This window comes from Oncorhynchus kisutch, linkage group LG4, assembly GCF_002021735.2.
Source record: "Oncorhynchus kisutch isolate 150728-3 linkage group LG4, Okis_V2, whole genome shotgun sequence".
In the NCBI taxonomy this organism is placed as follows: Eukaryota; Metazoa; Chordata; class Actinopteri; order Salmoniformes; family Salmonidae; genus Oncorhynchus; species Oncorhynchus kisutch.
In genome coordinates, this window is record NC_034177.2 from 7,037,101 (window position 1) to 7,109,189 (window position 72,089).

General features: G+C 43.3%; 1 protein-coding gene across 1 annotated transcript; it reads right to left on the bottom strand.

Moving 5' to 3' along the window:
* Window positions 1-17,509: 17,509 nt before the first annotated feature.
* Window positions 17,510-52,046, bottom strand: LOC116373910 (extensin-like). The gene is made up of 4 exons (XM_031822213.1): window positions 52,011-52,046; window positions 18,388-18,627; window positions 18,148-18,279; window positions 17,510-17,896 (listed from the first exon to the last, which is right to left on the bottom strand). The coding sequence occupies exons 1-4, from the start codon at window positions 52,044-52,046 to the stop codon at window positions 17,510-17,512; spliced, it is 795 nt and encodes a 264-aa protein (XP_031678073.1).
* Window positions 52,047-72,089: the final 20,043 nt, after the last annotated feature.

The window sequence follows — 72,089 nt, forward strand, 5'->3', positions numbered from 1 at the left end:
TTTGGATTGGAGAGTTTACAGTCTAGCCAGACACCTAGGTATTTGTAGTTGGGTGTACATAGTTAGTTCAGGGTACATGGTTAGTTCAGGGTACATGGTTAGTTCAGGGTACATGGTTAATTAGTAAAATGTCATATGCTGAATTTACTGTTGAAGGTACACAACACGACCAAAAGTATGTGGATTAACCCAAGCCATGAAAAACAACCCCAGACTATTACTCCTCCTCCACCAAACTTTACAGTTTGCACTGTGCTTTCGGACTGGTAGCATTCTCTTGGCATCCACCAAACCCAAATGTGTTCGTCGGGCTAGAAAATGGTGAAGATTGATTCATCAATCCAGGGAGCGAGTTTCCATTGCTCCAGAGTCCAATGGCGTCAAGCTTTACACCACTCCAGCCGATGCTTGGCATTGTGTAGGGACTCAGTAGTGAGTGTTGCAACCGAGGACAGATAATTTTTACTCGCTACGTGCTTCAGCACTCGGCGGTCCCATTCTGTGAGCTTGTGTGTCCACTTCGCTACTGAGCCACTGTTGTGCCTCAACGTTTCCACTTCACAATAGCAGCACTTACAGTTGACCGGGGCAGAAATTTGACGAACTGACTTGTTGGAAAGGTGGCATCCTATGATGGTGCCACGTTGAACGTCACTGAGCTCTTTAGTAGCGCCATTCTACTGCTAATGTTTGTCTATGGAGATTGCATGGCGGTGTGCTCGATTTTATACACCTGTAAGCAACGAGTGAGGTGGAAATAGCTGAATCGACTCGTTTGAAGGGGTGTCCACATACTTTTTAAATGAGAAATCAACTTGAAATCAATAAAATATGTCACCATGTCATTGGATTTAGGTTAAAAGTTGGGTAAATGATTTTTATAAAATCCCTTACGTTCATGACCTTTTGCAAGTCCAATCAGTTTCCCACGTTGATTCAACATCATCACATTACATTTTTTGGGGTTGAAATGACGTGGAAAAAACTATGTTGATTCAACCAGTATTTTTTTGGCCCAGTGGGAGGGCATTATTTTGGCTTCAAGTAAAACCTAAGTGAAAGATGATGAATAAACCTTATCTTAAAAATTAAATGAATAAGACTGGATAGATGGGACATAGTATGAAACATATTAATTATGGGAAAAATTACAATTTCTTCCTCAATATCAGTTAATCAGCTATGAAATGCAGGTTGTCATGTTGAATAGTAGACACATTGTGCAACATCCCAGTGCTTTGTGTGTGTGTGTGTGCGTGTGCGTGTGTGCATGTGTGCGTGTGTGTGCGTGCATGTGTGCGTGCGTGCGTGCGTGCGTGTGTGTGTGTGTGCGTGTAAAACCCTGAGAACAGGAGCATGTGTTGTTGGGAGGGACTCAGGAATGTATCCAGGTCAGCTGTGATGTCCCAGCTGGAGTAGAGGAGGCTACACCTGTCAGCATCCAGAGGCCTCGCTCTCTCGCTATATCTCTCTCTCTCTCGCTATATCTCTCTCTCTCTCTCTATATCTCTCTCTCTCTATATATCTCTCTCTCTCTATATATCTCTCTCTCTCTCTCTCTCTCTGTCTCTATCATTCCATCCCTCTCTGTCTCCATCCACCCCCCCCCCTCTCTCTCTCTCTCTCTTTCTCTCTCTCTCTCTGTCTCTCTCTCTCTCTGTCTCTCTCTCTCTCTGTCTCTGTCTCTCTCTCTCTCTCTCTCTCTCTCTCTCTCTCTCTCTCTCTTTTTCTCCAGCTGGACGTGCAGGAACCCCTCACCCCACATAGATCCAGGCCGTGTGAGTCAGTCCAGCTCAGCCATGCGTGTCCTACTCTGGGAATTCACTCTGGGATCTTCCGTTAGGTCCCTCTCTCTCTTTCTCTCCCTCTGTTATTAACCTCACTGTGTATCTTCCCTATCTCTCTTTTCTTTCACCCCCTCCATCTTTTTATCATTCTCTCACTGTCTGTTGTCTCTTCCACTCCTCTCTCTGTCTGTTGTCTCTTCCACTCCTCTCTCTGTCTGTTGTCTCTTCCACTCCTCTCTCTGTCTGTTGTCTCTTCCACTCCTCTCTCTGTCTGTTGTCTCTTCCACTCCTCTCTCTGTCTGTTGTCTCTTCCACTCCTCTCTCTGTCTGTTGTCTCTTCCACTCCTCTCTCTGTCTGTTGTCTCTTCCACTCCTCTCTCTGTCTGTTGTCTCTTCCACTACTCTCTCCGTCTGTTGTCTCTTCCACTCCTCTCTCTGTCTGTTGTCTCTTCCACTCCTCTCTCTGTCTGTTGTCTATGTTTCCCAACATTTCACATGTGGTTTTATAAGTTTGACATGTGTGCTTTTGTAAATGGCAGGATAAGAACCCGGGTTCCCTATGGGAGACAGTGATGTCTTGACCAGTCGACCAAAGGTGCCAAGACTAACTTTAAAGTCACAGACGGGGCTACCTCATCAAGGGACCATATAAAGCAACCAGGAAAGACACGGCAATACAAGGTTATAACATCTACAGAAAAGACAGAAATGCCAATGGTGGAGGTGTTGCTGTTTATATTCAGAACCATGTTCCTGTAACGCTTAGAGAGGATCTGATGTTAAATACTGTTGAAGTAATATGGCTACAGGTTCATCTGCTTCCCCTAAGCCCATTCTAGTGGAAAGCTGCTATAGACCACCAAGTGCTAACAGTCAATATCTGGATAATATGTGTGAAATGCTTGATAATGTATGTGATATCAACAGAGAGGTTTATTGCTTATCCCAGTTACTAGTAAGCATGCACCCATTAAGAAAATGACTGTAAAATTAAATCCCTATGAATGGATGAGGAATTGAACAATTGTATGGTTGAGGGGGATGACGCAAAATGAATGGCAAATAGGTCTGGCTGCACAACCGATTGGCGAATGTACATTAAATTGAGAAATCATGTGACTAAACTGAATAAAAATAAGAATATACTACACTATGAAACAAAGATAGATGATAAAGAATGATAGTAAAAAGCTTTGACATTTTCTGAAAAAAGGCAAACTCAGCTCCATCATTCATTGAATCAGATGGCTCAATTCATCGCAAAAACCAAATGATATTGACAACTACGTCAATGATTTTTTTAATTGGCAAGATTAGCAAATTTAGGCATGACATGCCAGCAACAAATGCTGACACTAAACATCCAAGTACATCTGGCCAAATTGTGAAAGACAAGTGTTGTCATTTTAAATTCCATAAAGTGAGTGTTGAAGAGATTTAAAAATTATTGTTGTCTATCAACAATGATAAGCCACCGGGATCTGACAACTTGGATGGACAACTGAGGATAATAGTGGATGATATTGCCACCATATTTTCAATTTATGCCTACTAGAAAGTGTGTGCCCTCAGGCCTGGAGGGAAGCAAAAGTCATTCCGTTACCTAAGAATAGTAAAGCCCCCTTTATTAGCTCAAATAGCCGACCAATCAGCCTGTTACCAACCCTTAGAAAGGTTTAGAAACAAATTGTGTTTGACCAGATACAATGCTATTTTACAGTAAGCAAATTGACAACAGACTTTCAGACCTTATAGGGAAGGACATTGAACCAGCACAGCACTTACACAGATGACTGATGATTGGCTGAGAGAAATTTATGCTAAAAAGATTTTGGGGCTGTTTTGTTAGACTTCAGTGCGACTTTTGACATTATCGATCATAGTCTGCTGCTTGAAGAATGTATGTGTTATGGCTTCACATCTCCTGCTATATTGTGGATAAAGGGTTACCTGTCTAACAGAACACAGAGGGTGTTCTTTAGTGGAAGTCTCACCAACATAATCAGGAATCAGCAATTCCACAGGGCAGCTGTTAAGGTCCCAGTCAAAAGTTTGGATACACCTACTCATTCAAGGATTTATTTGTATTTTTTTACTATTTTCTACATTTTACACTCTAAAAATAAATGGTTCCTGGAGTATCCTTTAGGGGTTCCTCACATTGAAACTGTGGGGGAACCCCTATAAGTTCCTAGAAGAACATTTGAAAAGGGTTCTTCAAAGGACCCCTTTAGCTGGATCCTCAAAGAACCTTTTGAATAAATGTTTGGGGTTAATTTTGAATGATTAATAATACTATGAATAACAATAACAGTAACACAATGTTTTAGTTGTCATTGTTTATTTATTTTTTTAATCTAAATATCAGGTAAAATCCCAGCAGAGCCCCAAGTCCAGTGGATGTATCCTCTAGCGTGTTGATGTTAATGTGTTAATGTTCTCCGTATCCATAGCCAGAATGACTTTTCAGTGCATGGTGATCGATTAGGTTTCCAGACATATAAGGGGGGGAGGGGGTTGAATTCTGTGACATGAATTCTGTGACATGAATTCTGTGACATGAATTCTGTGAATCCCCAAAAATAGCAATTATACAGATTAACAAAACATGACATATAATAATATTCATATCTGGGTCCCAAACCCTCTCAATGGGGTTGAGGTTGGGTGATTGTGGAGGCCAGGTCATCTGATGCAGCACTCCATCACTCTCCTTCTTGGTCAAATAGCCCTTACACAGCCTGGCGGTGTGTTTTGGGTCATTGTCCTGTTGAAAAAACAAATGATAATCCCACTGAGCCCAAACCAGACGGGTTGGCTTATCACTGCAGAATGCTGTGATAGCTATGCTGGTTATGTGTGCATGAATTCTAAATATATCACTGACAGTGTCCCCCACACATCACACCTCCTCCTCAATGCTTCACGGTGGGAACCACACATGTGGAGATCATCCGTTCACCTACTCTGCGTCTCACAAAACCTCAAATTTGGACTCCAGACCAAAGGACAGATTTCCACTGGTCAAATTCCGTTGCTCATGTTTCTTGGCCCAAGCAAGTCTCTTCTTCTTATTGGTGTCCTTTAATAGTGTTTTTTTTTTTACAGCAATTTGACCATGAAGGCCTGATTCATGCAGTCTCCTCTGAACAGTTGATGTTGAGATGTGTCTGTTACTTGAACTCTGTGAAGCATTTTTTTGGGCTGCAATTTCTGAGGCTGGTAACTCTAATGAACTTATCCTCTGCAGCAGAGGTAACTTCAGGTCTTCCTTTCCTGTGGTGGTCCTCGTGAGAGCCAGTTTCATCATAGCGCTCAATGGTTTTTGCGACTCCACTTGCAGAAACATTCAAAGTTCTTGACATTTTCTGGATTGACTGACCTTCATGTCTTAAAGTAATGATGTACTGTCAATTCTCTTCGCTTTTTTGAGCTGTTCTTGCCATAATATGGACTTGGTGTTTTACCAAATAGGACTATCTTCTGTATACCACCCCTACCTTGTCACAACACAACTGATTGGCTCAAATGCATTAAGAAGGAAATAAATTCCACAAATTAACTTTTAAGAAGGCACACCTGCTAATTGAAATACATTCCAGGTGACTACCTCATGAAGCAGGTTGAGAGAATGCCAAGAGTGTGCAAACCTGTCATCAGGGCAAAGGGTGACATCTTTGAAGAATCTCAAATATAAAATATATTTAGTTTTTTTGTATATATTTGTTTGCTACTTTTTTGGTTACTACATGATTCCTTATATGCTATTTCATAGTTATTCTACAATGTAGAAAATAATAAAAATAAAGAATGACCCCTGAATGAGTAGGTGTGTCCAAACTTTTGACTGGTACTCTATATATATAGAGAGCATATCTCAGCAGTAGCACAACAGGGCTGAGTGAATCCGGTGGTGAAAAGCACTTGGTTGCAGTAGGAATGTGAAGCCTTGGCGTGTGTTGATGGAAACCCTGCCATTAGGCCCGGGCCCAGAAAGGTTTAGTCACAGAGTGTAAACAATGGGCCTCCCAAAGGAGGACACCCACTTCCTGCATGGGATAGTGAGGTAGAAACCTGCTACACACACACACACCGGCAAAATGAGGTCGTTGTTATTACCAATACATGTAATTACATGTAATTGCTTCGCTACCATGGCCTATTTATTGCCTTACCTCCTCACGCCATTTGCACACACTGTATATAGACTTGTTCTATTGTGTTATCGACTGTACGTTTGTTTTACTCCATGTGTAACTCTGTGTTATTGTTTGTGTCGCACTGCTTTGCTTTATCTTGGCCAGGTCACAGTCGTAAATGAGAACTTGTTCTCAACTAGCCTACCTGATTAAATGAAGGTGAAAAAAATACACAAATAAAAGTATAATCATTATCACCATAATCAGCTGTGTACACACACACACACACACACACACACACACACACACACACACACACACACACACACACACACACACACACACACACACACACGCACACACGCACACGCACACGCACACACAAATAACAAATATGGTGACATAAGAGACATTGTCTCCGTCTGTAACTTTGTTTGGGTCCATGTAACCTAATGTAGCAGGGTTCTACCTCCCCCTCTGAAGGTGGGGCCCTCTCTGATAGCATCCACATTATTTATTTAGATGTGACCTGATAGAAACTGAATTATATACCACACGTAACCCCAAATAATGACATGTATCTTTTATACTTGCTTTGCTGCTGTCAGCCCAACTACCAACCATCCACATTCGATATCCTGTTTACAATCCAAGATGGAGGTCAATCCAAGATGGCGGTCAATTCAAGGCATGATAAAGGGAATCTCAGTTAAGTTACTGTACCTTATTTGGCACAAGAGCTACAGTAACACTATTGTAACGTTACATTAACCCTACGGTAACGCTACATTAACCCTACAGTAACGTTACATTAACCCTACGGTAACGTTACATTAACCCTACAGTAACGTTACATTAACCCTACAGTAACGTTCCATTAACCCTACAGTAACGTTACATTAACCCTACAGTAACGTTCCATTAACCCTACAGTAACATTACATTAACCCTACAGTACCTACAGTAACATTACATTAACCCTACAGTAACATTACATTAACCCTACGGTAACGTTACATTAACCCTACAGTAACGTTACATTAACCCTACAGTAACGTTACATTAACCCTACAGTAACATTACATTAACCCTACAGTAACATTACATTAACCCTACAGTAACGTTACATTAACCCTACAGTACCTACAGTAACATTACATTAACCCTACGTTATCTCTAGAATAACACTACAACATTCACATCCCAGCCCATCTTACAAGGAGGCTGTTGAATAATTCAGCTGTTGGTACTTGTGAAGGGACTGGGTTATGTTCAGGGACCCCTATGATCTATAATTCAATATAACATGAAAGTGCATAAGATATCAGGCCAGGGCATAATGGGACCAATCCATTTCCTATATTATTCATCTCTTTAGGATTGTCTTTCACCACAAACGGTGTACATTTTGAAGTCTATTTCTTTTTCATGGGTGTTTTTGTATTGTTTTCTAATTAAACAAGCCAGATGGGTACATTGAAGGATATAATCCTATTGATCTAAATATTATGTCAATAGTATGACTGAATGTAGTTACATAGTAAATATTACACTTTTTTGGGGGGGTGGGGGGGGGGGATGTTTTAAGTCAGTTATTGTGACATTGTTGTTCTGATAAATTTGCTATATAGCTGCTCTCCAAAGTACTTGTCATTTCACAACAGTTTTAGGAAAATATTGTACTGTTCTGTAGCTCAGTTGATAGAGCATGGTAGTTGGTTTGATTCCAGGGACCACCCATTCTTGTACCCTTTGGATAAAAGCGTCTGCTAAATGGTATACAGATATATATATATGTTCTGTACTGCACAGCAGTAGCATGGTGAAAAGCTTGGCTCTTATAGCGGTCAGATCTTTCTTCCTTTGGAAACCTAAACTTAGGAAGCACACTGCTGTGCCTCTTGAAATATGACCGTAACAAAACTTTTAACAGCTGGGTTTAAATGGACCATTTGGGATCCATAAAAAACCCTGTATCCAGCTATTGTTTGCCACAACATTTCAACCAACTCTCCCCGGCTAGAACGTTACCTCAACAACCACTTTGAGCATAAACACTTCCAAAAGATGCAGCATCCTCAGGGCCACATCCACATATCTCAAATCAAATTTAAAAAAACGCACCCCCCCCCCCCCCCCCCCACCTTTGTATCCTTTCCCAAATCAAATAGGCCTGACTCAAATAATAAAAAATAAAAAAATCTCTGACAATAGCCACTAACAAGGGCACAGTTAGAGCAGCACTAAAGCAGGTGCTGAGATCCTCCACACCTTGCAGGTGGCAGCCGGAAGAAAAGGCTCAGCGCTCCCTGCTTTCTTCTGTTGGAGGCTGTGAAGTGAAGACTGATGGTGTCAGAGCTCTTTACTCTCCACCGAGGGAGTCCATTATAGAGGGTCGGTCGGTCGGTCGGTCGGTCGGTCTCACTCACTCACTCACTGTGTGTGTCCTTAAAAAAGGGAACACTGTGAGTCACCGAATAAGATCCTGAAGATGTCCATCCTAGAGTGAACAGACGGAGACAGTAGAAACACATCACACATCACATGCAGTACATTGCGCACCTAAAGATTTGCACATTGCTGGTGTAAGTGGCAGCGATTGCCATTCACTACCATAGAAGTAAGGGAAATGTCCATCTTAATGCAGAATTCTGTAGCGTCAGTGGTATCGATGCAATGTAAAGCTAAAAGCTCCAATGTTAAAAGTGCAGTTTAAACCATATTGTAGGTGATATGCCTCATTTATTGTCCATACAGATTGTAAGGACCCCCCCATCTCAGTGACAAAAAAAAAACCAATCGGGCTGGTCCAACCCGAGGTGTCATAAAAAATAAATAAAAAATACTGTAAAAAAATTACATTTCCACCCCCCTCCACATAAAAATGTACTCAAAATACTGTTTACGACCTCAAAAAAAAAAAAAATTGTAGTGACCCTGTTTATAAACGTAGATCGACTTTTCCACTTCAGCTTTTTGTGGTACAGTTGATGCCACTCGGGGCTAAAGACCAAAAGACAGAGAAGGTTGAGGGTTCGCCGACAACCACGGACGAGCTCCCTGCACGTTTTATCAGAGCCGGATGCAGACAAATCATCAGCCAGGGAGAGAATCACATTTTCAACATTTTGATGCTCTATTTATAATTATATAAATTACAAATTATATTATATATAATTTACAACAATTTTTCCACCAACAGGTTTCTGTGCCAATTAGCAAAGAACACCGGCTTCAGGCACTTCAATACAATAAAATAGACCATGTAAATCTCGACAAATAGAACAACACATCCCTACCTACCTTGTATTCCTACCCAGTATAGAAGGCTTGGCTTGACAATCTCTGAATGTCATTCAACTTTTTGGGGGGTGTTTTGTAGATGTCTCTTTCCATTCATCAAATGTCTGCATCACAGTTTGGATGTTGGAATTATATTTTGGAAGAACGTGTGCAGGTAGCCTACAAGGGACCTTTTTTAAGTAGCCTTACCAGATCAGTTAAGAACAAATTCTTATTTAAAATGACGGTCTACCCTGGCCAAACCCAAACCCGGATGACGCTGAGGCCAATTGTGCGCCGCACTATGGGACTCCCAATAACGTCCGGTTGTGATACAGCCCAGGTAGAGAGCCGGGTCTGTAGTGACGTCTCTAGCGCTGAGATGCAGTGCCTTAAACCGCTGCGCCACCCGGGACCCACAAAACCTAAAGGATTTAGGGAGAAGGGGAGGGGTTCACCAACACATCTGTTATAATCTAGAGGATTTAGGGATAAGGGGGCGAGGGATGAAGTCAGGGAGGGAGACTGTTATTCAGAAAATAAAGTAATTAAAGAGAGATCTGTCTGTGTCCTCACCTGGTGTCCACAGTGGCTGCCGAGTACTGCATACTGAAAAACATGCACACACACACACACACACGCACACGCACACGCAGACACAGACGACACAGACACAGACACACACACAGACACACACACACACACACACACACGGACACACACACACACTGTATGAACACTAACAAATACATCTTAGTTACATAAATAGAAATAATGGAGTGTCCTTACTGGTCCTATTGCCCATTCTTTGAAGATGGAAGGAGCCCACAGTCCCACACAGTTATACACCAGAGCCTGCTTAGTGCTTAGTGCAAAACACAAGCAATCCATCGATGGGATTAATAGACAACTGTGTAGATGTGGGTTGTAGGGTATCTAAGTTTTATTTTTTAAATTAAAGAACCTGCTTTGTTTTTTGTGAAGACATCACCCTTACCTGAACAACACCCTCACCTGAGAAATAGAAATCAAAGGGAGAGAAACTGGGAATGAAATAACTGCAGTAAATTAAATTGAAAAGCATTCCCTTATTACAATGTGGGTGGCTCTTAAAAGAGCCTTTGGTTGTGCATAGTGCAGTCTATGGCAGAAGATGTTGCCAGGGAAGAGCACCCTCCTCGAAGAAGTAGGAGGTAAAGGTTTTCTGCACACGAATGATCTTCCGTGCTGCCTCATTGGCCCCCATCCCAACATCCTGCAGAACAGCATGACTCTCCTCATTGGCCCCCATCCCAACATCCTGCAGAACAGCAGGACTCTCCTCATTGGCCCCCATCCCAACATCCTGCAGAACAGCAGGACTCTCCTCATTGGCCCCCATCCCAACATCCTGCAGAACAGCAGGACTCTCCTCATTGGCCCCCATCCCAACATCCTGCAGAACAGCAGGACTCTCCTCATTGGCCCCCATCCCAACATCCTGCAGAACAGCATGACTCTCCTCATTGGCCCCCATCCCAACATCCTGCAGAACAGCAGGACTCTCCTCATTGGCCCCCATCCCAACATCCTGCAGAACAGCAGGACTCTCCTCATTGGCCCCCATCCCAACATCCTGCAGAACAGCAGGACGCTCCTCATTGGCCCCCATCCCAACATCCTGCAGAACAGCATGACTCTCCTCATTGGCCCCCATCCCAACATCCTGCAGAACAGCAGGACTCTCCTCATTGGCCCCCATCCCAACATCCTGCAGAACAGCAGGACTCTCCTCATTGGCCCCCATCCCAACATCCTGCAGAACAGCAGGACTCTCCTCTGGCACACAGCAGAAGTTATGAAGGAAAGACACAGGTAGCCTTCAGACTTCTACGTAAGCAGGGTGGACCCCGATGACTCCCGCCTTCAGACTTCTACGTAAGCAGGGTGGACCCCGATGACTCCCGCCTTCAGACTTCTACGTAAGCAGGGTGGACCCCGATGACTCCCGCCTTCAGACTTCTACGTAAGCAGGGTGGACCCCGATGACTCCCTCCTTCAGACTTCTACGTAAGCAGGGTGGACCCCGATGATTCGCCGGTGCTTCTGCCACTGGGACACAACAATGCCAGAGGTGCACTCGGCGGTTAGGCTGGCTCGGCAGACGCGTTAGTTGAAGACCCTGTTCCTCCAGGGGAAATTGTATTTCTCACATGCGCCGAATGCAACAGGTCTACACCTTACTGTGAAATGTTTACTTACAAGCCCTTTAACCAACAATGCAGTTCAAGAAATAGAGTTAAGAAAATATTTACTAAATAAACTAAAGTAAAAAACAAAATATATATAAAAAGAAAGAAAATGACATAACAATAACGATGCTATATACAGGGTATTACGGTACAGAGTCAATGTGGAGGCTATATACAGGGTATTACGGTACAGAGTCAATGTGGAGGCTATATACAGGGTATTACGGTACAGAGTCAATGTGGAGGCTATATACAGGGTATTACGGTACAGAGTCAATGTGGAGGCTATATACAGGGTATTACGGTACAGAGTCAATGTGGAGGCTATATACAGGGGGTACCGGTACAGAGTCAGTGTGGAGGCTATATACAGGGTATTACGGTACAGAGTCAATGTGGAGGCTATATACAGGGTGTTACGGTACAGAGTCAATGTGGAGGCTATATACAGGGTATTACGGTACAGAGTCAATGTGGAGGCTATATACAGGGTATTACGGTACAGAGTCAATGTGGAGGCTATATACAGGGGATACCGGTACAGAGTCAATGTGGAGGCTATATACAGGGTATTACGGTACAGAGTCAATGTGGAGGCTATATACAGGGTGTTACGGTACAGAGTCAATGTTGAGGCTATATACAGGGTGTTACGGTACAGAGTCAATGTGGAGGCTATATACAGGGTATTACGGTGCAGAGTCAATGTTGAGGCTATATACAGGGTATTACGGTACAGAGTCAATGTGGAGGCTATATACAGGGTATTACGGTACAGAGTCAATGTGGAGGCTATATACAGGGTATTACGGTACAGAGTCAATGTGGAGGCTATATACAGGGTATTACGGTACAGAGTCAATGTGGAGGCTATATACAGGGTATTACGGTACAGAGTCAATGTGGAGGCTATATACAGGGTATTACGGTACAGAGTCAATGTGGAGGCTATATACAGGGGGTACCGGTACAGAGTCAATGTGGAGGCTATATACAGGGTGTTACGGTACAGAGTCAATGTGGAGGCTATATACAGGGTGTTACGGTACAGAGTCAATGTGGAGGCTATATACAGGGTATTACGGTACAGAGTCAATGTGGAGGCTATATACAGGGTATTACGGTACAGAGTCAATGTGGAGGCTATATACAGGGTATTACGGTACAGAGTCAATGTGGAGGCTATATACAGGGGGTACCGGTACAGAGTCAGTGTGGAGGCTATATACAGGGGGTACCGGTACAGAGTCAATGTGGAGGCTATATACAGGGTATTACGGTACAGAGTCAATGTGGAGGCTATATACAGGGGGTACCGGTACAGAGTCAATGTGGAGGCTATATACAGGGTATTACGGTACAGAGTCAATGTGGAGGCTATATACAGGGTGTTACGGTACAGAGTCAATGTGGAGGCTATATACAGGGTATTACGGTACAGAGTCAATGTGGAGGCTATATACAGGGTATTACGGTACAGAGTCAATGTGGAGGCTATATACAGGGGATACCGGTACAGAGTCAATGTGGAGGCTATATACAGGGTATTACGGTACAGAGTCAATGTGGAGGCTATATACAGGGTATTACGGTACAGAGTCAATGTGGAGGCTATATACAGGGTATTACGGTACAGAGTCAATGTGGAGGCTATATACAGGGTGTTACGGTACAGAGTCAATGTGGAGGCTATATACAGGGTATTACGGTACAGAGTCAATGTGGAGGCTATATACAGGGTATTACGGTACAGAGTCAATGTGGAGGCTATATACAGGGTATTACGGTACAGAGTCAATGTGGAGGCTATATACAGGGGATACCGGTACAGAGTCAATGTGGAGGCTATATACAGGGGGTACCGGTACAGAGTCAATGTGGAGGCTATATACAGGGGGTACCGGTGCAGAGTCAATGTGGAGGCTATATACAGGGGGTACCGGTACAGAGTCAATGTGGAGGCTATATACAGGGGATACCGGTACAGAGTCAATGTGGAGGCTATATACAGGGGATACCGGTACAGAGTCAATGTGGAGGCTATATACAGGGGGTACCGGTACAGAGTCAATGTGGAGGCTATATACAGGGGGGTACCGGTACAGAGTCAATGTGGAGGCTATATACAGGGGATACCGGTACAGAGTCAGTGTGGAGGCTATATACAGGGGGGTACCGGTACAGAGTCAATGTGGAGGCTATATACAGGGGGGTACCGGTACAGAGTCAATGTAGAGGCTATATACAGGGGTACCGGTACCGAGTCAATGTGGAGGCTATATACAGGGTATTACGGTACAGAGTCAATGTGGAGGCTATATACAGGGGGTACCGAGTCAATGTGGAGGCTATATATAGGGGATACCGGTACAGAGTCAATGTGGAGGCTATATACAGGGGATACCGGTACAGAGTCAATGTGGAGGCTATATACAGGGGTACCGGTACCGAGTAAATGTGCAGGTGTACAGGTTAGTCTCTTTGCTACCTTTCAGCTATTCCTATTGGTTCATAATGATGGACTCTCTGCTACCTTTCAGCTATTCCTATTGGTTCATAATGATGGACTCTCTGCTACCTTTCAGCTATTCCTATTGGTTCATAATGATGGACTCTCTGCTACCTTTCAGCTATTCCTATTGGTTCATAATGATGGACTCTGCTACCTTTCAGCTATTCCTATTGGTTCATAATGATAGACTCTCTGCTACCTTTCAGCTATTCCTATTGGTTCATAATGATGGACTCTCTGCTACCTTTCAGCTATTCCTATTGGTTCATAATGATGGACTCTCTGCTACCTTTCAGCTATTCTTATTGGTTCTTGTTAAAAAAAATTGGTGCAGCTTTGAATGTTTCTTTTATGTGTGGTATGATCGCCTGTTAGCCTATTGCAGATCCGTACAAAACGATCCACCTACCACTATTGTCACTATGAATGGTGGATAGAGGGCAGGATAGACAGTTAGACATGTAGACTATATTGACCTGTGGCATAGTAAGTTAGCGCGCGGAAAAGGTAAATATCAAAACCCCTTGACATAGGAGAGGCGCATGCAAGCAGACGAAGACATTAGTCTAGGATGGAAGAAATTATTTAGTCAAACCTGACAAAAATATGTCAAGGGAAAAAATGCACTACCCTCCCCTGTGCCCAATAAAAAAGAACATAACCCTGCCCAAATGACAAAAAAGGTAACAACAAAAAAGGTACAATTTAAAAATAACCCTCATTATTTAGGACCCCCCCCCCCAGTAAAATTTCTAACTGGCCCTTAGAACAAGTTATTTACTTAGCTAGTGTGCTGACACCATTAATACCAATACTACAATGCCTGTTCTTCCCCTCGTCTTTTCTACCCCTTCTCAAAGACAAAGTTGGCAGTCGTTGGCATGACTACGGCTGGAGTTCAGAAATTCAGAGAGGGACTCTTCCTTTGTAAAATGTTTTTTTGGGGGGGGGGATAAAGGATTTGGGAAGAGTGTTGAAGGAGAGCAGATTGAGAGCCGTACCTCCATGCGCCCTGTTAAAACAGATGGTGGATATGAGAGAGAGAGAGACAGAAAGCGAGATTGTGCGTGTCACAGGAGGTTGGTGGCACCTTTAATTGGGGAGGATGAGCTCGTGGTAATGGCTGGCGCGGAATAAATGGAATGGTATCAAATACATCAAACACATTGGTTTCCACGTGTTTGATGCCATTTAATTTGCTCCATTCAAGCCATTATTATGAGCCGGACTCCCCTCAGCAGCCTCCACTGGTGCATGTGTGTGTGTGGGAGGCCACCATAAGGTTATTAAGAGATTTGGGGTGAAGCCTTGGCACAGAGAACAAAGTGAAGATGGACAGACAGACAGACAGCAGACAAGGGAGCCACCGTTATATGTCTGTGTCCACCATTTCGTCCCATTTCGTCCCTGATAGTGATACAGTTTTTAAAACAAAATCATTTACGTGTTCTGTGATTGACACTATAGACTAGTATCACTATCAATTCTGTTATCAGTTCAGTGAGGGAACACATTATGCAATTGTGACCTGGAATGTGTTCAAGAAGCCACGCAATTGAAAATGTTTTGCAACACAAAACGAAAATGCGCATTTCCTATTGGTCAAGTCCATATAGTCACTCCCTGATTCTGTCCCTTTTCTGCCATTTCGTGCACAAATTAACACGACCCGGGTTGAATGATTATAGGACAACATGGATACATACATTTGTCATATCTGCAGGCAACCCGAGATTAGGGAGTGTGTTGCCCTTTAAATTAGGCAGTATTTTGCTGTCTGTTAACTGTAAATCAAACTGCGCAATAGGGAAACCAAAACTTGAGTTGAGACATTCATTCTGAGTGGTTAATTAAGGACAGGGCTAAACCAGAAACACAAACAGGCTTAGCACTTTATTTGAACCCGTGATGTTCGGAGCCGTCTCTCACGGTTTTAACCCATCCTCAACCCCATCTCAACCTTAGCTAACAGGCACTAATGTTTCCCCTAATAGACGGTTCTCACGGTTTTAACCCATCCTCAACCCCATCTCAACCTTAGCTAACAGGCACTAAATGTTTCCCCTAATAGACGGATCTCACGGTTTTAACCCATCCTCAACCCCATCTCAACCTTAGCTAACAGGCACTAATGTTTCCCCTAATAGACGGTTCTCACGGTTTTAACCCATCCTCAAGCCCATCTCAACCTTAGCTAACAGGCACTAATGTTTCCCCTAATAGACAGTTCTCACGGTTTTAACCCATCCTCAACCCCATCTCAACCTTAGCTAACAGGCACTAATGTTTCCCCTAATAGACGGTTCTCACGGTTTTAACCCATCCTCAACCCCATCTCAACCTTAGCTAACAGGCACTAATGTTTCCCCTAATAGACGGTTCTCACGGTTTTAACCCATCCTCAAGCCCATCTCAACCTTAGCTAACAGGCACTAATGTTTCCCCTAATAGACAGTTCTCACGGTTTTAACCCATCCTCAACCCCATCTCAACCTTAGCTAACAGGCACTAATGTTTCCCCTAATAGACGGTTCTCACGGTTTTAACCCATCCTCAACCCCATCTCAACCTTAGCTAACAGGCACTAATGTTTCCCCTAATAGACGGTTCTCACGGTTTTAACCCATCCTCAACCCCATCTCAACCTTAGCTAACAGGCACTAATGTTTCCCCTAATAGACGGTTCTCACGGTTTTAACCCATCCTTAAGCCCATCTCAACCTTAGCTAACAGGCACTAATGTTTCCCCTAATAGACGGTTCTCACGGTTTTAACCCATCCTCAACCCCATCTCAACCTTAGCTAACAGGCACTAATGTTTCCCCTAATAGACGGTTCTCACGGTTTTAACCCATCCTCAACCCCATCTCAATCACCTGAGCTAACAGGCACTAATGTTTCCCCTAATAGACGGTTGGAAAATTGCCGTGGAAATCAAATGCCGAGCCATGCCATTACCGTCACCATTCCATTATGTTAGAAATATTGATAAACCATTAGACATTATTAATCACGTGATCATAAAAAAAACAACAACACAAAACTAGGGCACAGTGAGGGCCCATTTCTATTTATTTATTTTCCATTTTGAACCGGAAAAATCGACAGGCGGGTATTTGAAGCAAAGACCAATTAAATCCACCGTACAATATCCTGTGCCAGGAAATGACAGTCCAGTTTCTTACTAGAGAACAGGGTGTACCAGTCTGGGCAGTGCTGAGGAGGGGGAGGAGGTAGAGTGGGGTGGCGGCTGGATGTCCTTACACGCACCCTTACACACTCTCTCACACACCGGAATAACCACGGGCCTAACACACACCGGCAAAAAAAAACCAGTTTCTGCTGCACACCGCATGCATATAAACAGACAGGCAGACAGGAAGGAGACACACGCACATGGATGGACAGACAGATGCAAGCACCCACATAACACACACACACACACACACACACACACACACACACACACACACACACACACACACACACACACACACACACACACACACACACACACACACACACACACACACACACACACACACACACACACCGGTCCTAGTGTGCATCAAGGGAGCCAGTAGCAGACATGAGGGCAGGGCTGGTGGTGGGGCTGGTGGTGGGACAGAGAGGGTACGAGAGTGGGGGGAGGCTGGGGTTTACAGGGGTGGGACAGAGAGGGTACGAGGGTGGGGGAGGCTGGTGTTTACAGGGGTGGGACAGAGAGGGTACGAGGGTGGGGAAGGGCAGGGGTTTACAGGGGTGGGACAGAGAGGGTACGAGGGTGGGGGGAGGCTGGGGTTTACAGGGGTGGGACAGAGAGGTTACGAGGGTGGGGGGAGGCTGGGGTTTACAGGGGTGGGACAGAGAGGGTACGAGGGTGGGGTGGGGGGGCTGGGGTTTACAGGGGTGGTGGGACAGAGAAGGTACGAGGGTGGGGGGAGGCTGGGGTTTACAGGGGTGGGACAGAGAGGGTACGAGAGGGGGGAGGCTGGTGTTTACAGGGGTGGTGGGACAGAGAGGGTACGAGAGTGGGGGGAGGCTGGGGTTTACAGGGGTGGGACAGAGAGGGTACGAGGGTGGGGGAGGCTGGTGTTTACAGGGGTGGGACAGAGAGGGTACGAGGGTGGGGGGAGGCTGGGGTTTACAGGGGTGGGACAGAGAGGGTACGAGGGTGGGGGGGGGTTGGTGTTTACAGGGGTGGGACAGAGAGGGTACGAGGGTGGGGGAGGCTGGGGTTTACAGGGGCGGGACAGAGAGGGTACGAGGGTGGGGGGAGAATGGGGTTTACAGGGGTGGGACAGAGAGGTTACGAGGGTGGGGGGAGGCTGGGGTTTACAGGGGTGGGACAGAGAGGGTACGAGGGTGGGGGGGGCTGGGGTTTACAGGGGTGGTGGAACAGAGAGGGTACGAGGGTGGGAGAGGCTGGTGTTTACAGGGGTGGTGGGACAGAGAGGGTACGAGGGTGGGGGGGGCTGGGGTTTACAGGGGTGGGACAGAGAGGGTACAAGGGTGGGGGGAGGTTGGGGTTTAGAGGGGTGGTGGGACAGAGAGGGTACGAGGGTGGGGGAAGGCTGGTGTTTACAGGGGTGGTGGGACAGAGAGGGTATGAGAGTGGGGGGAGGCTGGGGTTTACAGGGGTGGTGGAACAGAGAGGGTACGAGAGTGGGGGGAGGCTGGGGTTTACAGGGGTGGGACAGAGAGGGTATGAGAGGGGTGCGGTGGGGGAATTGAGGTCAGCCAGGGAGGGGACCAGGACTGTACATTTGAAATACATTAAAGTAAACAAGAGGTCAAAAATAGAATCTGTGGGTTTTTGAAGACATCACTTGGTAAACTTTAAGATTTCCTTGAATTCAAGGCTTTTGGGATACAGTAAACAAACGGAGTCCATTCTTTCAGTGAATGTAAAATACTGTATTCATGTCTAACCCATAATCACGACTGTTACTCTGTGGTTAGCATGACATCTGTAATCATTGTGTGATTTACAGTATAGGCCGTTCATACTCACTGGTATGGTATAACGACATGTATCTCTGCTTCTAGATAGATCAGATACAATACTCTATGTCATTATATAGTATATTCAGTTATATACTGTATGCAGTTATATATAGTATTAAGTTATATATAGTATTTTCAGTTATATATTATATTCAGTTATATACTGTATTCAGTTATATGTAGTATATTCAGTTATATACTGTATTCAGTTATATGTAGTATATTCAGTTATATACTGTATTCAGTTATATAGTATTAAGTTATATATATAGTATTTTCAGTTATATAGTATATTCAGTTAAATATAGTATATTCAGTTCCATATATACTGCATTCAGGTATATATATATATATATTATTGGGACCATTTTGATGTCTAGAAATGGCATCTTGCATATTGGGATAGTTTGAGACAACTGCAGAGATTTCAGGTCTTTGTGATCAATATGGCTAAATATTTCCACTGAGAAAGTTTTTCGTGTCTTTTCAACCCAAAAAAAAGATTTTCAATGTCTTTTAAACATATTTTCAGCATCTTCTTAACATCTTTTCAAAGTCCTTTCAACATTTTGTGCTCATAGGAGTGGACCTGAAACAGAGGTTACCTCTCATTTAATCTAAGTGGTGGTGAAAATACCTTTTAGCAGTATTTTCGAAAAAAAAAAAGTCTGCAGTTGTGCAGACAGTCACATCCTTCGTGAAAATTACTTGACACATGTGCTCACTTTAAGTTTCGCTCAGCCCCATAAGGCCATAACTTAGCAAAGGCTATAAACTGAAAGCTATCAAGCTATCGATCGTGTACCAAAACACTGCAGGAGACCGAGAGAGAGGTGCTTCGACCTCCATAAATGGACATCACTGTGGGGGAAAGTTCTTGGAGCGTTCCCATGCCTGGTACACATCTGGTGGTTCAGCCACAGCACACATGTTGGGCCCCAGACCTCCCTTCCACTCCACACCTCCCTTCTACTCTACACCTCCCTTCCACTCCACACCTCCCTTCCACTCCACACCTCCCTTCCACTCCACACCTCCCTTCTTTCCCTCCACACCTCCCTTCCACTCCACACCTCCCTTCCACTCCACACTTCCCTTCCACTCCACACCTCCCTTCTACCCCACACCTCCCTTCCACTCCACACCTCCCTTCCACCCCACCCCACACCTCCCCTCCACTCCACACCTTCCTTCCACTCCACACCTCCCCTCCACTCCACACCTCCCTTCTACCCCACACCTCCCCTCCACTCCACACCTCCCTTCCACTCCACACCTCCCTTCCACTCCACACCTCCCTTCCACTCCAAAACCTCCCTTCTACCCCACACCTCCCCTCCACTCCACACCTTCCTTCCACTCCACACCTCCCCTCCACTCCACACCTCCCTTCTACTCCACACCTCCCTTCCACACCTCCCTTCCACTCCACACCTCCCCTCCACTCCACACCTCCCTTCCACTCCACACCTCCCTTCCACACCTCCCTTCCACTCCACACCTCCCTTTCCCTCCACACCTCCCCTCCACTCCACACCTCCCTTTCCCTCCACACCTCCCCTCCACTCCACACCTCCCTTCCACTCCACACCTTCCCTCCACTCCACACCTCCCTTCCACTCCACACCTTCCCTCCACACCTCCCTTCCACTCCACACCTCCCCTCCACTCCATACCTCCCTTCCACTCCACACCTTCCCTCCACTCCATACCTCCCTTCCACTCCACACCTCCCCTCCACTCCACACCTCCCTTCCACTCCACACCTCCCCTCCACTCCACACCTCCCCTCCACTCCACACCTCCCTTTCCCTCCACACCTCCCTTTCCCTCCACACCTCCCTTCCACACCTCCCTTTCCCTCCACATCTCCCTTCCCCTCCACACCTCCCTTCCACTCCACACCTCCCTTCCCCTCCACACCTCCCTTCCACTCCACACCTCCCTTCCCCTCCACACCTCCCTTCCCCTCCACACCTCCCCTCCACTCCACACCTCCCTTCCACTCCACAGCTCCCTTCCACTCCACACCTCCCTTTCCCTCCACACCTCCCTTCCACTCCACACCTCCCTTCCCTCCACACCTCCCTTTCCCTACACACCTCCCTTTCCCTCCAACCTCCCTTCCCCTCCATACCTCCCTTTCCCTCCACACCTCCCTTTCCCTCCACACCTCCCTTTCCCTCCACACCTCCCTTTCCCTCCACACCTCCCTTTCCCTCCACACCTCCCTTTCCCTCCACACCTCCCTTTCCCTCCACACCTCCCTTTCCCTCCACACCTCCCTTCCCCTCCACACCTCCCTTCCCCTCCACACCTCCCTTTCCCTCCACAGCTCCCTTTCCCTCCACAGCTCCCTTTCCCTCCACACCTCCCTTTCCCTCCACACCTCCCTTTCCCTCCACACCTCCCTTTCCCTCCACACCTCCCTTCCCCTCCACACCTCCCCTCCACTCCACACCTCCCTTCCACTCCACACCTCCCTTCCACTCCACACCTCCCTTCCACTCCACACCTCCCTTCCCCTCCACACCTCCCCTCCACTCCACACCTCCCTTCCACTCCACACCTCCCTTTCCCTCCACACCTCCCCTCCACTCCACACCTCCCTTCCCCTCCACACCTCCCCTCCACTCCACACCTCCCTTCCACTCCACACCTCCCTTTCACTCCACACCTCCCTTCCCCTCCACACCTCCCCTCCACTCCACACCTCCCTTCCACTCCACACCTCCCTTCCACTCCACACCTCCCTTCCCCTCCACACCTCCCTTCCCCTCCACACCTCCCTTCCACTCCACACCTCCCTTTCACTCCACACCTCCCTTTCCCTCCACACCTCCCTTCCCTTCCACTCCACACCTCCCTTCCCTTCCACTCCACACCTCCCTTTCCCTCCACACCTCCCTTCCACTCCACACCTCCCTTCCCCTCCACACCTCCCTTCCACTCCACACCTCCCTTTCCCTCCACACCTCCCTTTCCCTCTACACTTTAAAGCGGCAGCATGTCTTTCCTTTGCGATGTTATCTGCCTGCAGGCTTGACAACTGTGAGATGCAGGCATATAACCCCAATCCAAACTGGCAGCAGGGCTGAGGAAGAGGAGGTGGAAGTGGTTATAAACCGTTAAAACTGTGGTGGAGAAGGTGCCGGATGGTGGGAAACATTCGTTAAGGAGGGGGGTGGGGGGGGGGAGGGGCTCATCACCCAGCACAGATAGAAGATAGAAAAAAGAGATAAGGGGAGAGAGAGAGAGAGAGAGAGAGAGAGAGAGAGAGAGAGAGAGAGAGAGAGAGAGAGAGAGAGAGGGAGAGAGAGAGAGGGAGTAATAGAGTCAGATTGACTTTTGTTTCACTCCCTCACACTTTTCTGTCAGCTGTTGCGGAAAAGCAGTTTGAATGCCCCCGACACTGTTCTGTGTACAAATAATCACTGGAACCTCTCATTTAAGAGACGATGGCAGAGAGCCGTTGGTAGGTTTTCCTCTCCAGTGCTAACATACCAGACCAAAAGACAAGCCACAGGACCCATTTCAATCTCCCAACAGATTCACACTAAATCCACTCCTTGTGAAACCATCCATACAGACCACTACCCAATGGGCAAAACTGGTTGAAATGATGTCTTTACAACTATACAACTAGAAACTGGTTGAAATTAAATTAAATGAAATGTTATTTGTCACATGCGCCGAATACAACAGCTGTAGACCGTACAGAGAAATGTTAACTTACAAGCCCTTTAACAACAACGCAGTTTTAAGAAAATAAGAGATAAGAATAACAAATAATTAAAGAGCAGCAGTAAATAGCAAAAGCAGGGCTATATACTGGGGGTACTGGTACAGAGTCAATGTGGAGGCTATATACAGGGGGGTACTGGTACAGAGTCAATGTGGAGGCTATATACTGGGGGTACTGGTACAGAGTCAATGTGGAGGCTATATAGGGGGTACCGGTACAGAGTCAATGTGGAGGCTATATACAGGGGGCACCGGTACAGAGTCAATGTGGAGGCTATATACTGGGGGTACTGGTACAGAGTCAATGTGGAGGCTATATAGGGGGGTACCGGTACAGAGTCAATGTGGAGGCTATATACAGGGGGTACTGGTACAGAGTCAATGTGGAGGCTATATACTGGGGGTACTGGTACAGAGTCAATGTGGAGGCTATATACAGGGGGTACCGGTACAGAGTCAATGTGGAGGCTATATACAGGGGGTACTGGTACAGAGTCAATGTGGAGGCTATATACAGGGGGTACCGGTACAGAGTCAATGTGGAGGCTATATACTGGGGGTACTGGTACAGAGTCAATGTGGAGGCTATATACTGGGGGTACTGGTACAGAGTCAATGTGGAGGCTATATAGGGGGTACCGGTACAGAGTCAATGTGGAGGCTATATACAGAGGGTACTGGTACAGAGTCAATGTGGAGGCTATATACTGGGGGTACTGGTACAGAGTCAATGTGGAGGCTATATACAGGTGGTACTGGTACAGAGTCAATGTGGAGGCTATATACTGGGGGTACTGGTACAGAGTCAATGTGGAGGCTATATACAGGTGGTACCGGTACAGAGTCAATGTGGAGGCTATATACAGAGGGTACTGGTACAGAGTCAATGTGGAGGCTATATACAGGTGGTACTGGTACAGAGTCAATGTGGAGGCTATATACTGGGGGTACTGGTACAGAGTCAATGTGGAGGCTATATACTGGGGGTACTGGTACAGAGTCAATGTGGAGGCTATATACTGGGGGTACTGGTACAGAGTCAATGTGGAGGCTATATACTGGGGGTACTGGTACAGAGTCAATGTGGAGGCTATATACTGGGGGTACTGGTACAGAGTCAATGTGGAGGCTATATACTGGGGGTACTGGTACAGAGTCAATGTGGAGGCTATATACTGGGGGTACCGGTACAGAGTCAATGTGGAGGCTATATACAGGGGGGTACTGGTACAGAGTCAATGTGCAGGCTATATACAGGGGGTACTGGTACAGAGTCAATGTGGAGGCTATATAGGGGGTACCGGTACAGAGTCAATGTGGAGGCTATATACAGAGGGTACTGGTACAGAGTCAATGTGGAGGCTATATACAGGGGGTACTGGTACAGAGTCAATGTGGAGGCTATATACTGGGGGTACCGGTACAGAGTCAATGTGGAGGCTATATACAGGGGGTACTGGTACAGAGTCAATGTGGAGGCTATATACTGGGGGGTACCGGTACAGAGTCAATGTGGAGGCTATATACTGGGGGTACTGGTACAGAGACAATGTGGAGGCTATATACAGGGGGTACTGGTACAGAGTCAATGTGGAGGCTATATACAGGGGGTACTGGTACAGAGTCAATGTGGAGGCTATATACAGGGGGTACTGGTACAGAGTCAATGTGGAGGCTATATACAGAGGGTACTGGTACAGAGTCAATGTGGAGGCTATATACAGGGGGTACTGGTACAGAGTCAATGTGGAGGCTATATACAGGGGGTACTGGTACAGAGTCAATGTGGAGGCTATATACAGAGGGTACTGGTACAGAGTCAATGTGGAGGCTATATACAGGGGGTACCGGTACAGAGTCAATGTGGAGGCTATATACAGGGGGTACCGGTACAGAGTCAATGTGGAGGCTATATACAGGGGGTACCGGTACAGAGTCAATGTGGAGGCTATATACAGGGGGTACCGGTACAGAGTCAATGTGGAGGCTATATACAGGGGGTACCGGTACAGAGTCAATGTGGAGGCTATATACAGGGGGTACCGGTACTGAGTCAATGTGGAGGCTATATACAGGTGGTACTGGTACAGAGTCAATGTGGAGGCTATATACAGGGGGTACTGGTCAATGTCAATGAGTCAATGTGTCAATGTGAAGGGGCACCAGTGTCAAGGTAATTAAGGTACTTACAGTTGGAGTCGGAAGTTTACATACACTTAGGTTGGAGTCATTAAAACTAGTTTTTCAACCACTCCACACATTTCTTGTTAAACCTCTTTGGGGTAAGGGGCGGTATTTTCACGTCCGGATGAAAAGCGTGCCCATAGTAAACTGCCTGTTACTCAGGCCCAGAAGCTAGGATATGCATATGCATGGTAGTATTGGATGGAAAACACTCTGAAGTTTCTAAAACTGTTACAATAATGTCTGTGAGTATAACATAACTGATTTGGCAGGCGAAACCCCGAGCACAATCCATCCAGGGATTTTTGATGTTGTGTTTTCCAAAGCTCTTCTATGGGAAACCTGATTTATTAGGGCCCATATTGCAGTTCCTATGACTTCCACTAGATGTCAACAGTCTTTAGAAATTGTTCGATGTTTTCTTTTGAGAAATGAAGAAGTCTTTTGGTGCGCGTGAACAGGAGCGCGCTCCTCGTTATTTTTCTCCTGTATTGGAAACAGTTTATTCCGTCTTAAATTTGATTGATTATTTACATTTTAGGGTACCTGAGGTTGGATTAGAAACATTGTTTGAAATGTTTGGACCCAGGTAACTTATTAGATACTTTGTAGTCATGTTGGGTGAGATGGAACCGGTGTATTTCTGAATCAAACGCGCCAAATAAATAGACATTTTGGGGATATAAAGTACGAATTTATCTAACAAAATGACCATTCATTGTGTCACTGATTCATTTGATTGCAAAAAGATGAAGATCTTCAAAGGTGACTTTCGTGTCGCACCTGCCTGGTTGAAAAATGGTTTTCATGTTTTTGTATGCTGGGTGCTGTCCTTAGATAATCACATGGTGTGCTTTCGCCGTAAAGCCTTTTTGAAATCTGAGTTATGCTTTATTTTGATGTATTACACTTGTATTAATATATTTATATTTCTGTAGTTTGAATTTGGCGTCTGCAATTTCACCGGATGTTGTCAAATCTATCACGTAATTCGAGCGTTAAGGGATCCCTAAGAGGTTTAACAAACTATAGTTTTGGCAAGTCGGTTAGGACATCTACTTCATGCATGACTCAAGTAATTTTTCCAACAATTGTTTACAGACAGAATATTTCACTTATAATTCACTGTGTCACAATTCCAGTGGGTCAGAAGTTTACATACACTAAGTTGACTGTGCCTTTAAACAGCTTGGAAAATTCCAGAAAATTATGTCATGGCTTTAGAAGCTTCTGATAGGCAAATTTACATCATTTGAGTCAATTGGAGTTGTACCTGTGGATGTATTTCAAGGCCTACCTTCAAACTCAGTGCCTCTTTGCTTAACATAATCGGAAAATCAAAAGAAATCAGCCAAGCCAAAAATTGTAGACCTCCACAAGTCTGGTTCGTCCTCGGGAGCAATTTCCAAACGCCTGAAGGTACCACGTTCATCTGTACAAACAATAGTACGCAAGTATATACACCATGGGACCACTCAGCCGTCATACCACTCAGGAAGGAGACGCGTTCTGTCTTTTTAGAGATGAACGTACTTTGGTGCGAAAAGTGCAAATCAATCGCAGAACAACAGCAAAGGACCCTGTGAAGATGCTGGAGGAAACAGGTACCAAAGTATCTATATCCACAGTAAAACGAGTCCTATATCGACATAACCTGAAAGGCCGCTCAGCAAGGGAGAATCCACTGCTCCAAAACCACAATAAAAAAGCCAGACTACGGTTTGCAACTGCACATGGGGACAAAGATCGTACTTTTTGAGAAATGTCCTCTGGTCTGATGAAACAAAAATGGAACTGTTTGGCCATAATGACCATCGTTATGTTTGGAGGAAAAAGGGGGAGGCTTGCAAGCCGAAGAACACCATCCCAACCATGAAGCACGGGGGTGGCAGCATCATGTTGCTTGCTTCAGGAGGGGCTGGTGCGCTTCACAAAATAGATGGCATCATGTCCCCAAGCATCCTTCCAAAGTTGTGGCAAAATGGCTTAAGCACAACAAAGTCAAGCTATTGGAGTAGCAATCACAAAGCCCTGACCTCAATGCTGTAGAATATTTGTGGGCAGAACTGAAAAGGCGTGGGCGAGCAAGGAGGCTTACAAATCTTACTCAGTTACACCATCTCTTTCAGGAGGAATGGGCCAAAATTCACCCAACTTTTTGTGGTAAGCTTGTGAAAGGCTACCCAAAACATTCGACCCAAGCTAAAACATGTAAAGGCAATGCTACCAAATACTATTTTAGTGTATCTAAACACTGGTAATGTGATGAAAGAAATAAAAGCTGAAATAAATCACTCTCTCTACTATTATTCTAACATTTCACATTCTTAAAATATAATGGTGATCCTAACTGACCTAAGACAGGGAATTTCTACTAGGATTAAATGTCAGGAATGGTTAAAAACAGAGTCTAAATGTACTTGGCTAAGGTGTATGTAAACTTCCGACTTCAACTGTACAAATAGGTAGAGTTACTAAAGTGGCTATGCACAGATAATAACAGAGAGTAGCAGCAGCGTAGGTGGAGGGGGGCAATGCAAATAGTCTGGGTAGCCATTTAATTAGCTGTACAGGAGTCTTATTGCTTGAGGGTTGAAGCTGTTTAGAAGCCTCTTGGATCTAGACTTGGCGCTCCGGTACCGCTTGTCGTGCGGAAGCAGAGAGAACAGCCTATGACAAGGGTGGCTGGAGTCTTTAGGGCCTTCCTCTGACACCTTCTGGTCCTGGATGGCAGGAAACGTGGCCCCGGTGATGTGCTGGGCCGTACGCATTACCCTCTGTAGTGCCTTGTGGACGGAGACCGAGCAGTTGCCATACCAGGCAGTAGTGATGCAACCCATTAGGATGCTCTCAAGGGTGCAGCTGTAAAACTTTTTGAGGATCTGAGGTTTCCATGGCAAATCTTTTCAGTCTCCTGACAGGGGAACAGGTTTTGTCGTGCCCTCTTCACATCTACATAGGGTAGTGATATCGTTGCAACTGTAAAAACTAGAAACTGGTTAAAATGATGTAGTCATTATATCAGTTTTGCACAGTTTTGCCATCTGGTTATAGGTAGAATGTACCTGAAAAATATTGCAATTGGTGTGAATTCCCCTATGTGTTCTTAAGGTGGGAAATCCATTCACTCCCCTATCTCCATTCAGCTTTTTGAATGCCTCCGTTTTCTACTTGAGAGATTTTAATAATACGAGTACGATATGAAGCCTGGTGGGGAAAGTTTAATATGCCTCATATAAACCCTAATCTTATTTCTGGGACCATGCCAGGGATAGTTGAAAAGTAGGCCAGTGGCATGATGATGGAGGAGGTAGGAGGGGGCGGGGCTTTAGCTCAGAAGCCTAACGAGGCCTTGAGAAACTCACTTAAAAATAACCTGATCCGTACGGGCGCTATCGGAACCCCTCGTAATCCTAAACTAGGGATTAATTACTGACTCCTCCACCCCTCCCTTTATTCTCCCTATCTCACTCTCTCTCCCTTCCTCTTTCCTCATCCCCAGATTTTGATTTGTCTGCATAAGGATGTCACCGGGTGCTGACGAGGCAGAGGGACGAGAGAGGGATGAGAGAGGGATGAGAGAGGGACGAGAGAGGGACGGGAGAGGGACGAGAGAGGGACGAGAGAGGGACGAGAGAGGGACGAGAGAGGAACAAGAGTCTATGATTATTCCTGTCGTCCGTCCTCATCCATATTCACATTTCAATCCTCTCTAACTTCCTCTTGCTTTACATTGCAAATGATCATCAAGGACAACAACAACCCGAGCCACTGCCTGTTCACCCCGCTATCATCCAGAAGGCGAGGTCAGTACAGGTGCATCATCACCACCCGAGCCACTGCCTGTTCACCCCGCTATCATCCAGAAGGCGAGGTCAGTACAGGTGCATCATCACCACCCGAGCCACTGCCTGTTCACCCCGCTATCATCCAGAAGGCGAGGTCAGTACAGGTGCATCATCACCACCCGAGCCACTGCCTGTTCACCCCGCTATCATCCAGAAGGCGAGGTCAGTACAGGTGCATCATCACCACCCGAGCCACTGCCTGTTCACCCCGCTATCATCCAGAAGGCGAGGTCAGTACAGGTGCATCATCACCACCCGAGCCACTGCCTGTTCACCCCGCTATCATCCAGAAGGCGAGGTCAGTACAGGTGCATCATCACCACCCGAGCCACTGCCTGTTCACCCCGCTATCATCCAGAAGGCGAGGTCAGTACAGGTGCATCATCACCACCCGAGCCACTTCCTGTTCACCCCGCTATCATCCAGAAGGCGAGGTCAGTACAGGTGCATCATCACCACCCGAGCCACTGCCTGTTTCATTTGAAATGGGTAGCAGTGTGATTTAGTGTGTTGTTTTGGTGCGCTCTTATCGGCTGTCACATTGGCTAGTGGTGGTCACCTAGCAACAGGAGCTCTAACCACCTCGTTGTTGGCTACCTGTCACTTGGTGGTATGTTGTTTCGTCAGTCTAGATTCCAAATGGCTTTAAAAAGGTAATGAGGATAACTTGATGAATGGTTATTGATGATAAGGGATCTGATCATAGTGTCTTTGGTTGACCTTGAACATACACAGCTATCTTTTTTGACAAGGATTATTTCGTTTCGGAGTAATATAAAATATGGAAATCAAATAACTAAATAATCTTAACTATTCTGCCAGCAGTAGTACACCAATGTATTTTCTCAAAATTTGAGATCTTTAAATGTTGACTGTTTTATAAATCTTTCATTGAGACTATTAACTTGTTGTATTGTTTGTTGGTTTGGCAAGGCTACTGTCAGACAGAAAAATATGCTGAGAAGGATTATCACCACAGTAAGTAAGGTACTTGGAGTCAAACAGACAGGCTTGAATGAGATCTTTAAGGTCAGGGCCCTCAGCAAGGCGCACACAATCCTTTTAGACCCAAGCCACCCCTGTACCCGGGCTTTAAACTACTCCCCTCTGGGTGCATGTATAGGGCACTACCCGGCAGGAATAACCGAGCTAGACAATCAATTGTGCCAGGTGTGATATCCCTCGTAATCAGCTGCGGTTAATGTTCCATTGGACCCAGTAAGGCCAGCAGGCTGGTCGTCTTTCATCGCTATATACTGCATGTCACTGTTATTAAAATGTGTTGTCTATTGTATCTAAACACCAAATAAAAAATGTACATGATACTGCAACAACATTTCCCCGCGGGGACAATAATAATTAAAACCTTTAAAGTAAAGTAAAGTTTAGGGAAGTGAAGTAAAGTGAAGTAAAGTGAAGTGAAGTAAAGTGTAATAAAGTGTAATAAAGTAAAGTGTAATAAAGTAAAGTGTAGGAAAGTGAAGTAGTATAGTAAAGTAAAGTAAAGTAAAGTAAAGTGTAGTAAAGTCTGGTTAAATAAAGGTGAAAAAAATAAAAAAAATAAAAGTGTAGTAAAGTAAAGTGTAGTAAAGTAAAGAGTAGTAAAGTGAAGTAAAGTGTAGTAAAGTAAAGTGTAGTCAAGTGAAGTAGTGTAGTAAAGTAACGTAAATTGTAGTAACGTAAAGTGTAGTAAAGTGAAGTAAAGTGTAGTAAAGTAAAGTGTAGTAAAGTAAAGTGTGGTAAAGTGAAGTAAAGTGTAGTAAAGTGAAGTAAAGTGTGGTAAAGTGTAGTAAAAGTGTAGTAGAGTAAACTGTAGTAAAGTAAAGTGTAGTGAAGTAAAGCGTAGTAAAGTAAAGCGTAGTAAAGTAAAGTCTTACAATCATTTGAAAAACAAAGATGACAAGGTTATACAATATCATTGACACACAAAAACATATAACTGAAATAAATCAAATTGAATGAAAAATAACACACATTTTCACATTAAATATTCATACTCCTTGACTTATTCAACATTTTGTTGTGTTACAGCTTGAATTCAAAATAACGACAGTGAAAACCAGTTTTTAGACATTTTTACAAATGTATTGAAAATTAAATACAGAAATATTTAATTTACATAAGTATTCACACCCCTGAGTCAATACTTTGTAGAAGCACATTTGGCAGCGATTACAGCTGTGCCTATCTGGGTAAGTTTTTAGGAGCTTTCCACACCTGGATTGTGCAACATTTGCCCCTTATTCTTTAAAAACAAACTTTTAAAAAAATGTTCAAGCTCTGTCAGATTGGTTGTTGATCATTGCTAGACAACCAATATCAGGTCCTTCCATAGATTTTCAAGTAGATTTAAGTCAAAAGTGTAACTCTGCCACTCAGGAACATTCACTGTCTTCTTGGTAAGAAAATCCAGTGTTGATTTGTCCTTGTGTTTTAGGTTATTGTCCTGCTGAAAGGTGAATTCATCTCCCAGTGTCTGGTGGAACGCAGACTGAACAAGGTTTTCCTCTAGGATTTTGCCTGTGCTTAGCTCCATTCGGCTTATTTTTTATCCTGAAATACTCCCCAGTCCTTAATGATTACAAGCATACCCATAACATGGCACAGCAACCACTATGCTTGAACATATGGAGAGTGGTACCCAGTAATGTGTTGTATTGAATTTTGGAATATTTGTGTTCTTTACTGGCCTACGTCTTAACTCTGTCAATTAGGTTAGTATTGTGGAGTAACCATAATGTTGTTGATCCATCCTCAGTTTTCTCCGATAACAGCTATTAAACTCTTTCATTGTTTTAATGTCAACATTGGCCTCATGGTGAAATCCCTGAACGATTTCCTTCCTCTCTGGCAACTGAGTTAGGAAGGACGCCTGTATCTTTATAGTGACTGGGTGTGTTGATACACCATCCAAAGTGTAATTAATAACTTCACCATGGCCAAAGGGATATTCAAGGGATATTCTTTTTTCTCCCCATCTACTAATAGATTCCCTTCTTTGAGAGGTATAGAAAAACCTCCCTGGTTTTTGTGGTTGAATCTGTGTTTGAAATTCACTGCTCAACTGAGGGACCTTGCAGATAATTGTATTTGTGGGGTACAAAGATGAGATAGTCATTAAAAAAAGAATGTTAAAAACTATTATTGCACAGAGTGAGTCCATGCCACTTATAATGCAACTTGTTAATTATATTTTTACTCCTGAACTTATTTAGGCATGAATACTTATTGACTCAATACATTTCAGCTTTACATTTAATATTTATTTTTATTTTTAAATTCAAACAATATAATTCCACTTTGACATTGAGGGGTATTGTGTGTAGGCCAGTGACAAAACAACCTCAATTTAATTTAATCCATTTTAAATTGAGGCTGTAACAAGGGGTGTGAATACTTTCTGAAGGCTGTAATTCCCATTTTTCTCACATAAATGTCCTGTTTCTTCTGTCTGGTGTCCACAGCTGATTGTCATAGATGCAGCTATCCAGGTGGTTTAAGGGCTGTTTTTATGCAGATGGGTACATTGCAGGTGGACTTTCTCTCCCAGGCAGAGGCAGTGTCACTGTGATGCAGTGAAGCCAGCTTGACGTTTAGAAAAGCGCTGTGCTCTCCTCACCTCCGGGTGTATCGAGCATCCATGGCGTATGGCCTACATGCTCGCTCGAGCGTTAGGAGATGCAGCCTCAATTTAACCACTCCGCAACTTCAGACTTTGTCATTTATCTCCCCAGATTTTCATTGGAAAACATTGTGCGATGTTGGTGTTTGGCTTCTAAAAAAATGAAATTGTGTTTTTGTGTTTATTTTGGATCTCTTAGATACGATTTGCCCAGCAAGTGTTAGCACCTGTACAAAATGTGCACATGTGCAAAAGAAAATGCTTTAAATAAAAGACGGACAAAGATAAGAAATTAAAATGTTGTTTAGATTAAACAGAATATACTTCCTTCTTTTGTTTGACAACAGGATGGATCTGACAATTATGTTAAGTACATTGAGAAATCCCTCAATGATAATGAGTTACTTAAAGGATTTTCATACTGTCAGAGGAGTAAAACACAAAGCTGACCTGGCAAAATATGAATAGATTTATTTTCATGTAATTTGCATAAAAACAGAAATCATTGTCTTGTTTCTCTGTTTCACTACTAAGCGTAACACCAGGGCCGGAGAAAATAATTCTAGGCCACCGGGGCTTTGGTTTTTCATATTTGAATTTAAAAAATACCCCAGGCCAATGAAGCGACACATCAGGAGAACATATATATGCATATGTAAAGTGTTGGTCCCATGTTTCATGAGCTGAAATAAAAAAATCCAAGACATTTTCCAGATGCACAAAAAGCTTATTTCTCTCAAAAGTTGTGCACACCTTTCTTTACATCCCTGTTAGTGAACATTTCACCTTTGCCAAGATAATCCAGCCACCTGACAGCTGTGGCATATCAAGAAGATGATTAAACAGCATGGTCATTGCACCGGTGCACCTTGTGCTGTGGACATAAAAAGGCCCCTTCAAAATGTGCAGCTTGGTCACAACACAATGACACATATGTCTCAAGTTTTGAGGGAGCATGGAATTGGCAGGCTGACTGCAGAAATGTTGCCAGAGCTGATGCCATAAAATTGAATGTTAATTTCTCTACCATAAGCTGCTTCCAATGTAATTTTAGAGAACTGTGGGGGGGGGGGGGGGGGGGGGGGGGGGCTGCACCCCTGCCCAGTCATGTGAAATCCATAGATTAGATTATATATATATAATATCATTAGGTGATTCAGTGTAGCCTATTATATATTAGAGTGTGCAAAGCTGTCATCAAGGCAAAGGGTGGCTACAATCAAGATTCTAATAAATATCAAATATTTGTTTAACACTTTTTTGGTTACTACATGATTCCATACGTGTTATTTCATAGTTTTGATGTCTTCACTATTCTTCCACATCTGATAAAATAGTAAAAATAAAGAAAAACCCTTGAATGAGTAGGTCTGTCCAAACCTTTGACTGGTACTGTATATATATATATATATATATATATATATATATATATATATATATATATATATATATATATATATATATATATATATATATATATATATATATATATATATATATATATATATATATATATAATTAATCCGGCATAACCAATGATACGACAATACAGATATATATATATATGTATGTATGTATGTATGTATGTATGTATGTATGTATGTATGTATGTATGTATGTGTATATATATATATATATATATCTGTATTGTCGTATCATTGGCTATGCCGGATTAATTGATATGACATGCTATTCTAGAAAATAATTTCTCCGTAATTAATATCACCTGATTGAGCTAATCATGTAAATGTAACTAACTAGAGAGTCGGGGCACCACAAAATAATATTTATAGAGCTGTTATCTTCCGAATAAACTCTTAAAGACCTAGTAATATTTTGCATCAATAGCAGTAAATATTAATCGTCATCTTAATTCAGTCTCATCTGAAAGTTGTAAATTCTTGGTTATCTGCACGAACCCTGGCTAACAAGTTGAATCAGCAATACAAAATTGGGTATAATTATTTATTTACTAAATACCTAACTAATCACACAGAATTACACATACACATATTTAAATCATAACTTGATTACAAATTACGGCATAAAGGAAAACGTCCATAGCGGGCGGAGCAGATATGACAGCTGGTTACACAAAAGAAAAGGGGCTGGCTTTGAGTGAAAGAGTGGGAAGACTGAGGAACGAAGGGCGAAGCTGTGCTATCGTAAATACAGTATCTTATGCATTCTAAATGACCGCCCATTTGGAAAAGGAAAATGCAATAAATATTTACTCTGAGCTGCGCTTCGGTAGGTTGGTGGTAGATGGAAGGCCGTGTTGCCCAACCGAGTCATTTGAAGAATGTCTTTGCTGGTAAATTGAATACGTTGTAGTAACATTGTTGTGTGGTAGATGGGATACTCTGTCTGTTCCTTCCTAACCCTCGATTGCAGCGGCTGTTGCTAACTCAACGGCTAGGAGGTATCACTTCTGTAGTAAATAAGAGTTCAAAGTTCATACCATTCGCAACCAAAGCTCGCGCTGATGTTGGCTTCATTCTGTAGTTATTATCTGAACCATTCTGACATCAGACCGTCGTCCTCATTGTCATCAAGGGCTTACATAGGAAGGGAGAGGAGGGCGTGTTTGTTTATAGCCCATGTCCCTTCACAGGGGCGGGCCACTGATTGAGCAGAGCAGGGAGTAGGGCTCTCTCTAATGAAAACCCAAATCTCACATTTAATAAGCTAAAATCACATTTCATCCCATCACGAATAATTTCACATTCAAACATTTAAATTGAACAACAATTCCATGTGAATCCGATAACTCTGATGTGTAGACTTTCCACTGTAGAGTTTATGTCATCTTATCATTGATGAGAATGTCTGAGATGACAACCGAACTGACATCATATTCATTAAGTACCACCGCATATGTTCAATTGGTCGGATTACCAGAATATAGTTAATTTCCCCCCACCTTCTGATGTTCCCAGAATCTCTATGTTAACCAAGGGATTTGCAAATGTAACATGAGTAGGGTAGAGAGAGGAAAAAGGGGGGAAGAGGGATTTATGACTGTCATAAACCTACCCCCAGGCCAACGTCACGACATATATATATATATATATATATATATATATATATATATATATATATATATATATATACATACATATATATACATACACACTAATATCCTATCTCAAGTTGAAAAACAGTGCTGCTGTTCGCTCAACACTGGTAGTATTGCTTGTAGACAGATTAGTCTTCTCTTTTCCAAACTGTACGTTTTTCCTGCAAATGTATTTGCAAAAGGCAAACAGACAGCTGCTACCAACCATAGACATATACTCCATAGATGGCAGTTCCTATTCAAGTCAGGACTGGCAGCCATTGCTGGTGCACCCATGTGTTTACAGTCAAATTGCCAGGGTTAGAGGTTCCAAATACCTTCTATGGATTATATGTCTATGGCAACAACACAACAAGCTGTTCCATATTTGGCACGCATGCTTTCCAAATGACCGGTAACCGCCAAAACAAAGAAAACATTTGAGTAAATGAGGGATACAAAGTTTGTTATAGTGTGTGGGGTTCATTTTCCTGGTAGGGTTTAGGTCCACTTGTAGAATCTATGTGAAGGTGTATTCAAGCTGTTCTGGCAGCTTGTGGTGGCCCAACACCCTATTAAGACACTTTATGTTGGTGTTCCCTTTATTTTGTCAGTTACTTGTTTGTGATAAAAATCAATCTACATGTATTTTTTTATTTATAAACTATTGATCCTCTGTAGGGCTTTCACTCATTGCTCTACAATGTAGAGAAAAACAGGGGGCAATTCAAGAAGGTGCTACGAAATGAATGTCAAAACGTAGTTTTCTTTGCCCGATATCACTATAAATGACATATAATTAATCGTTAGATTGTTATCTATAATATTTTAACCTTAATAAACGTGTATTTGACAGTGTTGATGAAATAGGAACATTTATTCGCTGTGACCATTGCTAGCTTAGACTGGGCCGCTCTTGGTTGTTTCGCTTCCATATTTGGTGTTGTGAGGTGGTACTATTTGGAGGCGTTTCTGCTGGTAGGACCAATCAAAATCAACTTGATACCTTCGTCATTTTCACCTCCTGACCCTTGGTGTTCATTGCCTATATTGGCAATCAATCTATGTTGAGAGGGGCCATTTCTTTGACGATTTAAAGAGAAAGACTCAGACTAGGCTAAATGCCCCAGTTTTAGCTCAGAGGGCTAACACAGTTTTGTGATATGCAGGAGACCTGAATATGAACCCTATACACACATACTCAAAACTTAGAGCATTGGCAGACTGCCAGTTGTCTAGAATAGCAGAAAAGACAAGACGTCACAACAGCATTTCAAGTGGCCTGAAATGGACACATTGAAAACAAGAACAGATTGTCTTCGAGGAGGGTGGATGTTGAAATAAATGATTTTACCTTTGTAAATAAATATATATTTAGTCCCTATTTAGTATTTTATATTCAGTGATTTTAATTTAGAAAAAGACCATGTTTTCAGTCACGATCCTGCAGCCACTAGTTATCAGGCCTGTGATGACATTCCATTCACTCTGAACATGCAAAATTCGTTAATCGTCTGTAACGATTAAGGTTACTTTTCAACCATATATAGTAGAGACATGGGGTTTGTAACATTGTTTTTCTGACTACATGTTCTTTACAATGGACATATTTGTATAAACCTTAAGTGACTTAATCATTTCATGGGTGAACACCCTGTCCTCTTGGGGTACATTGTGTTCTCTGGTGTGTTTTGAACATTAAGAGCTGCCTCCTGTGGTGTCATAAAAATAAAAACTTTTTTTCTTTCTTTTTTTCTCTCAGGCCCATTACGGACCACTGTAAGCCCCTGCGTTAATGCTAATGTGTATAACCCAATACATGTGTATGATTTCAAACCAATAAACCTCTACTGATCTCACCTTGTTATTTTACGATTTTTAGAAATATAAATTCCTGTATTTAATGATCCTACACAATGTTGTTCATGCACTGTGTTTGGATCAAATGTATTGATTTGTAACACATACAACAGCAAAATGACATGCCATTCTTTGGTAGATGGTATTATAAAGTAGGCCAAGAAACATACGATGAAACAAGGATAATGCCAGATCTAATCACATCACAACCACTCATTGACAGCGTTGACATTTCCTCATCAAAAGTCATTCTGTTTGACTGCATGTGACATCCCAACACTGACCTTTTACAATGTGCTGTCCCTGTAGGACATTTTTTGTTTAAATTAATCTGTTGACATAGACTTGAAGCATACAGTGTGCAATGGAGGTAGTTTAAAACCACCCTTACGTTATTGTTATTATTATGAAATGGAGGTAGTTTGGAACCACGCTCGCCTGATGACTGACCTTATCTGAGACGTAGAGGCCTACATTAGCCAGGCTAAATGCCCAAGCTCAGAGGGCTAACACAGTCTTGTGATATGCTGGAAACCTGAATATGAACCCTATACACACATACTGAAAACTTAGAGCATTGGCAGACTGCCAGTTGTGTCGAATAGCAGAAAAGACAAGACGTCACAACAGCATTTCAAGTGGCCTGAAATGGACAGAAATTCTACAGAACTGGCCATTTCATGCACTGTGTAGCATAGTCTTGTCTGACCCGAGTCATGTTTTGTCCTGATGATGGCAAGACTGATTTAATCATTCGTTCATAATGTTTTACTCCTTAATTTAATCATAACGGAGTTTTACTCGTTCATGTCAGCTGACTTGCCAGGTTGCCAGGTTACCAGGTTTCGAACGCATGGATCAGAGAATAATTGGCACTGACAGTTACGCTGATCAATCAAATTCAATCAATCAAAACATTTCTAAAGCTTTTCTTACATCAGCTGATGTCACAAAGTGCTGTACAGAAAGCCAGCCTACAACGGCAAACAGCAAGCAATGCAGGTGTAGAGGCACGGTGGCTAGGAAAAACTCTTTAGAAAGGCAGGAACCTAGGAACTAACCTAGAAAGGAACGAGGCTATGAGGGGTGGCCAGTCCTCTTCTGGCTGTGCCGGGTGGAGATTATAACAGAACATGACCAAGATGTTCAAATGTTCAAAGACGACCAGCAGGGTCAAATAATAATAATGACAGTGGTTGTAGAAGGTGCAACAGGTCAGCACCTCAGGAGTAAATGTCAGTTGGCTTTTCATAGCCGATCATTCAGAGTATCTCTACCGCTCCTGCTGTCTCTAGAGAGTTGAAAACAGCAGGTCTGGGACAGGTAGCACGTCCGGTGAACAGGTCAGGGTTTCATAGCCAAAGGCAGAACAGTTGAAACTGGAGCAGCAGCACGGCCAGGTGGGCTGGGGACAGCAAGGAGTCATCAGGCCAGGTAGTCCTGAGGCATGGTCCTAAGGCTCCTCCGAGAAAGAGAGAGAGGAGAGAGGGGAGAGGGAGGAGAGAGGGAGGAGAGAGGGAGGAGAGAGGAGAGAGGGAGGAGAGAGAGAGGAGAGAGGAGAGACGAGAGAGAGAGAGAGGGAGGAGAGAGAGAGGAGAGAGAGAGGGAGGAGAGAGAGAGGAGAGGAGAGAGAGAGAGAGTTCTCTCCTATCTCTCTCTCCTCTCTCTCTCTCTCCTCTCTCTCTCTCTCTCTCTCTCTCCTCTCTCTCTCTCCTCTCTCTCTCTCTCTCTCTCTCTCTCTCTCCTCTCTCTCTCTCTCTCTCTCTCTCTCTCTCTCTCTCTTCTCTCTCTCTCTCTCTCTCTCTCTCTCTCTCTCTCTCTCTCTCTCTCTCTCTCTCTCTCTCTCTCTCTCCCTCTCTCTCCCTCTCTCCTCTCTCTTTAACTTCTGTATGTGTAATGTTTACTGTTAATTTTTGTTGTTTTTCACTTTATATATTCACTTGTATGTTGTCTACCTCACTTGCTTTGGCAATGTTAACACATGTTTCCCATGCCAATAAAGCCCTTGAATTGAATTGAATTGAATTGAGAGAGAGAGAGAGGAGAAGAGAGAGAGAGAGAGAAGAGAGAGGAGAGGGAGGAGAGAGGGAGGAGAGAGAGGAGGGAGAGGAGAGGAGAGAGGAGAGAGAGAGAGAGAGAGAGAGAGAGAGGAGAGAGGAGAGAGGAGGAGAGAGAGGAGAGAGGGAGAGAGAGAGAGAGAGAGAGAGAGAGAGAGAGAGGAGAGAGGAGAGAGAGAGGAGGAGAGAGAGATAGGAGAGAGAGATAGGAGAGAGAGAGAGAGAGAGAGAGAATAAAGAAAGAAAGAAAGAATTGTAGAGAGCATACTTAAATTCACACAGGACACTGGATAAGACAGGAGAAATACTCCAGACAAAACAGACTGACCCTAGCCCCCCGACACATAAACTATTGCAGCATAAATACTGGAGGCTGAGACAGGAGGGGTCGGGAGACACTGTGGCTCCGACCGATGATAACCCGGACAGGGCCAAACAGGCAGGATATAACCCCTCCCACTTTGCCAAAGCACAGCGCCCACACCACTAGAGGGATATCTTCAACCCCCAACTTATCATCCTGAGACAAGGCCGAGTATAGCCCACGAAGATCTCCCCCACGGCTCAAACCCAATGGGGGGGGGGGGGTTCTAGTCAAGATTCTAAAAGCCGTGCGTAGCACTAGCTGAAGTTTATTTTGTACTTTACCCAGGTAGCCGGAAAGTAGAGCATTGCAGTAGTCTAACCTAGAAGTGACAAAAGCATGGATCGATTTTTTTGCAACATTTTTGGACAGAAAATTTCTGATTTTTGCAATGTTACGTAGATGGAAAAAAGCTGTCCTTGAAACAGTCTTGATATGTTTGTCAAAAGAGAGATCAGGGTCCAGAGAAACGCAGAGGTCCTTCACAATTTTATTTGAGACGACTGTACAACCATCAAGATTAATTGTCAGACTCAACAGAAGTTCCCTTTGTTTCTTGAATCCTAGAACAAGGATCTCTGTTTTGTCCGAGTTTAAAAGTAGAACATTTGCCACCATCCACTTCCTTATGTCTGAAACACAGGCTTCCAGCAAGGGCAATTTTGGGGCTTGTCACGACTTCGGCTGAGGTCGGCTCCTCTCCTTGTTCGGGTGGTGTTCGTCACCGGCTTTCTAGTCATCACCGATCCATGTTTCCTTTTTCCTTTTGTTTTGTCTTGATTACGCACACCTTTCTATTCCCTTATTATGTTCCTTATTTACCCTCTCGTCTACCTTTCTGTTTTGTCTGTGATTGTTTTGTGTTACCGTGGGTGTTGGAGGGTTTTCTCTATACGTTATGGTTCCTTGTTGGAGACATTCCGGTTTTGAATATTTTGAGTAAAGACTTTTGCGTTATCTCACACCTGTGTCCTGCCTCAGACAACGAACCCAGGATTTTATCGCAGAGCTTCACCATGTTTCATTGAAATGTACAGCTGTGTGTCGTTCGCATTGAAGTGAAAGTTAACATTATGTTTCCGAATGACATCACCAAGAGGTAAAATATATAATGAAAACAATAGTGGTCCTAAAACGGAGCCTTGAGGAACACCAACATTTACAGTTGATTTGTCAGAGACAAACTGATATCTCTCTGACAGATATGATCTAAACCAGGCCAGAACTTGTCCGTGTAGACCAATTTGGGTTTCCAATCTCTCCAAAAGTATGTGGTGATGGATGTTATCAAAAGCAGCACTAAGGTCTAGGAGTACTAGGACAGAGGCAGAGCCTTGGTCTGACACCATTAAAAGGTAATTTACCACCTTCACGAGTGCAGTCTCAGTGCTATGATGGGGTCTAAAACCAGACTGAAGCATTTCGTATACATTGTTTGTCTTCAGGAAGGCAGTGAGTTGCTGCGCAACAGCTTTCTCAAACATTTTTGAGAGGAAAGGGAGATTCGATATAAGCCGATAGTTTTTAAAATATTTTCTGGGTCAAGGCTTGGCTTTTTCAAGAGAGCTTTTATCACTGCCACTTTTAGTGAGTTTGGTACACATCTGGTGGATAGAGAGACGTGTATTATGTTCAACATAGGAGGGCCAAGCACAGGAAACAGCTCTTTCAGTAATCTAGTTGGAATAGGGTCCAGTATGCAGCTTGAAGGTTTAGTGGCCATTATTATTTTCATCAGTGTTTCAAGAGATATAGTATTAAAAAACTTGAGTGTCTCCCTTGATCCTAGGTCCTGGCAGAATTTTGCAGACTCAGGACATCTGAGGAATACGATTTGGAGGAATACGCAGATTTAAAGAGGAGTCCGTAATTTTTTTAATGATCATGATATTTTCCTCAAAGAAGTTCATGAATTTATCACTGCTAAAGTGAAAGTCATCCTCTCTTGGGGAATGCAGCTTTTTAGTTAGCTTTGCGACAGTATAAAAAATACATTTTGGATTGTTCTTATTTTCCTCAATTAAGTTGGGAAAACAGGATGATCGAGTAAGGGCTCTTCGATACTGCACGGCACTGTCTTTCCAAGCCTGTCAGAAGACTTCCAGTTTGGTGTAACTCCATTTCCGTTCAGAGCTCGGGTATTTTCTGTATACCAGGGAGCTCTTATGACAAATGTTTTTTGTTTTTAGGGCTGCGACTGCATCTAGGGTATTACGCAAGGTTAAAATGAGTTCCTCAGTTAGGTGGTTAACTGATTTTTGTACTCTGATGTCCTTGGGTAGGTGGAGCATCTAGGAATATTTGGGCATCTAGGAATCTTTGGGTTGTCTGAGAATTTATAGCATGGCTTTCGATGATCCTTTGTTTTGGGTCTGAGCAGATTATTTATTGCGATAGCAAACGTAATTAAATGGTGGTCCGATAGTCCAGGATTTATGAGGAAATGCATTAGGGGGCGCTATTAAAATTTTGGGATGAAAAACGTTCCCGTTTTAAACAAGATATTTTGTCACAAAAAGATGCTCGACTATGCATATAATTGACAGCTTTGGAAAGAAAACACTCTGACGTTTCCATAACTGCAAAGATATTGTCTGTGAGTGCCACAGAACTGATGTTACAGTCAAAACCCAGATAAAAATCCAACAAGGAAGTGCCGCATATTTTGAAACAGCCTCATGCCAATGACTCCTTATATGGCTGTGAATGAGCTACGAATGAGCTCACGTTTTCCACGTATTCCCCAAGGTGTCTACAGCATTGTGACGTCTTTTTATGCATTTCCATTGAAGAATAGCCGCAAGGGAACATATTTAGCAAGTGAACATATTTAGCAAGGGAACATATTTAGCAAGTGGTCACATGGTGTCTCCCGCAGAAAATACTGAGGTAGCCATTTTTCCAATCGCTTCTTATGAGAAACCAATTGCCTCGACGGATATATTATCGAATATATATGTTAAAAACACCTTGAGGATGGATCCTAAACAACGTTTGCCGTGTTTCTGTCGATATTATGGAGTTAATTGGAGCTATTTCGCCTACAAAAATAATCTTTTTGGAAAAAAGGAACATTTGCTATCTAATTGGGAGTCTCCTGTGTGAAAGCATCCGAAGTTCTTCAAAGGTAAATTATTTAATTTGGTTGCTTTTCTTATTTTCGTGACAATGTTGCCTGCTGCCAGCAGAGCCTAGCATAGCATTATGCCATGATAAACTTACACAAATGCTTGTCTAGCGTTGGCTGTAACGCATATTTTTTAAATCTGAGATGACAGTGTTGTTAACAAAAGGCTAAGCTTGTGTTTGAATATATTTATTACATTTCATTTGCGATTTTCATGAATAGGAAAAGTTTCTAGGGTTATTTATGTCCGCTGTGTTATTCTAATTCGCATCAGGGATTGCTCGTCGCAAGAGGTTTTTAAGATCCACAACAATTATTCCATGGGACAAAACTAGGTTCATCATCTATCGCACATGATGAGCTCTGATATGGACAAGAATGCTGATACCCCAGAAAATCAATAAGCACACAATGTATTATGGTCATTATTATACAAAATACTTTTGTGACATAATGACTCTATACCAAGAATATTAAAGAACTCTACAAATGATTTCATTATTTCATGTTTCATATATATTTTGTTTTTAAATGATAGAAAGTTCTGCATTTGTATTTGTAACCTTATATCTGAACTCTGTTTAAGTCATGTATTTGCAACAAGTCTGCCATAAATCAGCAGCTGCATTTATCAACATCACACAGTGTCATAGCGGTAATAATACACTGAGCTGAAATTAAAGATCTCAGAAATGTTCAATACTCACAAAAATATTATTTCTTATGTGCACAAATGTGTTTACATCCCTGTTAGTGAGAATTGATCCTTTGCCAAGATAATCCAGCCACCTGACAGGTGTAGCATATCAAGGAGCTGATTAAACAGCATGATCATTACACAGGTGCACCTTGTGCTGTGGACAATAAAAGGACACTTCAAAATGTGCAGCTTTGTCCCAACACAATGACACATATGTATTTCGTTTTGAGGGAGCATGGAATTGGCAGGCTGACTGCAGGAATGTCGCCAGGGCTGTTGCCATAAAACTGAATGTTCATGTCTTGTTCATGACCATAAGTTTGATATTCAAGTTTTTTTTACATGATGTATGAGTTAATCCCTGATGTAGAACTAGCCTTTTCTTACTTCCACAACGCATTCCAGGATGTATGAATTAATCCCTGATGTAGAACTAGCCTTTTCTTACTTCCACAACGCATTCCAGGATGTATGAATTAATCCCTGATGTTGAACTAGCCTTTTCTTACTTCCACAACGCATTCCAGGATGTATGAGTTAATCCCTGATGTTGAACTAGCCTTTTCTTACTTCCACAACGCATTCCAGGATGTATGAGTTAATCCCTGATGTAGAACTAGCCTTTTCTTACTTCCACAACGCATTCCAGGATGTATGAGTTAATCCCTGATGTTGAACTAGCCTTTTCTTACTTCCACAACGCATTCCAGGATGTATGAGTTAATCCCTGATGTTGAACTAGCCTTTTCTTACTTCCACAACGCATTCCAGGATGTATGAGTTAATCCCTGATGTAGAACTAGCCTTTTCTTACTTCCACAACGCATTCCAGGATGTATGAGTTAATCCCTGATGTTGAACTAGCCTTTTCTTACTTCCACAACGCATTCCAGGATGTATGAGTTAATCCCTGATGTTGAACTAGCCTTTTCTTACTTCCACAACGCATTCCAGGATGTATGAGTTAATCCCTGATGTAGAACTAGCCTTTTCTTACTTCCACAACGCATTCCAGGATGTATGAGTTAATCCCTGATGTTGAACTAGCCTTTTCTTACTTCCACAACGCATTCCAGGATGTATGAGTTAATCCCTGATGTTGAACTAGCCTTTTCTTACTTCCACAACGCATTCCAGGATGTATGAGTTAATCCCTGATGTTGAACTAGCCTTTTCTTACTTCCACAACGCATTCCAGGATGTATGAGTTAATCCCTGATGTTGAACTAGCCTTTTCTTACTTCCACAACGCATTCCAGGATGTATGAGTTAATCCCTGATGTTGAACTAGCCTTTTCTTACTTCCACAACGCATTCCAGGATGTATGAGTTAATCCCTGATGTAGAACTAGCCTTTTCTTACTTCCACAACGCATTCCAGGATGTATGAGTTAATCCCTGATGTTGAACTAGCCTTTTCTTACTTCCACAACGCATTCCAGGATGTATGAGTTAATCCCTGATGTTGAACTAGCCTTTTCTTACTTCCACAACGCATTCCAGGATGTATGAGTTAATCCCTGATGTAGAACTAGCCTTTTCTTACTTCCACAACGCATTCCAGGATGTATGAGTTAATCCCTGATGTTGAACTAGCCTTTTCTTACTTCCACAACGCATTCCAGGATGTATGAGTTAATCCCTGATGTTGAACTAGCCTTTTCTTACTTCCACAACGCATTCCAGGATGTATGAATTAATCCCTGATGTTGAACTAGCCTTTTCTTACTTCCACAACGCATTCCAGGATGTATGAATGAATCCCTGATGTAGAACTAGCCTTTTCTTACTTCCACAACGCATTCCAGGATGTATGAGTTCATCCCTGATGTAGAACTAGCCTTTTCTTACTTCCACAACGCATTCCAGGATGTATGAGTTAATCCCTGATGTTGAACTAGCCTTTTCTTACTTCCACAACGCATTCCAGGATGTATGAGTTAATCCCTGATGTTGAACTAGCCTTTTCTTACTTCCACAACGCATTCCAGGATGTATGAGTTAATCCCTGATGTTGAACTAGCCTTTTCTTACTTCCACAACGCATTCCAGGATGTATGAATGAATCCCTGATGTAGAACTAGCCTTTTCTTACTTCCACAACGCATTCCAGGATGTATGAGTTAATCCCTGATGTAGAACTAGCCTTTTCTTACTTCCACAACGCATTCCAGGATGTATGAGTTAATCCCTGATGTTGAACTAGCCTTTTCTTACTTCCACAACGCATTCCAGGATGTATGAATTAATCCCTGATGTAGAACTAGCCTTTTCTTACTTCCACAACGCATTCCAGGATGTATGAGTTAATCCCTGATGTAGAACTAGCCTTTTCTTACTTCCACAACGCATTCCAGGATGTATGAGTTAATCCCTGATGTAGAACTAGCCTTTTCTTACTTCCACAACGCATTCCAGGATGTATGAATTAATCCCTGATGTAGAACTAGCCTTTTCTTACTTCCACAACGCATTCCAGGATGTATGCAATAGGCCCCTTTTAAAATTAATCCCTGATGTTGAACTAGCCTTTTCTTACTTCCACAACGCATTCCAGGATGTATGCAATAGGCCCCTTTTAAAATTAATCCCTGATGTTGAACTAGCCTTTTCTTACTTCCACAACGCATTCCAGGATGTATGCAATAGGCCCCTTTTAAAATTAATCCCTGATGTAGAACTAGCCTTTTCTTACTTCCACAACGCATTCCAGGATGTATGCAATAGGCCCCTTTAAAAATTAATCCCTGATGTTGAACTAGCCTTTTCTTACTTCCACAACGCATTCCAGGATGTATGCAATAGGCCCCTTTTAAAATTAATCCCTGATGTTGAACTAGCCTTTTCTTACTTCCACAACGCATTCCAGGATGTATGCAATAGGCCCCTTTTAAAATTAATCCCTGATGTTGAACTAGCCTTTTCTTACTTCCACAACGCATTCCAGGATGTATGCAATAGGCCCCTTTTAAAATTAATCCCTGATGTTGAACTAGCCTTTTCTTACTTCCACAACGCATTCCAGGATGTATGCAATAGGCCCCTTTTAAAATTAATCCCTGATGTTGAACTAGCCTTTTCTTACTTCCACAACGCATTCCAGGATGTATGCAATAGGCCCCTTTTAAAATTAATCCCTGATGTAGAACTAGCCTTTTCTTACTTCCACAACGCATTCCAGGATGTATGCAATAGGCCCCTTTAAAAATTAATCCCTGATGTTGAACTAGCCTTTTCTTACTTCCACAACGCATTCCAGGATGTATGCAATAGGCCCCTTTTAAAATTAATCCCTGATGTTGAACTAGCCTTTTCTTACTTCCACAACGCATTCCAGGATGTATGCAATAGGCCCCTTTTAAAATTAATCCCTGATGTTGAACTAGCCTTTTCTTACTTCCACAACGCATTCCAGGATGTATGCAATAGGCCCCTTTAAAAAAAATCAGGATTAAGGGCAGAGAGAACCCTTGGTTTACTAAGGAACTTAGTAAAAATCATAAGGGAAGGAAATGCTATGCGGGCTAAAGCAAAAGGGACTGGTTTGGCAGATGATTGGATGGCTTTTAAACGTCTTCAAAATATGGGTGTGGCTATGATCTGTAGATTGAAAGCAGACCACTACCTGAAAACTACTTCACAAAATTTAAATAATCTATCCACATTTTGGCAAGTAATGAAAGGTTTGGAGTGCAGAAAAGATACACAGCTTCCGAAACAATTGTTGTTCGACACACAGATTGTAACTGAGAGAACCTCCATTCTGAAAGCCTTGAACCAGCATTTTTTAGATGCAGGTAGTTTATTTGAAAATATCAAAGGTATAATTGAGCCCCCTATGAATTTACCTGACACCCCTATGCACTCCTTCACCAGGTTCTCCTTTTCCTCCTTCTCCGTTTCAAAAGTGTGTAAATGTACTTGACACCCCTGTGCTCTCCTTCACCAGGTTCTCCTTTTCCTCCTTCTCCGTTTCAGAAGTGTGTAAATGTACCTGACACCCATGTCCTTCACCAGGTTCTCCTTTTCATCCTTCTCTGTTTCAGAAGTGTGTAAAGCCCTGAAAGAAAAAAGAAATCCCCTGGCCCTGATGAACTAGACCCCGCCTCCTACACCTAGCCGCAGACATCATTGCTCCCCCTTAACATGTATTTTTAACCTTATGCTTGATGTTAAGGAAATCCCAAAGTTATGGAAATCTGCTTTTGTACGGCCTCTCCTGAAAGTTGGAGATCCCTCGCTACTTGACAACTATCGACCCATATCAAAATTGTCTGTACTGTCACAGGTACTGGAGTCCTTAGTTAGTAGGCAGCTAAAGACCTACTTCCAAGATAACAACATCTTAAATTGAATGCAATCAGGTTTTAGGTCTGGCCACAGCACTGTTTCAGCAACATTGAAGGTTTTAAATGGCATCCACTGTGCTCTTGATAAGAAGTTACATTGTGTGTCTGTTTTTATTGATTTGTCGAAGCCTTTTGACATTGTGGACCATGCTGTGTTAGTTCAAAGTTTAAAATGTTGTGGAATTACTGGTCATGCTCTAGATTGGTTTAGAAATTACCCATGAAATCATTCACAATGTGTAATGGTGGATGGTTGTAAATCCATAGAGGTGTGCTCAGGTATTCAGCAAAGGTTCTATTTTAGGCCCACTGTTGTTCATTTTGTATGTCAACAACATTGGGGATTTTATTGAAACAGCGGATGTTCATTTATATGCAGATGATACTGTTCTTTATTCAAGTGGTAGTAGTTTATCTTTTGAAAATGCCCATAGAGCATTTAACATCATTCAACAGAATCTGTATGATTACAAAATGCATCGTATTTTCAAATGCCAGTCATGTTACAAATCATGTCATTGCTACATTGGCTGGACATACTATAGAGCAAGTTAAAGTGTCCAAATATTTGGGTGTGTGGGTTGATGATAAGCTGAGCTTCACTGTACATGTAGAGAACTTGATAAGGAAGCTCAAGCTGAAAATAGGTTTTTATTACCGGCATAAGGCTTGTTTTTCTTTTGAGGCCAGGAAGGAGCTGGTACGATGTACATTACTGTCGTTTTAGATTTGAGTGATTATATATATATGCAGGCCTCAGACACTACCCTGAGAGCACTTGATTCAGTATATCATGCAGCCCTCAGGTTCATTACAAATCAGAAACGTCTAACACATCATTGTGATCTCTACAGCGCTGTTGGCTGGTCGTCATTGACCTTGCGTAGGCTTAAACACTGGTATACACTGATTTATAAGGCCATATTGGGTAAAATGCAATTTTATCTCTGTTCTTTTTTAGTCAGGTCAGTAAATAAATATCAATTACGGTCCCATTCTGATTTGCTTCTAGCAGTACCAAAAATTAGAACAGGTCATGGTAGAAATAGTTTGTTCCTTAGCACCGTGGTCCTGGAATTCTCTCCTGAACATTTTAAAATGTGATGATCTAGTTTTGTTGGTGGAGTGACACGTGATCGATGTATATATCATAGAATAGTGTAATTAATTTTTAGGCCAGCTGTTTTTAGTCAAGATGTTTGTGTTTTTAATGTAATATGTAATTGTTGTACTGTTTGTGAGTGTAGTTTTGTTTAATGTTGTGTTAGTGTATGTAAATTGTGTTGTCTGAAATGTTGTTCCCTCTGCTGCTATTGGACCAGGTATCTCTTGGAAAAGAGATATTATCTCAATGATAAAAAACCTGCATAAATAAAGGTAAAATAACCGTAAAAAAATAAATAAGCTCCAATGTTGTTTTAGAGAATTTGGATGTACGTCAAACCGGTTACATCCGGCTTCTTCACCTGTGGAATGGGGTGCTGAGGAGTATTTCTGTCTGTAATAAAGCCCTTTTGTGGGGAAAGCTCCGCAGTGGGTGGGCCTGGCTGCCAAGTTGGTGGGCCAATGCATCCCTGCCCAGTCATTTGAAATCCATAGATTAGGGCCTAATGCATTTATTTCAAATGACTGATTTCCTTATATGAACTGCATCTCAAGTAAAATATTTGAAATTGGTTTGCGTTCATATTTTTGTTCAGTGTACAATTGAAAATCCTACACGTGCATTGGATTTGGTGTGCCCCAATTCACAATCTACAGTATAGAAATGCAGTTTATGTAAAGATAATGTCGAGCAGGGGTTTCATACACTACATCACCTCTTTGGGCTCCATTGGCAAAGTACAACAAATTCCTCAGTTCAAAACTACATTCTAGTAAAATAAATATTGAAGAATTATCATTCAATTACCGTAGGGATTGTTTGTAATGTTTGTTTATGTGTCAATTAATCCCATAAGCGATGTGTTGCCAATTGCCAACATTTAATTCATCTCATTCATTCATTTCATTCATTATATATCTTGATAAATACAGTAGTACTGAAGGCTTGTATTATTGTGTACACAGCTACAGTTAACGTTGAAAACCTTCTGTGAACTAAAAAATTGAATGAACAAACCCCCCACCCAACCCACCCAAAAGAAAAAACACACAAACACACACTTTCCTACTCCCCACCCACGATGTTCTGAACAGATCCGTCCCTGCCTAGGGCGCTGGGGTCTGTTGCCGCTTGCTTGCACACTGTGAAGTCTCTCGGGCAACCAAGCCCAGTCGACCTTTAACATCCTTCCTGTAAGATCACTCGGTCAACCAGGGCCATTTAGCTTTGAACATCCTTCCTGTGAGGTCTCCTGGGTAACCAGTGCCACTCGGCCATCAACATCCTTCCCGGGCTGTCAATGGAACAGCCAAACAGCTTATTTGACCTTTGTGACCTCTGCTGCCAAACACTATTTTAACAAATGAAGTGTTTATTAGCAAAATGCTATCAACATTTTTTGTTGTTGTTGCAAACTACTGTATATCCATTGTTCAGGTGGAATGGAATGCTTGTATACTGTATATTTGACGGTGGTATGTGGTTGTCTCACCTAGCGATGTTAAGATGAATTCACTTACTGTAAGGCTCCCTGGAAAAGAGCATCTGTTGAATGACAAACAAAATGTCAAGTGTATATCTTTTACATACAGATCTCATATGACTTAAATATATATATATATATACACACAGGATTTATTGATGTGACAAATGTATTATTTGTCCAGTTCTTTGTGTGTAGTTATTTGTAGTTATTTGTTCCATTTGACTGTGTAAAACCTAGCAGTACTATTTCTCTAAGAGTGAGGCAGAATAACGATTATTTTGTCACTCTGAAATGAAACCATCAGGTGATAGATTTTAAACAAATACATGTCTGTCATTGAACAACCCCATGCCCTGATTAGATAGTGAAAATAAACACCAATCTTTTTCATAAGTTATTTATTAAAAAATAAAAGCTAATTTACCAATATTTCTGAAAATGGATAATGGATATACAGTGAGGGAAAAAAGTATTAGATCCCCTGCTGATTTTGTACTGTTTGCCCACTGGTTTATTTGAACAGTGAGAGACAGAATAACAACAACAACAAAATCCAGAAAAACACATGTTAAAAATGTTGTAAATTGATTTGCATTTTAATGAGGGAAATAAGTATTTGACCCCCTCTGCAAAACAGGACTTAGTACTTGGTGGCAAAACCCTTGTTGGCAATCACAGAGGTCAGACGTCTCTTGTAGTTGGCCACCACATCTCAGGAGGGATTTAGTCCCACTCCTCTTTGCAGATCTTCTCCAAGTCATTAAGGTTTCGAGGCTGATGTTTGGCAACTCGAACCTTCAGCTCCCTCCACAGATTTTCTATGGGATTAAGGTCTGGAGACTGGCTAGGCCACTCCAGGACCTTAATGTGCTTCTTCTTGAGCCACTCCTTTGTTGCCTTGACCGTGTGTTTTGGGTCATTGTCATGCTGGAATACCCACCCACGACCCATTTTCAATGCCCTGGCTGGGGGAAGGAGGTTCTCACCCAAGATTTGATGGTACATGGCCCCATCCATCGCCCCTTTGATGCGGTGAAGTTGTCCCGTCTCCTTAGCAGAAAAACACCCCCAAAGCATAATGCTTCCACCTCCATGTTTTGCGGTGGGGATGGTATTCTTGGGGTCATAGGCAGCATTCCTCCTCCTCCAAACACGGCGAGTTGAGTTGATGCCAAAGAGCTCCATTTTGGTCTCATCTGACCACAACACTTTCACCCAGTTGTCCTCTGAATCATTCAGATGTTCATTGGCAAACTTCAGACGGGCATGTATATGTGCTTTCTTGAGCAGGGGGACCTTGCGGGCGCTGCAGGATTTCAGACCTTCATGGCGTAGTGTGTTACCAATTGTTTTCTTGGTGACTATGGTCCCAGCTGCCTTGAAATCATTGACAAGATCCTCCCGTGTAGTTCTGGGCTGATTCCTAACCGTTCTCATGATCATTGCAACTCCACGAGGTGAGATCTTGCATGGAGCCCCAGGCCGAGGGAGATTGACAGTTCTTTTGTGTTTCTTCCATTTGCGAATAATCGCACCAACTGTTGTCACCTCACGCAGCTGTTTGGCGATGGTCTTGTAGCCCATTCCAGCCTTGTGTAGGTCTACAATCTTGTTCCTGACATCCTTGGAGAGTTCTTTGGTCTTGGCCATGGTGGAGAGTTTGGAATCTGATTGATTGATTGCTTCTGTGGACAGGTGTATTTTATACAGGTAACAAACTGAGATTAGGAGCACTCCCTCTTAAGAGTGTGCTCCTAATCTCAGCTCGTTACCTGTATAAAAGACAACTGGGAGCCAGAAATCATTCTGATTGAGAGGGGGTCAAATACTTATTTCCCTCATTAAAATGCAAATCAATTTATAACATTTTGACATGCGTTTTTATGGATTTCTGTTGTTGTTATTCTGTCTCTCACTGTTCAAATAAACCTACCATTAAAATTATAGACTGATCATTTCTTTGTCAGTGGGCAAACGTACAAAATCAGCAGGGGATCAAATACTTTTTTCCCTCACTTTGTATAGCATTTTGGAAAGAAACTCTTCAAATGCTTTTTACACTCCCTATTAATATGCACCTGAGCCTTCTTTTGTTATTTTAGGTGGTTTACCTACCACATACTGTACTCATGTCTCACCTTCCTGTGTCACTCTGGGAAGAATCTCTCTCTCTCTCTCTCTTTCTCTCTCTCTCACCCCCTGTGGTTTCATGCCACCCGCGAAGTGAAAGAGGGCTTCATGATGTCATGATGATGAGGGGTCGAGGAGTTCACATCATCCTAGGTCTACTGTTCCCTGGTGAGTGAAGAGAGAGGTCTGGCATAGTCCAGGGAGACTTTCCAATGGGTGGTCCCTAGAGACATTCTAAGAGGTGGTCCCTGGAGACTTTCTAATGGGTGGTCCCTGGAGAATTTCTAATGGGTGGGTCCTAGAGACATTCTAATGGGTGGTCCCTGGAGACTTTCTAATGGGTGGTCCCTGGACACTTTCTAAGGGGTGGTCCAGGGAGACATTCTAATGGGTGGTCCAGGGAGACATTCTAATGGGTGGGTCCTGGACACTTTCTAATGGGTGGTCCCTGGACACTTTCTAAGGGGTGGTCCCTGGAGACATTCTAATGGGTGGTCCCTGGAGACATTCTAATGGGTGGTCACTGGACACTTTCTAAGGGGTGGTCCCTGGAGACTTTCTAATGGGTGGTCCCTGGACACTTTCTAAGGGGTGGTCCCTGGAGACATTCTAATGGGTGGTCCCTGGAGACTTTCTAATGGGTGGTCCCTGGAGACTTTCTAATGGGTGGTCCCTGGACACTTTCTAATGGGTGGTCCCTGGACACTTTCTAAGGGGTGGTCCCTGGAGACTTTCTAATGGGTGGTCCCTGGACACTTTCTAAGGGGTGGTCCCTGGACACTTTCTAAGGGGTGGTCCCTGGACACTTTCTAAGGGGTGGTCCCTGGACACTTTCTAAGGGGTGGTCCCTGGACACTTTCTAAGGGGTGGTCCCTGGAGACATTCTAATGGGTGGTCCCTGGAGACTTTCTAATGGGTGGTCCCTGGACACTTTCTAAGGGGTGGTCCCTGGAGACTTTCTAATGGGTGGTCCCTGGAGACTTTCTAATGGGTGGTCCCTGGAGACTTTCTAATGGGTGGTCCCTGGAGACTTTCTAATGGGTGGTCCCTGAAGACTTTCTAATGGGTGGTCCCTGGAGACATTCTAATGGGTGGTCCCTGGAGACATTCTAATGGATGGTCCAGGGAGACATTCTCATGGGTGGTTTATGCAGCTCTAGAACATTTTCCATGCAGACTTTCTAATGTTTGGTTTGTGCAGCTCTAGAAAGACACACTGCTGTAAGTGCATTGGGAGAGGTAGAAGTATCAGCTTGTCTGACTTCATCATTGAAACATACTGTACATATGCGTTAAGTTTTTCAACCACAGAAAATGTATGGAACATATTTATAGACTTGTCTGACTTCCAAGCTCAGCTCAAGCTTCTTTTTGGGCCTCAGACTGAACTCTCCCTTCCCATTCAAATGTGTTAAATTTTTTTACTGAAAATATAAAACATGTACTGAATATGTTGGGGCTTTAAGCAACCATTCACATGTAAACAGTTTCTCCGGCTCAATTGTAGCTGGTCCCATCAAATAAAATGGCACACGTTAGCCCTATGCTAACCTCACCAGGTGGCTGTGATTATATCCTGTAACAAATTCTTCATCCGCCTATCAAAGATCTTAGACTTTATATTCACCAACCAATTGCATTTCTGAAAATAGGTCAACCTTTGGCCATGAGGGCCATTTTTAACCTACTGTTCCGTAACAAAACAATTGTTGCGTGTGTTAATATTGGATTTATTCACACACAATTGTATGTTGTCACAACAATAAAGATGTAGGAGGATTATACATCATGTCCGTTTATATTCATAGACGCTCGTGGTATTGTCAAATAGCTGTGCATTTGTTTAACTGCTGTCACTTGATTTTTTTAGCTGTGTAAATTGACTGGGTATATTCACTGCAATATTAAGCAACATTGAGCTAATGAATTATGGGCTAATATGCATACACTTCTAACTTAGGCTACACATCTCTGAGTCTGTCTGTCTTCATTGCTTAGTTTGCTCAATTACTTACTCTGACCTCACAGGTGCCTCGGATATTCTTCTTTCATCTTGTGGAGTCTCAGACTACAATACCTTGTTGAACACTTATTTCAACATATTTTCTTTACTACCAGCCTTATTGGAGGAGAGATACATGCTTTCTCTTGCTTGTTGAATGTAAAACAGGCTACATCATTAAGAACTGGAGGGGAGCTGGAAAGGAGGGTAGACAGCACATCTCAGTGGCAGAAGAAGCCAATATCTTCCTGTATCTTAGCACCGGGCTACATCTTGACAAAATACACACTACTCACTGGGCACACATTGGTTGAAACAACGTTGTTTCCATGTAATTTCAATGAAATTATGTTGCACCAACGTGGAAAAGACTTTGAATTGACGTCTGTGCCCAGTGGGTATGAGTGGCCTACTAATGTACCTTTCTGGACCTTCTACACTGTCCAGAATATACCCAAACGGATCCAAATGGTTACATAACCAGGCCTAGGATGTACCAGGCCTTGTTTTATTTCGGCATAAAACAAGAAAGGAGTTTGCGGTGCGTGGGTAAACTCACTGGAAAAGCAAGCCAGTAAAAAAAGCCATATTACAACCTATGTTGTGATAATTGCGTTGTTTGTTCTATAAGCCATACGCCACCACGATATACAATAAGCCTGTGACAACAAAAAGTCAAGTCACACTGGCAAAATAAATTGAACAACACAAATGGTTGTTTCATCAGAAAACCGGAGAGCCACATCTGTCCGGTGAAGTCCACAAAGCCAATATTGCATTTAACAAACAGTTAAATGACCTGTAGCATGGTCAAGCAAGTTAATGTTTTCGACAATTTACTACACAACTACTGATTTAGAACCATGGAGTTACTGCAAGTCAACACAAAGACAACAGGAGCCCTGCCTCCGCTATTCCAGCACTATATCAACTTAAACATTTACACATCATCAAGGCTATATAGCCTATGCTTAGTTTAATATACTGAAAACCAACTTAAAGATACCTAAAACAATTTAGTCCAATCAATGTGGCTTTATAGCATGTGGCTGTCTATGGCACTGATTTCTGTCTGAGTGTGTGTGTTTGTGCTTGCTTGTGCGCACAATAATTTAAGAAAATGTTTACTCACCCTACTTGTTGACTAGTTGAACACCAATGCCGTTCTCCTCTCTTTCATGTTGGCAAAACTGTCTTTGGCTCTGTCATACGCTTATAGTTTTCATAGGTTACCTAGCTAAAACCCTTGCTAGTCTAACTTCCTCGTATGGGCAACAATGAACCAACTAAGTTATCTAGCTAGTTCATGTGAGCCTACTAAGCTACGTATTGAACTTCTATTGTCTCAAGCCAGTGGCACAATATATGAATTTATGGTTAGATTAGAATCGCCATCATGATCATTTTCATTGGCCTGCACAGAGAATTAAGTCAAAATCTGAAGTCTAAATCCACTACTACATTAGGAAAGAGCAGATTTAGCAAGCTAGCTACTGCAGGTCATCAACACAAGCAGACCAGAAACAGACACAAGTGTCTGACAATTATGACGTTTTTGTTTAGGATGTGATTTCATTGGTGTGAAGCCACATCCAAACAGCCTCCCTTTGCTGCGCCAGGACAACCCGCAGTGGAGCTCAGCTCTACGCTGATTGGCTGATTATAAAAATTAAAATAATTATCAAGGGAGGCCAAATGCTTGCTGGCATCAATCAATCAAATGCTACAACGGCAACATGTCACACTGTTTTGTTCCAGACAGTATCAGATATAAGGACTACGCATAATGAGACAGAGGGGCACTGTTTCCCGTCGCTCTGATAATTTCTCTGGAGAGATTCAGCCACTTGCAAATTGACAGAAAATTATGAAAACACAGAGAGATGAAAGATCAATTATTTTAAATTTTTAAATGTTTTATTTGTCACGTATCTGTGGAAGCCTGGCTTCCCTTAGCACTGATGGTTATTCAAATGATCCTACATCACTGCAGGTTACAGCCTGTAGACAAATATTGTGTACTAATTTGATAACAATAAACAAAATCCTCATTGCACTGTAGGCGGCCTAATCAATAGTGGAGCTTTGCGTGTCTGGGACTGCAGAGTAGTCTGGAGGAACTGCAGAGAGTAGCCTGGAGGAACTGCAGAGTGAAGCCTAGAGGAACGCACAGACATGCCATTAAATTTTTTTCTTGCACTTTGACAGTTATATATTTATAGGCCTAATATCTAGCTATGCACCCAATTACCCAAGTCATAGACTGTTCTCTCTGCTACCGCACGGCAAGAGGTATCGGAGCGTCAAGTCTAGGTCCAAAAGGCTCCTACTAACATCTTCTACCCCCAAGCTATAAGACTGCTGAACAATTAATCTAATGGCCACCCGGACTATTTGCATTTTTACTCAGCTGCTACTCGCTGTTTATTATCTATGTATAGTCACTTTACCCCTATCTACATGTCCAAATGACCTTGAAAAACCTGTACCCCTGCACATTGACTCAGAACCATTTCATTGTTTACTTTAGTTTATCTAGTAAATATTTCACGGTAAGGTGTTGTATTCGGCACATGTGACAAATAACATTTGATTTGATTGATCAATTATTTTTTCATTGTATGTACATTGAAGTATTATTTGCAGTTGTTACTATGACAATGAACACACCCTGAAACACTGACTGGTCTTCTGTTACCACCTTATTAATAGGCCTACAGTGTGTTATCTAAACTTGTAGTAATCATGGCCAAATTACTTGCCCAGGGGCCTTGACCTCCAGGGGTCCTGCATTGATTTTGTTAGTAATTCTTACTCAGATATCATATTAACATACATGAAGGGCCATTTTCGGCCCTGTATGATGGATGAGAATCTCCATATTGCAAATGTACGGTCCCTTACTAGACGTCCGCCAATGTTTTTAAAATTCGCTGATGGCGTTGGGCCTTGTCCCAGGGCCAGATCTTCCATGAAGTCATTGAACGAAGTCTCTCGGACATTCTGTTTCAGTTTTATAAAATGTTCAAATTTTGGTAATTTTTCCACTGTCCCCGGTAAATTCCACCAGATGGCGAATGGATTCTTATTGCAAATGTACTAAACATCACCAATCATGACATGGCCTTTTCTCCTAAACGGAAAAGACTGAAGACGAAACTTTGTGAGCATAGGTTTGGCCTAATAGGCTGTTAACCCAGAAACAAGATGGCGTCGAGGCCTCAACGCTTTTTGAGTTAAGGTCATTTTTCTGGGATTAAAGCTCAAAAATGAAAATAGAGCTAATTTGACCACTTCGCGTCAATGTACATAAACCTACGGTGTCAGGAAAAAAAGAACCAGCCATGTATCTATCGTAATTTACGAGAAATCGTACAATGTAGAATTGGTGATGGTCGAAGAATTGTGTTTTTTTCCCCCAAAAAAGTTAGATCCAGTTAAGGTGGGTTTCGGAGCTCTACGCGATTTCTGTGATTTTCTGAAATAACACTCATTTAACCCTCTGTAAAGAAGTCAGTTCTTAATGGCTAGCAGGAAGATTGCTGTCTTTTTCCATGGCTAAACCAACTAGCCTCGTAATTAACAATTTTATTGGTATTTACAGATGCCATACATTTTGATTTAAAACAAATGCATGTTCAAATGGCCTAATTTCCTAGTCATATTTGTTTACCTTTTGTTAAAACACTTTCTCCTCACAGATCCCTCTATGTATTAAATTATAGTTTTCAATGTGAGTTAACGTGATCTGGGCCAGATCATTGTCACGAACCGGCTCAAAGCCGGTAACAAAGGGAGACAACGTGGAGATAAGGAGTAACAATATATATTTATTAACTAAAGCAACTAAGGAAAATATACAATGGTGTGTGTAATCAGTAATCAGTAGTGTAAGTGAGTGTTTTGCATGCATGAATGTGATAATGCAGGGTGTTGAAAGGTGCCAAAGCAAACAAACAAAAGGCCACCAAGAACCCCAACACAATCTACAAAGGTGTCTGCATGGAGAGAGTCTCTTCCATGAATGTGGAAGAGGTCTATTTATCCTGGGAGACACATGGCCCAGGTGTTTCCCATGAAGCTGACGACCCTCCCAACTCCACCTACCGGCATCCTAATAAGGAAACAAGAACAGACAGAATACGGCAGACAGAGTGGGAGGGTCGTCACATTCCCCCCCATAAAACCGGGGACCAACAAGGACCCCGGAACATCATACCAGCTTCTGCGTCCCAAATTGACACAGCCCCTGCGTCCCAAATTGACACAGCCCCTGCGTCCCAAATTGACGAGGGGTTATGTGTTCACACCTCCACCAACCAACCTCCTCCTCCCCAGACCTCAGCAACCTTTGTGCATAGGAAGCAATATTTAAGAGGAAAGAAGAACACACGACCAGGAGGGAACAGACATTATGAGGGGTTATGTGTTCACACCTCCACCTGCACCAACCAACCTCCTCCCCAGACCTCAGCAACCTTTGTGCATAGGAAGCAATATTTAAGAGGAAAGAAGAACACGACCAGGAGGGAACAGACAATATGAGGGGTTATGTGTTCACACCTCCACCTGCACCAACCAACCTCCTCCCCAGACCTCAGCAACCTTTGTGCATAGGAAGCAATATTTAAGAGGGAAGAACACAAGACCAGGAGGGAACAGACAGGAAAGATAGAACATGACAACCCGAAACAATGGTCAGTCACGTAAACATTCAGAAACATGGCACAAAAGACCAACAGCTACAAACTCCAACGAAAAGAACATCAGGGTCCTTAATTTTTACAACTCCCAACGATTCATAGTCACTTCCAACGATTCATAGTCACTGCCAACGAAACAGAATTTCACTAATTTCAATCATTTAACCTTGTAGTGTTCAGCGATCTTCAACAGCTGTTCTTTAGTACATAATTCTAACAGGTCCTCTGATGGAAAGCGAATGAACTTGTATACATGAGACACCATAGTCATAAGTAAATAATCTTGCTCAACCCCTCTGCTGAGCACATCAGACCACAACCAGAGAAATGACAATCACCCTGAGCACCACAGAAGAGAGATGAGATACGGAGCTTCCCCAAAACCTACAATAACTCAACCCTAGTCTTCGTGCAGATTTGCGATGGGTATTTACGCACTGTAGCCCGCTGGCAAGGAAATAGAACTCCCCAGCATGCTGGCAAATTCCACCAAGCCACGGATGTGCCCCCGAGACAACTGCTCAGTCCACAGACACCACACAAAAATAACAAACATTTAACCATGCCCAACATGTCCAAAATTTAAACACGTCGCTAAGCCTATCAGGGGAAAAAGGCTATAGCTCCGGGTAGCAAGTTCCACTACCCTACACAAATCTCCTGAGGTACACAGCCGATTTACTCACCTCCTCAGACTGACTTCCCAACAGAAAGTAGAACAAGAGTTTCCAGGCTAGGCAGGGCCTGGAAACTAACCATTCTCCAACGCAGCACACAAACCAAACAACAAAGGCAACCAATACTGGGCCTATCAAACTCAATATGCAAACCAAACACATACCTCCACGGTCTCCCAAACCAATAGTTCAAAGATCCCGGATGAGCTCCCACTTGTCACGAACCGGCTCAAAGCCCATAACAAAGGGAGACAACGTGGAGATAAGGAGTAACAAAATATATATTTATTAACTAAAGCAACTAAGGAAAATATACAATGGTGTGTGTAATCAGTAATCAGTAGTGTAAGTGAGTGTTCTGCATGCATGTGATAATGCAGGGTGTTGAAAGGTGCCAAAGCAAACAAACAAACGGCCACCAAGAACCCCAACACAATCTACAAAGGTGTCTGCATGGAGAGAGTCTCTTCCATGAATGTGGAAGAGGTCTATTTATCCTGGGAGACACATGGCCCAGGTGTTTCCCATGAAGCTGATGACCCTCCCAACTCCACCCACCGGCATCCTAATAAGGAAACAAGAACAAAGACAGAATACGGCAGACAGAGTGGGAGGGTCGTCACACATAGAGGAAAAAGTGAAGAGAAGTCTGCTAATTCTTCAGGCTGTTATTCAGTCCTTTTGAGAGGATAACTGTTTGTTTTCATCTGTTTGTGTGTTTGTCTGTTCTCCCACTGGGAAAAAACTGGTTGAATCAGCATTGCTTCCACTTCATTTCAACAAAAAAATGTAAATGTGATGTCATTGAATAAATGTGGAAAACTGATTGGATTTGCAAAAAGTCATTAACTTATGGGAAATTCACATTTTTTTCACTCAACTTTTAACCTATACCCAATGAAATGGTGAAATGCTTTGTTGATTTCACATTAGTTGACAACTCAACCAAATGGAAATCAAAACTATAAGTTGAACTGACGTCTATGCCCAGAGGGTTGTTTGTGTGTTTCTCAGTTTGTGAATGGGTTCAAGAGCACACCAATGACTCACAGTTGTAATTAAGGCAGGGCTCTGAGATGGATGAGCAGGGGCTGTGTGGATGATGTCAATGTGTACAAGCCCCAAAGCACACGGGTGATGACGTGGTTTAGTCATTTAAGAGGCAGTCTAGCAGATGAAACTGTTCGAGGCTTCGGAAATTAGTTGAACAAGTAGGTCGGCTCTCATTAGGACTATTTGTTACGTTACAGCAGTCATCGGAGGCAAAAAGGTTGAATTATTTTCTCCATGGGTAAAAGCAGAAACATTATTTGTTTTCAAATCCTCTAATGTGTTTAGTGGACAAATTAATGAATTAAGTACTCAGAATTGAGCAATGTATTATTTATGTTTTAGTTGTAATGACGGGGTGGTGAGTTGGAAGCAGGTGAAACGTTTTAATAAAGCAACAAAAGGAACACGACACTAATATAAGGCAGTACACAAGAACAATACCAACTGGTGAGTAAACCAGGGAGAGTGACATAAAGGGGAGGAAATGATGAAGGTAATGGACACCAGGTGTGAGTCAAAATGATTCACAGGTGCGTGTAATAATGAGTGCCAAGTGTGCGTAATGATGCTTCCCAGGACCGATGGTTAGTACTCTGGCAACGTCGTACGCCGGAGGGGAAGAGCAGGAGCGGATGTGACAGTACCCCCCCTCCCCCTCCTCCCCCTCATATAAGGGGACAACCCCGAGGACGAGGAGCGGGTCGAGGTGCGGTCCGGGCTGCGAAGATGGAACCCAATGCCACCATACCCCTCCCAGTCCACAAGATACTGGAGCCGACCCCCACGACGTAGGGAGTTCAGTCGGGATCTGACAGCGTACGCCGGGCACCAGGCAGGGTAGAGGTGTGTTGTGAGGCACAGCATCAGCTAGCGGACCAGTAACCCCCGGCCTGAGAAGGGAGATGAAAAGAGGGTGAGATACGGTAGTGACTGGGTAATTGTAACCTGTATGTGATCTCATTGACCCTCTGGAGAACCTTGAACGGCCCCACAAACCGGGGGTCCAGTTTCTTGCAGGGCAGGTGGAGTGGGAGGTTCCTGGTAAAGAGGATCCCCAGCATGGAACACAGGGGTCTCATTGCGGTGACGGTCTGCCTGCTCCTTCTGACGATGGACCGCGCGCTGGAGTCTCACACCCAACTCACACTGGAGGGGGTCAACCCAGTGGAGGAGTGACGTAGACAGTTCTGGGAGTACTCTGCCCAAGGAAGGAAATGTGCCCACTCACCCTGCCAGTCCTGACAGTGACACCTCAGGAATCTCCTCAAGAACCTCCCCAGCTCCTGATTCATCCTCTCCACCTGCCCGTTAGACTGAGGCCGATACCTGGATTAACCAGGTTAAACGTGACCCCGAACTTCTCCAAGAAGGCCCTCCATACTCGGGAGGTGAATTGGGAGCCACGGTCCCGAGACGATGTCCTTAGGAAGGCCATAATGCCGGAAGACCTGCTGGAAGAGTGCCTCAGTGACCTGGAGAGCAGTGGGAAGACCAGGAAAAGGGATTATTCAACATGACTTGGAGAATCTATCCACTACCACCAGAAGGGTGGTGAAACCATCAAATCACATCAAATTTATTTGTCACATACACATGGTTAGCAGATGTTAATGCGAGTGTAGCGAAATGCTTGTGCTTCTAGTTCCTACAATGCAGTAATAACCAACAAGTAATCTATCTAACAATTCCAAAACTACTACCTTATACACATCAGAAGGGGTAAGATCAGTAACAAAGTCAATGGATAGATGGGACCAAGGTCGCTGAGGCACGGGAAGCGGCAGCAGCTTCCCTGCTGGAGCATTCCGGGGGGACTTGGTTTGAGCACACACAGAACAGGAGTTGACATACCGCATAAGGTCTTGCACCACGGTGGGCCACCAGTATTTCTCAGTAATGGAATGAATGGTGAGAGAAATACCTGGATGACCAGCGATGACAGCTGTGTGTGCCCAGGTCAGCAGCCGATCCCTTATTCCTGTGGGAACGTAGATGTGCACAGGAGGACAATTCCAGGGTGCAGGCTCCCTCTCTAGAGCCTGGCGGATGTCCACATCTACGTCCCAAACCACTGGACCCACGACTCAGGAGGATGGGAACATAGATGTGCACAGGAGGACAATTCCAGGGTGTGGGCTCCCTCTCTAGAGCCTGGCGGATGTCCACATCTACGTCCCAAACCACTGGACCCACGACTCGGGAGGTTGGGATTATGGGTGCCCTCTGGACAGGAGCCTCTCCCGAATCGTAGATACAGGACAGGGCATCAGCCTTGATGTTCTTAGGACTTGGGTCAGCGTGAAGTCAAACCTGGTGAAGAAGAGGGCAAACCTGGCTTGGTGCAAATTCAGTGAGTTTGTGAGTTTGTGAGTTTATTTTTTATTTTTACAGGGACAGTGCACATTAATCAACGTTTCACTAAAAGTGCCGGTTTTAGCCAGCCGGCTAATTTTCAACCGCAGTCCCTGGGCAGGTTATTAAAAACAATTACAATATAGACAATAGCTACATAGAACAGGCAAGACATAGCAACATAGGACAAGCAAGACATAGCATGCAGACAGAGCAACATAGGACAAGCAAGACGTAGCATACAGACAGAGCAACATAGAACAAAAAGCAGCAAGACAAAATTCATAAAAGCAACAAAGTGTTTCCACACCTCACAAGCTACAGACAACAGACAACATGGAAAGCGGCAACACACAGCTAGGGACCATGTTCACAAATCTGATTGACCTTTAGCCATGTCTTCAAGCATTTTGTGAAAGTGTGATATGTGGTGCAGTTATGTGTGTCTGATGGCAGTGTATTCCAGACATGGGAAGCTCACACAGAGAATGCAGATTTACTAAAGGTGCTTTTCCTTAGGGGAACTATACAGTCACCTCTCATGGCAGACCTTGTGGATCTGCTGCCATATGTCTGGGTTTTCTGTTTAACAAAAATATTGAGTGGAGGGGGAGACAGGCCATTAAGGATCTTGAATACAAGACATGCGTCAGTGTATTGCACAAGATTTTCCCAACTCAAGAGCTCATGCTTTCTAAGGATGTGACAATGATGATGGCTATTGGGCTTCCTATCAAGCACTTTGAGAGCCTGTTTGTAGACAGACTGAATAGGTTTTAATGTTGTACAGCAAGCTTGGGCCCAACTAGTCAAATCAAATCAAATTTATTTATATAGCCCTTCGTACATCAGCTGATATCTCAAAGTGCTGTACAGAAACCCAGCCTAAAACCCCAAACAGCAAGCAATGCAGGTGTAGAAGCACGGTGGCTAGGAAAAACTCCCTAGAAAGGCCAAAACCTAGGAAGAAACCTAGAGAGGAACCAGGCTATGTGGGGTGGCCAGTCCTCTTCTGGCTGTCCCGGGTGGAGATTATAACAGAACATGGCCAAGATGTTCAAATGTTCATAAATGACCAGCATGGTCGTATAATAATAAGGCAGAACAGTTGAAACTGGAGCAGCAGCACGGTCAGATGGACTGGGGACAGCAAGGAGTCATCATGTCAGGTAGTCCTGGGGCATGGTCCTAGTGCTCAGGTCCTCCGAGAGAGAGAAAGAAAGAGAGAAGGAGAGAATTAGAGAACGCACACTTAGATTCACACAAGACACCGAATAGGACAGGATAAGTACTCCAGATATAACAAACTGACCCTAGCCCCCGACACATAAACTACTGCAGCATAAATACTGGAGGCTGAGACAGGAGGGGTCAGGAGACACTGTGGCCACATCCGAGGACACTCCCGGACAGGGCCAAACAGGAAGGATATAACCCCACCCACTTTGCCAAAGCACAGCACCTACACCACTAGAGGGATATCTTCAACCACCAACTTACCATCCTGAGACAAGGCTGAGTATAGCCCACAAAGATCTCCGCCATGGCACAACCCAAGGGGGGGGCGCCAACCCAGACAGGATGACCACATCAGTGAATCAACCCACTCAGGTGATGCACCCCTTCCAGGGACGGCATGAGAGAGCCCCAGTAAGCCAGTGACTCAGCCCCTGTAAAAGGGTTAGAGTTGGGACTGGCCATGACCTTAACGCATCTACCTTCTTGTCCTCCATCCTCACTACCTGCGGGCTGATTTGGTAGCCCAAGAAGGAGACATACCTCTGGTTTAATTGGCACTTCTCCACCTTGACGAACAGGTGGTTAGCCAAGAGGCGTTCCAGGACTGCTCGAATGTGAGTGATGTGATCCTCCAGGTTGGTAGAGAAGATCAGGATGTCATCGATGTACACAATCACCTGAGGTCTGAGCATGTCCCTGAACACCTCATTGATGAATGCCTGTAACACTGGCGGAGGATTGGCTAAGCCGAAGGGCATAACCAAGTACTCGTAAGGGACCAGACATCACGCTGAACGTCGTCTTCCACTCATCCCCCCTCCCGGATGCGAATGAGATTGTAGGCACTCCGCAGGTCCAGTTTGGTGAAGAACTGGGCCCTGCGGAGCTGCTCGATGACTGACGTCACCAGTGGGAGAGGATACTGATACTTCATGGTGATGTCATTGAATCCACGGTAATTGGCACAAGGGCGTAATCCTCCCTCCTTGGCCACGAAGAAGAAACCAGTCAACGCAGGGGATGTGGATCTGCGGATGAAACCCTGTTGGAGTGCCTCTTGAATGTAGTCCTCCATCGTCTGGGTCTGAGAATACCTCCCTTAGATCCTGATATTCCTCCAGGATGTTGGGCTGGAGGGCAACCACAGGACTCTCAACCGACGTGGAACCACAGGGAACAGGAAAGCAGGTCTTCCGGCATTCAGGTGACCAGTGGGTGATTCTCATCCTCGACCATGAGATGGTAGGGTTATGGCACTGAATGTATGCCGAGGATGAACTGGTGCACTGGTGATAAAGATCCTGGTGATTAGGCTCCATGGTGAGGGTGAGTGTATGGGTGATGTGTGTGATGGTTCCGGATCATAGAGGCCGACAGTCGAGACCTTGAACCGGAAAAGGAGAGGAGAGTGGGTAGGTAGTAATATTGGGAGAGGAGGCAACGGTCTGATCCATAAAGTTCCCCGCTTACCGGAATCCACTAAAGCTGTAGACACAGGGCATGAGGGACAGTCAGCCAGAGTGATGGGTACTATAAAGAGTTGAACCTCTCTGGGATATGAGGGACGCTAGCGAGTGAAATTGCAGGGCGCCAAATTCAAAACAGAAATCCCATAATTAAAATTACTCAAATATACAAGTATTTTACACCATTTTAAAGATATACTTCTTGTAAATCCAGCCACAGTGTCCGATTTCAAATAGGCTTTACGGCGAAAGCACACCAAACGATTATGTTAGGTCAGCACCTAGTCACAGAAAACCATAAAGCCATTTTCCAGGCAAGGAGAGCCCTCACAAAAGTCAGAAATAGCGATTAAATTAATCACTAACCTTTGATGATCTTCATCAGATGGCACTCACAGGACTTCATGTTACACAATAAATGTGTGTTTTGTTCGATAAAGTTAATCTTTATGTCCAAAAACCTCATTTGAAATTGGTTTGTTATGGTCAGAAATGCATTGTCTCAAACAAACGGTGAAAGTGCAGAGAGCCACATCAAATGACAGAAATACTCATAATAAACATTGATAAAAGATACAAGTGTTTTGCATGGAAATATAGATAAACTTCTCCTTAACCAGGGAAAATGCAGAGCTCCAAATTGAAATAAATTGTCCCTTTACGTGGCGCGTTTGATCCAGAAAAACACCGGTTCCATTTTGCTCAACGTGACTACAAAATATCTCAAAAGTTACCTGTAAACGTTGCCAAAACATTTCAAACTACTTTTGTAATACAACTTTAGGTATTTTTTAATGTAAATAATCGATAAAATTGAAGACGGGATGATCTGTGTTCAATACAGGAAGAAAACAAACTGAAGCTAGCTTTCTGGTCACGCGCCTCTATCTAACAATACACTTCAAGTGACCCTCGTTCAAGATGGCCGTACTTGTTCATTACACAAAGGAATAACCTCAACCAATTTCTAAAGACGTTGATATCCAGTGGAAGCGATAGGAACTGCATGAAGGTCCATTAGAAATCTGGATTCCCAATGAAAACCCATTGAAAAGAGTGACCTCAAAAAAATAAATCTGAATTGTCCTCTGGGTTTCGCCTGCTAAATAAGTCCTCTGGGTTTCGCCTGCTAAATAAGTTCTGTTATACTCACAGACATGACTCAAACCATTTTAGAAACTTCAGAGTGTTTTCTATCCAAATCTGCTAATAATATGCATATCTTATCTTCTGGGGATGAGTAGCAGGCAGTTGAATTTGGGCATGCATTTCATTCGGACGTGCCCCCTGTCACCAATATGTTAATGCAACAGCTGTGTCAGATTTCAAAAAGGCTTTACGGCGAAAGCACACCTTGTGATTATGTTAGGTCAGCACCTAGCCACAGAAAAATATTCAGCCATTTTACAAAGAAGGAGAGGTGTCACAAAAGTCAGAAATAGCATTATAAATATGAATTTACCTTTGATTATCTTCATCAGAATGCACTGCCAGGAATCCCAGTTCCACAATAAATATGTCTTGTTCGATAAAGTCCATCATTTATGTCAAAATACCTCCTTTTTGTTAACGTGTTTAGTTCACAAATCCAAACTCACGAGGTGCGGGCAAGTCCAGGCGAAAGTTCAGATGAATAGTCCAAAAAGTTATATTACAGTTTGTAGAAACATGTCAAACGATGTATAGAATCAATCTTTAGGATGGTTTTTCCTGACAGGTTCAACATATTGACTAGATGTATCTCCCATCAGGAGAAACATCTAGTCAATATGTTGAACCTGACAGGAGAAACATCTAGTCAATATGCTGAACCTGTCAGGAGAAACATCTAGTCAATATGTTGGACCTGACAGGAGAAACATCTAGTCAATATGTTGAACCTGTCAGGAGAAACATCTAGTCAATATGTTGAACCTGTCAGAAGAAACATCTAGTCAATATGTTAAAACAAGTCAAGAGAAACAAATCTAGTCAATTTGTTGAACCTGACAGGAGAAACAAATCTAGTCAATTTGTTGGACCTGACAGGAGAAACATCTAGTCAGTATGTTGAACCTGTCAGGAGAAACAAATCTAGTCAATTTGTTGGACCTGACAGGAGAAACATCTAGTCAATTTGTTGGACCTGTCAGGAGAAACATCTAGTCAATATGTTGAACCTGACAGCAGAAACATCTAGTCAATATGTTGAACCTGTCAGGAGAAACATCTAGTCAATTTGTTGAACCTGTCAGGAGAAACAAATCTAGTCAATATGTTGAACCTGTCAGGAGAAACATCTAGTCAAAATGTTGAACCTGTCAGGAGAAACATCCAGTCAATATGTTAAAACAAGTCAAAAGAAACATCTAGTCAATATGTTGAACCTGACAGCAGAAACATCTAGTCAATATGTTGAACCTGACAGCAGAAACATCTAGTCAATATGTTGAACCTGTCAGGAGAAACATCTAGTCAATATGTTGGACCTGACAGGAGAAACATCTAGTCAATATGTTGAACCTGTCAGGAGAAACATCTAGTCAATATGTTGGACCTGACAGGAGAAACATCTAGTCAATATGTTGAACCTGACAGGAGAAACATCTAGTCAATATGTTAAAACAAGTCAAGAGAAACAAATCTAGTCAATTTGTTGAACCTGACAGCAGAAACATCTAGTCAATATGTTGAACCTGTCAGGAGAAACATCTAGTCAATATGTTGAACCTGTCAAGAGAAAGAAATCTAGTCAATATGTTGAACCTGTCAGGATCAACATCTAGTCAATATGTTGAACCTGTCAAGAGAAAGAAATCTAGTCAATACGTTGAAACAGTCAGGAGCAACATCTAATAAATATGTTAAACATGTCAAACACAATAAGAATGAAAGTCAAGAAAAAATTCTCAAGTTGTCGTGTTCACATGAAAGGATTCCAAATGCGGATTCCAAAAACCACTTGCACTCCTCCTTCTACTCCTCCCCCTTCTACTCATCCACTCCACCTCCTCCTCCTCCTTATACTCCGCCTCCTCTTCCTTATACTTCTCTTTCTCCTCCACTCCTCTTCCTCCTTCTCCTTCTCCTCCTCTCCTTTATACTCCTCCTTATACTCCTCCTACTCCTCCACTTCTCCTCCTCACTGTACTCCTCCTCCAACTCCTCCACTCTCTTCCTCCTCCTCCTCCTCCACTCCTCTTCCCCCTCCTCTTCCTCCTCCTCCTCCTCCTCCTCCACCCCCCCCCCCCTTCCTCCTTCTACTCCTCCTCCTATTTATTATGGATCCTTATTAGCCAAGGCAGCAGCTACTGTTCCTGGGGTCCAGCAAAATTAAGTCAGTTTATACAATTTTTAAAACATTTTAATACATTCAGACTGTGTGCCCCCAGGCCCCTGCTCCACCACTATCACATATATACAGTACAAAATACATGTGTACATGTGTATAGTGCTTATGCTATCATGTCTGTGTGTGTATGCGTCTATGAATGAAGGCGTCCCTTCTCCTTTTAGTCTTCCTCCTCCTCCTAATCCTTCTAATCCTCCTCCTCCTTTTACTCCACCTCCTCCTCATCATCATACTCCTTCTCCTCCTCCTTTTACTCCTCCTCCTCATCATCATACTCCTCCCCCTCATATTCCTCCTCCTCCTCCTCCTCCTCATCATCATACTCCTTCTCCTCCTCCTTTTACTCCTCCTCCTCATCATCATACTCCTCCCCCTCATATTCCTCCTCCTCCTCCTCCTCCTCCTCCTCATCATCATAGTCCTCCTCCTCCTTTTACTCCTCCTCATCATCATTCTCCTCCTCCTTTTACTCCTCCTCCTCCTCATACTACTCCTCCTCCTCCTCCTCATTACACTCCTCCTCCTCCTCCTCATACTACTCCTCCTCCTTCTACTCCTCCTCCTCCTCCTCATTACACTCCTCCTTCTCCTCCTCCTTTTACTCCTCCTCCTCCTCATCATACTCCTCCCCCTCATATTCCTCCTCCTCCTCCTCCTCCTCCTCCTCCTCCTCATCATCATCATAGTCCTCCTCCTCCTCCTTTTACTCCTCCTCATCATCATTCTCCTCCTCCTTTTACTCCTCCTCCTCCTCATACTACTCCTCCTCCTCCTCCTCATTACACTCCTCCTCCTCCTCCTCATACTACTCCTCCTCCTTCTACTCCTCCTCCTCCTCCTCATTACACTCCTCCTCCTCCTCCTCCTTTTACTCCTCCTCATACTCCTCCTCCTTCTCATCATCATACTCCTCCTCCTCCACCACATCCTTCTACTTCTCTTTCTACTACCCCTCCTCCTCTTCTTCCTCTTCCTCCTCCTCCTTCTATTCCTCCTTCTCATCCTCCTCCTCATACACCTCCTAGCAGTGTGTTTTCCTTCCATATCTATCTATGATTAGTCAAGTAACACCCCTATAACTTCTCATGTCATCTCTCCCATGCACCTTCCACTCCAACCCCAACAGGCCCCAACACTGATTAAACTCTCCTCTCCGCCCAAGGGGGTCATTGAATAGACTACAACATCCTGTAGTTAGGGTCAGTGATTAACCAGACGGCTTCTTTATGTTCACCAGCCCCCCTGTGGTTTTGGCATTTGTACGCCTCACTTCCTCCCATTGGGGAGATCAGAGAATAGACAAGGGGACGTTCCTCCCAGGACCTACTTAAATACCCCAAGGCTCTATTGTAGCCCCACTCACATTGTGGGCTGAGGAGGAGTAATGGATAGGAACGTCGTTGCCATAAAACTCTCCACATGTTTTAGAACCAACAGTCCCTTTCTGTGCTGGGAGGCACCCCTAATTAAGATGCTATTGAGACCCCTTGCCTGTAATTAGGCATCAGTTCTTATCCACGGGGAGCTGAAAGAGCAACAAGCTCTCACAGTCTCATGTCAGAATTAGATGTTCATCCACGTTACTCAAATGTCAAATTTTGAAATAGTTCAAAAAACTTTCTATCGCTGGATTTTAACATGCAACCTTTGGCACCAGAGGGAGATGCTTACGCCCATCCACCATCCCCCCCTCACAATATTCTAGCAAAACCAAAACCTACTTGGAGATAATAGCGCTCACTGTTACCCCAAGTGGCGTGTTTCCACACCATCTCCCGACGTCCTCGGACATGGATGGATGTCAAATACTGACTTGTATCACTGGTGACCTGGCAGGAAAGAGCCAGGTCACCTCCCAGCCCTCGTCCATATGGATTGATGAGGAATTGGAATATTGTATGGTTGAGAAGGATGAGGCAAAATAAATGGAAAATAGTTCTGGCTGTACAACCGCTTGGCAAATGTACTGCAAATTGAGAAATTATGTGACTAAATTGAATTTTAAAAAGAAACCACACTATGAAACACAGATAAATGGAAAAAGAATGACAGTAAAAAGCTTTGGAGAACCTTATTAAACAGCAAACTCAGCTCATAATTCATTGAATCAGATTGCTTACTCATAACAAAATCCACTGACATTGACAACTACTTTAATGATTTCTTTCATTGACAGGATTAGCAAACTTAGGGATGACATGCCAGCAACAAATGCTGACACTACACATTCAAGTACAGTATATCATAAAAGTGAGTACGCCCCTCACATTTTTGTAAATATTTGAGTATATCTTTTCATGTGACAACACTGAAGAAATGACACTTTGCTACAATGTCAAGTAGTGAGTGTACAGCTTGTATGACAGTGTAAATTTGCTGTCCCCTCAAAATAACTCAACACACAGCCATTAATGTCTAAACCGCTGGCAACAAAAGTGAGTACATCCCTAAGTGAAAATATCCAAATTGGGCCCAATTAGCCATTTTCCCTCCCCAGTGCCATGTGACTCGTTAGTGTTACAAGGTCTCATGTGTGAATGGGGAGCAGGTGTGTTAAATTTGGTGTCATCGCTCTCACACTCCCTCATACTGACTGGTCACTGGAAGTTCAACATGGCACCTCATGGCAAAGAACTCTCTGAGGATCTGAAGAAAATAATTGTTGCTCTACATA

Excerpts from the sequence above, each read along its gene's own strand:
- LOC116373910 (XM_031822213.1), bottom strand. The coding sequence starts at position 52,046 with ATGGGCTACAAGACCATCGCCAAACAGCTGCGTGAG. Across the intron at positions 18,628-52,010 it reads TCGCCAAACAGCTGCGTGAG|CCTCCCCCCACTCTCGTACC; the intron begins GTGACAACAGTT and ends TGTAAACCCCAG. Across the intron at positions 17,897-18,147 it reads ACCCTCTCTGTCCCACCCCT|CCTCCCCCCACCCTCGTACC; the intron begins GTAAACACCAAC and ends TGTAAACCCCAG.